A 72,089-nucleotide genomic window follows, 5' to 3' on the forward strand; every position below is an offset into this window, starting at 1 on the left:
ATCTTCCGTATATGCCTAATTTCCCTATATGCGCACATCTTCTGTATATGCACAGTTTCCGTATATGCGCAATTCCTGTATATGGAATATGCGCATCTGCGATGCAGATACATGAACGACATGCATATACGGAAGATGTGCATATACAGGAAAGTTAGGCATATACGGAAGACATGCGCATATCTTCCGTATATGCTCAATTTCCGTATATGCGCACAGCTTCCGTATATGCGCAGTTTCCGTATATGCGCAATTCCTCTATACGGAAATTGGGCATATACGGAAATTGTGTATATAAGGAGGATATGCGCATATATGGAAATTGGGCATATACGGAAGATATGCGCATATCTTCCGTATATACCCAGTTTCCGTATATGCACAATTTCTGTATATGGAATCTGCGCATCTGCGCTGCAGATACATGAACGACATGCATATACGGAAGATGTGCACATACAGGAAAGTTAGGCATATACGGAAGACATGCGCATATCTTCCGTATATGCCCAATTTCCGTATATGCGCACTTCTTCCGTATATGCACAGTTTCCGTATATGCGCAATTCCTGTATATGGAATATGCGCATCTGTGATGCAGATACATGAACGACGTGCATATACGGAAAATGTGCACATACAGGAAAGTTAGGCATATATGGAAGACATGCGCATATCTTCCGTATATGCACAGCTTCCGTATATGCGCAATTCCTGTATACGGAAATTGGGCATATATGGAAACTGTGCATATACGGAAATTGGGCATATACGGAAGATATGCGCATATCTTCCGTATATGCGCAGTTTCCGTATATGCACAATTTCTGTATATGGAATCTGGGCATCTGCGCTGCAGATACATGAACGACATGCATATACGGAAGATGTGCACATACAGGAAAGTTAGGCATATACGAAAGACATGCGCATATCTTCCGTATATGCCCAATTTCCGTATATGCGCACATCTTCCTTATATGCACAGTTTCCGTATATGCGCAATTCCTGTATATGGAATCTACACATCTGCGATGCAGATACATGAATGACGTGCATATACGGAAGATGTGCACATACAGGAAAGTTAGGCATATACGGAAGACATGCGCATATCTTCCGTATATGCGCACATCTTCCGTATATGCACAGTTTCCGTATATGCGCAATTCCTGTATATGGAATATGCGCATCTGCGATGCAGATACATGAACGACGTGCATATACAGAAGATGTGCACATACAGGAAAGTTAGGCATATACGGAAGACATGCGCATATCTTCCGTATATGCCCATTTTCCGTATATGCGCACAGCTTCCGTATATGCACAGTTTCCGTATATGCTCAATTCTTGTATACGGAAATTGGGCATATAAGGAAATTGTGCATATACGGAGGATATGCGCATATACGGAAATTGGGCATATACGGAAGATATGCGCATATCTTCCGTATATGCACAGTTTCCATATATGCGCAATTCCTGTATATGGAATATGCGCATCTGCGATGCATATACATGAATGACGTGCATATACAGAAGATGTGCACATACAGGAAAGTTAGGCATATACGGAAGACATGTGCATATCTTCCATATATGCCCATTTTCCATATATGCGCACAACTTTCATATATGCACAGTTTCCATATATACGCAATTCCTGTATATGGAAATTGGGCATATACGGAAATTGTGTATATACGGAGGATATGCGCATATATGGAAATTGGGCATATACAGAAGATATACGCATATCTTCTATATATGCACAGTTTCCGTATATGCGCAATTCATGTATATGGAATATGCGCATCTGCGATGCAGATACATGAACGATGTGCATATACGGAAGATGTGCACATACAGGGAAGTTAGGCATATACGGAAGACATGCGCATATCTTCCGTATATGCCCATTTCCCTTATATGCGCACAGCTTCCGTATATGCACAGTTTCCGTATATGCGCAATTCCTGTATACAGAAATTGGGCATATACGGAAATTGTGTATATACGGAGGATATGTGCATATACGAAAATTGGGCATATACCGAAGATATGCGCATATCTTTTGTATATGCACAGTTTCCGTATATGCGCAATTCCTCTATATGGAATATGTGCATCTGCCATGCATATACATGAACGACGTGCATATACGGAAGATGTGCACATACAGGAAACTTAGGCATATACGGAAGACATGCGCATATCTTCCGTATATGCCCATCTTCCGTATATGCGCACAGCTTCCGTATATGCACAGTTTCCGTATATGCGCAATTCCTGTATATGGAAATTGGATATATACAGAAATTGTGTATATACGAAGGATATGCGCATATACGGAAATTGGGCATATACGGAACATATGCGCATATCTTCCGTATATGCACAGTTTTCGTATATGCGCAATTCCTGTATATGGAATATGCGCATCTGCGATGCAGATACATGAACGATGTGCATATACTGAAGATGTGCACATACAAGAAAGTTAGGCATATACAGAAGACATGCGCATATCTTCCATATATGCCCATTTTCTGTATATGCGCACAGCTTCCGTATATGCACAGTTTCCGTATATGCGCAATTCCTGTATACGGAAATTGGGCATATACGGAAATTGTGTATATATAGAGGATATGCGCATATACAGAAGATATGCGCATATCTTCCGTATATGCCCAGTTTCCATATATGCACAATTTCTGTATATGGAATCTGCGCATCTGCGATGCAGATACATGAACGACATGCATATACGGAAGATGTGCACATACAAGAAAGTTAGGCATATACGGAAGACATGCGCATATCTTCCGTATATGCCCAATTTCCGTATATGTGCACATCTTCCGCATATGCAGAGTTTCCGTAAATGCCAATTCCTGTATATGGAATCTACACATCTGCGATACAGATATATGAACGACGTGCATATACGGAAGATGTGCACATACAGGAAAGTTAGGCATATACGGAAGACATGCGCATATCTTCCGTATATGCCTAATTTCCGTATATGCACATCTTCCGTATATGCACAGTTTGCTTATATGTGCAATTCCTGTATATGGAATCTGCGCATCTGCGATGCAGATACATGAACGACGTGCATATACGGAAGATGTGCATATACAAGAAAGTTAGGCATATACGGAAGACATGCGCATATCTTCCGTATATGCCCAATTTCCGTATATGTGCACAGCTTCCGTATATGCACAGTTTCCGTATATGCGCAATTCCTGTATACGGAAATTGGGCATATATGGAAATTGTGTATATACGGAGGATATGCGCATATACGGAAATTGGGCATATACGGAAGATATGCGCATATCTTCCGTATATGCCCAGTTTCCGTATATGCACAATTTCTGTATATGGAATTTGCGCATCTGCAATGCAGATACATGAACGACATGCATATACTGAAGATGTGCACATACAGGAAAGTTAGGCATATACGGAAGACATGCGCATATCTTCCGTATATGCCCAATTTCCGTATATGCGCACATCTTCTGTATATGCACAGTTTCCGTATATGCGCAATTCCTGTATATGGAATCTGCGCATCTTCGATGCAGATACATGAACGACATGCATATACGGAAGATGTGCACATACAGGAAAGTTAGGCATATACAAGAGGCATGCGCATATCTTCCGTATATGCCTAATTTCCGTATATGCGCACATCTTCCGTATATGCACAGTTTCCGTATATGCGCAATTCCTGTATATGGAATATGCACATCTGCGATGCAGATACATGAACGACGTGCATATATGGAAGATGTGCACATACAGGAAAGTTAGGCATATACGGAAGACATGCGCATATCTTCTGTATATGCCCAATTTCCGTATATGCGCACAGCTTCCGTATATGCACAGTTTCTGTATATGCGCAATTCCTGTATATGGAAATTGGGCATATACGGAAATTGTGTATATACGGAGGATATGCGCATATACGGAAATTGGGCATATACGGAAGATATGCGCATATCTTCCGTATATGCCCAGTTTCCGTATATGCACAATTTCTGTATATGGAATCTGCGCATATACGATGCAGATACATGAACGACGTGCATATACGGAAGATTTTGAGCATATCTCTATAGAAGTTTGGAGCATGCAAGACTTTATCTATACAATTACAAATCCAACCAAGGGACCAACTAATTGGTGAAAGGTATTCTTCCCTGTCCATTATTTATATCTTTGGCATAATAACTTAATCTTAAAAGTTGAGTAATGAGTCTTCTTATTTTCTTTGTCATTAAATTGACCATGATAAACTAGGGATCATTCTCTGTCAACCACCCCGGACTTTCCCAAGAAAAGTTTCTTTGTATTTTGATTTGTTTGTTATATATATATATATGCTAACTTTCATTTTAATGTTGTTCGTTAGTTCTTCAATGTATCTATGTGAATGAGAAGCACCATTAATGACACTCTTAGCCATCCATAGTAACACTAAAAGAGGTGCTACTATTACATGACAATGCATTACATGACTTACAAAAAGAAAAAAATGGGATGGTGGTGTGTTTCTCTAGTAAAGTAGCAACACCTACTGTGTTATACCCTAATTATCCCATGTCCATCACTATGCACTTCTCATTCACTTAGTGTAGTTATCAAAGATGTGTGATACACATTATCATATGGGAGTATTGCAATAAGTGCTCCCATCCATTTGTTAATGTACGAAAGAGCATAGTAAATTTATGCACATTTCATATATGACTATTTGATGCACTTCAAACGATAGTGAGTTTTGTTAATTGATGTGACCTATGTACATGTTTAAAGTTAGCATGGTTTGAATTCCAAGGTGACACTATCAAGAACTTTTTAAAAGAAAAAGAAAGAAATTAGAAATGTAGGCTAATTTTAAATGTTTAGCTAGTTAAAACAACTATCAATATATGGTATCTATGTAGATGAAAACTATAGATTTATATGTTTGCCAAAATTCTAAAAATAAATCAAATATATTATGGAATAGAAGGAATAATGAAATATAACAATTCAATAACACATGACAAAGAAGTGCTCATACTAGAATATAAAGCATCGGTGCTTGTATGTGTGTGGTGCATTATATACAATTTAAAATGAAAAGTTCAATGCGATATATCTTTTTAAACCATACCATGGTGCCCCACTTATTATATTGAAGGTACAATAAATATTATTTTATAAAATAACTTAACCTACCTTAGTGCACATAGGAGGGTAATACATGGCTATGATGGTATCTTTCATATATAACATTGGCCAAATTTTTTGAAACCTTTACAACATACCATAGAACAATCTACATTAATATAACTCTATTTAACACATTGAAAATAATTTATTAAATTTTTCTTTTTTATATTAACATGAATAAGCACCAACAAAAATATATTTAGTAAAACTTTTACCTAAATTTATTATTTAAAAATATAATATAAATAAACTAATTTTACTAAAACATTTTAAAATTAATATTTAATATTTTTTGAATAAATTATGTATTAAATTTGAAACAAAACATTATTTAAATCTAAATTGAAATTGTTGTAAACTTACATTTGATAATAATTAAGTTTTCACAATTATCAAATTTACCTTAATCTTAACTAAAGTATTTGATTTCAATTTTGTTAAAATTGGTGAAAAGTGCATATGCAAATAGATGACAGATACACAAAATGCTTTAGATAATTGCCATTATTATAATATACGGAATCGAATATACATGAGTTTGGATTGTACTAAAGTTCATTATCGCCCTTACATCGAGGTGTTAATGTACGAAAGAGCATAGTAAATTTATGCACATTTCATATATGACTATTTGATGCACTTCAAACGATAGTGAGTTTTGTTAATTGATGTGACCTGTGTACATGCTTAGAGTTAGCATGGTTTGAATTCCAAGGTGACACTATCAAGAACTTTTTAAAAGAAAAGGAAAGAAAATAGAAATGTAGGCTAATTTTAAATGTTTAGCTAGTTAAAACAACTATCAATACATGGTATCTATGTAGATGAAAACTATAGATTTATATGTTTTCCAAAATTCTAAAAATAAATCAAATATATTATGGAATAGAAGGAATAATGAAATATAACAATTCAATAACACATGACAAAGAAGTGCTCATACTAGAATATAAAGCATCGGTGCTTGTATGTGTGTGGTGCATTATATACGATTTAAAATGAAAAGTTCAACGCGATATATCTTTTTAAACCCTACCATGGTGCCCCACTTATTATATTGAAGGTACAATAAATATTGTTTTATAAAATAACTTAACCTACCTTAGTGCACATAGGAGGGTAATGCATGGCTATGATGGTATCTTTCATATATAACATTGGCCAAATTTTTTGAAACCTTTACAACATACCATAGAACAATCTACATTAATATAACTCTATTTAACACATTGAAAATAATTTATTAAATTTTTTTTTTGATATTAACATGAATAAGCACCAACAAAAATATATTTAGTAAAACTTTTACCTAAATTTATTATTTAAAAATATAATATAAATAAACTAATTTTACTAAAACATTTTAAAATTAATATTTAATATTTTTTGAATAAATTATGTATTAAATTTGAAACAAAACATTATTTAAATCTAAATTGAAATTGTTGTAAACTTACATTTGATAATAATTAAGTTTTCACAATTATCAAATTTACCTTAATCTTAACTAAAGTATTTGATTTCAATTTTGTTAAAATTGGTGAAATGTGCATATGCAAATAGATGACAGATACACAAAATGCTTTAGATAATTGTCATTATTATAATATACGGAATTGAATATACATGAGTTTGGATTGTATTAAAGTTCATTATCGCCCTTACATCGAGGTGTTAATGTACCAAAGAGCATAGTAAATTTATGCATATTTCATATATGACTATTTGATGCACTTCAAATGGTAGTGAGTTTTGTTAATTGATGTGACCTGTGTACATGCTTAGAGTTAGCATGGTTTGAATTCCAAGGTGACACTATTAAGAACATTTTAAAAGAAGAAGAAAGAAAATAGAAATGTAGGCTAATCTTAAATGTCATATATGTACCAAGGAGCATAGTTGATATTAACATGAATAAGCACCAACAAAAATATATTTAGTAAAACTTTTACCTAAATTTATTATTTAAAAATATAATATAAATAAACTAATTTTACTAAAACATTTTAAAATTAATATTTAATATTTTTTGAATAAATTATGTATTAAATTTGAAACAAAACATTATTTAAATCTAAATTGAAATTGTTGTAAACTTACATTTGATAATAATTAAGTTTTCACAATTATCAAATTTACCTTAATCTTAACTAAAGTATTTGATTTCAATTTTGTTAAAATTGGTGAAAAGTGCATATGTAAATAGATGACGGATACACAAAATGCTTTAGATAATTGTCATTATTATAATATACGGAATCGAATATACATGAGTTTGGATTGTATTAAAGTTCATTATCGCCCTACATCGAGGTGTTAATGTACCAAAGAGCATAGTAAATTTATGCACATTTCATATATGACTATTTGATGCACTTCAAACGGTAGTGAGTTTTGTTAATTGATGTGACCTGTGTACATGCTCAGAGTTAGCATGGTTTGAATTCCAAGGTCACACTATTAAGAACTTTTTAAAAGAAAAAGAAAGAAAATAGAAATGTAGGCTAACTTTAAATGTCATATATGTACCAAATAGCATAGTTGATATTAACATGAATAAGCACCAACAAAAATATATTTAGTAAAACTTTTACCTAAATTTATTATTTAAAAATATAATATAAATAAACTAATTTTACTAAAACATTTTAAAATTAATATTTAATATTTTTTGAATAAATTATGTATTAAATTTGAAACAAAACATTATTTAAATCTAAATTGAAATTGTTGTAAACTTACATTTGATAATAATTAAGTTTTCACAATTATCAAATTTACCTTAATCTTAACTAAAGTATTTGATTTCAATTTTGTTAAAATTGGTGAAAAGTGCATATGCAAATAGATGACAGATACACAAAATGCTTTAGATAATTGTCATTATTATAATATACGGAATCGAATATACATGAGTTTGGATTGTATTAAAGTTCATTATCGCCCTTACATCGAGGTGTTAATGTACCAAAGAGCATAGTAAATTTATGCACATTTCATATATGACTATTTGATGCACTTCAAACGATAGTGAGTTTTGTTAATTGATGTGACCTGTGTACATGCTTAGAGTTAGCATGGTTTGAATTCCAAGGTGACACTATTAAGAACTTTTTAAAAGAAAAAGAAAGAAAATAGAAATGTAGGCTAATTTTAAATGTCATATATGTACCAAAGAGCATAGTTGATATTAACATGAATAAGCACCAACAAAAATATATTTAGTAAAACTTTTACCTAAATTTATTATTTAAAAATATAATATAAATAAACTAATTTTACTAAAACATTTTAAAATTAATATTTAATATTTTTTGAATAAATTATGTATTAAATTTGAAACAAAACATTATTTAAATCTAAATTGAAATTGTTGTAAACTTACATTTGATAATAATTATGTTTTCACAATTATCAAATTTACCTTAATCTTATCTAAAGTATTTGATTTCAATTTTGTTAAAATTGGTGAAAAGTGCATATGTAAATAGATGACAGATACACAAAATGCTTTAGATAATTGTCATTATTATAATATACGGAATCGAATATACATGAGTTTGGATTGTATTAAAGTTCATTATTGCCCTTACATCGAGGTGTTAATGTACCAAAGAGCATAGTAAATTTATGCACATTTCATATATGACTATTTGATGCACTTCAAATGATAGTGAGTTTTGTTAATTGATGTGACCTGTGTACATGCTTAGAGTTAGCATGGGTTGAATTCCAAGGTGACACTATTAAGAACTTTTTAAAAGAAAAAGAAAGAAAATAGAAATGTAGGCTAATTTTAAATGTCATATATGTACCAAAGAGCATAGTTGATATTAACATGAATAAGCACCAACAAAAATATATTTAGTAAAACTTTCATCTAAATTTATTATTTAAAAATATAATACAAATAAACTAATTTTATTAAAACATTTTAAAATTAATATTTAATATTTTTTGAATAAATTATGTATTAAATTTGAAACAAAACATTATTTAAATCTAAATTTTGAAATGTTGATTCTGAGATAAATAATACTTATTGACATAACTAGAAATTACTCTGAAATAAACCACACCTATTGACATAACCAAAGATTACTCTGAAATAAACCACACCTATTGACATAACCAAAAATTATATGTATAGAAGTTTTTTGCCATTTGATAGCTATATGTTTTTTCCTTACTGGTTGCATCACTGAGCTATATAAATGATATAGTATGTATTTTTTATTATTATTTTTACTTGAATAACTAAAAAAAATGGTCTATTTTCGGTAGAAAAAAGAGAGTTGTCTTTAGTGCTACTTTTTGGAAGCTTTTATGGTGGGTTTTTCTAATCAAATGTCTCTAAAATCTAGGAGGAATTTATTGAAATCACAAGCTTCATGGTTAATCCTGTGCAATAGAAGTGCCCTAGGGTTTTTTCCGTCAAATTTCTCTAAAATCTAGCAGAAATTTATTGAAATCACAAGCTAGATGGGTAATCTTGTGCAAACGAAGTGCCCTAGGGGTTTTCCAGGGTGATGAAAAAAAATAGTTTAAATAGCACAAATCAAGATTTCACCTCAGATTTTTCCACCGGATTTCACACTAGAAAATCCAAAAAATTGCACTAAAACCAACTACGAAAAAAAAGGGAAAAAAAAATGAAAAAGAAAGATAAGATTGAAATCTGCAACATCTTTATGAAGTATTTATATTTTTTCTTTAAAAAATAAAAAATTTGAAAGATGTATTCTAAAATAAACCAAATAAAACACTAAAAATTTAAAGTAGAAATAAATCACACCTATTCATATAACTAGATTAAACTACACCTATTCATATAACTAGATTAATGTGAACAGAGATAATGTGAACAGAGATATCGTTGAAATCTATAACATTCATAATTTTTCTTTAAAGAATGAAAATTCTGGAAAAACTTATTCTAAAATAAACCACTAAAAATTAACAGATATATAGTTGAAATCTACAACATTATTATTTTCCTTTTTTAAAACTAAAATTATGAAGACCTATCACACCTATTAACATAACCAGAAACTATCTACGTGAGGAGAGGGATGATTGAAATGGGTGCTCAGAAATGCGGTCACATATGGAGATAATGACGTCTTGGAGCGGTTTACTGCATTAATAATTAATAACATTAGATTTTGTTAATTATGCTTTGATAAGGATGCCAGGAGACTGAGCACTGAATCATTCAGGAATATATTATCTTGTTTTTATTCCTTTGTATATATTTGTGTGCATTATTTCACCTTTAAAGTCACGGATTCACTATTTCTTGGATTGATGCGATAGCAGCTGGGATAAAGTTGGACAGATAAGGGAAAACGTAGCTAGTGAAGGGCAGTACTTCAGAGGAATATCATGCAAATATATTTAAAATATTTATGATGTTGGCACTTTAAAGACATACTTAGCACCTGGAAACAACTTTTGGAAAAAAAAATGATGTATTGAAAAGTCTAAAGAATACAGAGATTACATATATTGAAACTGTCCTTGTAGCTCCTTTATAGACAAAACAATGGCTAAAGTTATATTATTGTAGCCTAAGTGATTTAAACTTGCTGGAATTTTTAGCCTTCAAAGTAGCAAACCTAGTGGGTTTAGTGAGAGCAATGGTAGTTGAGCATATATGCTCTATGTATTGTTTGCATGACTTGAACCCACGTGCTTTCAAGTCCTTTGGCGTGATTTTGGTCCTTTTAACCATAGCATCAACATTTATCTTTTTTGTTTTCTGTGGAAATTAAAACATTATCAATAAATATCAAAATCCACATAGATATAATGAAAATATGTTGACCATGTAACGAATATGAAAAGACAATTCATTGACTAGCTATCAATAAATATTAAAATCTATATAGATATAATGAGAATATGGTGAAAATGTAATGAATATGAAAAGAAAATGCATTAACTAGTCATAAAAAAATATGTCAATGTTATTATGAGCTAAGATATGTAGTATATAACTTACCTCTCTTAATTTATCTTGAAGTCTAGGTGAATGCCGCAATGGTTGAGGAGAATGTGATTTTTGTTGAGTATCATGTCCACCATCATACATGTGCAAAGGTGTTTTAGGAGATGTATATTCGTTACTCTGAACATTAGATTATACATAGATATAAGTATGTGACTCAAAAAGAAATAAATGTAAAAATATGATAAAATTATAAGAGTATAAATAAATATAATCTTACCTTGCATTGTGACATTGGAGGTGAAGATGGTTGTAGCATTTGAACCATTTCATTTCCATTCTTCTTAAGGCTTCGACAAGGGGTTTTCATTGATTGTGATGGTTCCAAAGGGAACACCTGCACCATAAATAAGAAATAACACACACACACACAATAAAAAAAATCAAAGATAACGATATATAATATAGAACATCCATTTCTCATCCCATCATTATGGTAAAACATAACAATTTATGTATTAATGTTTTTAGTGGAATAGGTTATATGGATTAAAAACATACTGGCCCAGTAACCCCTTGAAAACCTTGAAATCTAGGTGAGCGTCGTAATGGTTGGTGGCTTGAATTTGGGGAATTTTGTTGATTAGGCTATGCATATCAATAACAATGAGAAATTAGTATACAATTATAATAAATATAAATATTATTTAATGTTAAAATGTCTAAAAAATTAATATATGCAAAAAAATGGACTCAATTGTGTTGTCATTGTCTTGATTAGTTTCATCAAAGTTTAATATATGGTTGTGCTCATCTAATCCTTCTTCCCCCACATCATCGGGAACCTCAATGCTTGCTTTCTCTTTTAAAGCAATATCTATGTGCTTCATTGTCTCCATGCATCTACGAGGTAGACTCTGATCCCAACGTTGAATTTTTTCACAAATCCTTTGCTTTGAAGTATCATTAAGCTGATCAAATGTAACAACTGACTGTGAAAACAAGTTTCAATGAATTTAGTCCACAACAATAAATTAATATTAATAGAAAACATATACAGATAAATACTAATAAATACTTACAGCTGAAAGAATTTCTTCATTGACAATATTAATAAAAAATCATATACAAATAAATACTAATAAATACTTACAGTTGAAAGAATTTCTTCATTGACAAATATTTTATATGCTTGTTGCCGTGCACGACACAGCCTTGCATCTAAATCATATTGTATTTTGACATTTTTCCTTTTAACTGCACTTGTTGATTTGACCGCCCATGTAGCATTTGCATCTCTTACTCAACCTCTTTGACGTGCAGGAATTGGTGGGAGATTGTGGGTGGTAGCGCGATGAGGATTAAGGCCAGATAGCGTAGATCGACTCAAATTCCCCGCACAGCCACCAACAAGACAAGTGAACACTTGCTTGGTGCCTTTGATAGTTACCTCCCATTCATGTCTAATTGCCTCCATTTTCTTACTTCCTTATAAATGAATATGTAAACAACAATGTTGTTAAAAACATGATAAAAACACATTAAAGTAAAAATCAATATTCATATCTATTTTTTTTTGGTTACCATAACTATCCGACTTATCCCAGCATCATCATTCCACTTAAAATTAGAAAGGAGAAGAAAAGCTTGGAAAGCCAACGCTTGTAAGCCTCCAGCAATTCTAAGCACATTACTGTTGCACATCCGACAAGGACAAACTCTGTAAGTGCTTTCATCAACTGATTTTAGTCTGAATATCCAAAGTGTTAATATTTAATGTAAATAATGTCAACTCTCATTTCTTTACTTCTCCATTTCTTCCTATGACATCCGATCCTTCTGCTGTTTCCATGCGTACCTCACTTCTTTATTTCTCCATTTATACTTATTAGATCAAATTTATCTACTGTTTCCACTGTGTATATATACTCACAGTGTTAATAACTAAACAGATTCCTTAACAACAATATTCCACATTTATTAGACTATGCAATTGTTTTGTGATTTTTTACTATAGTTTTCCATTTCTCCATCCAAACAGATGACACCAGATTCATCTACCGATTCCACTGTGTATAATATACCTACAGTATTAATAATTCATTTGTATAATATAAAATTGAATGAAATGAGGATAGATGATTTGCTATAAGATTTTGCAGATATAGGAAACACGAATACTTATTAATCAAACATTTAATTGAAAATTTTTACGATCCTAAAGCAGATTTTTGAGAAAAACAAGTCATTAGGAGAAAAATTTGAATCGTAACAAAATTATAATTATATTAAAAAATTTAAATCTTTTTTTTATCAGGTTGGAAAAATAAAATTAATAAAAATATTTGAGCGAGTAAAAACTTCTATCTATTTGGAATCTTCAAATGCTTGCTTACTACATTTACGATATTTAAATGCTTTCGGTCACAAGATATTTGACTAAACATGCAGAAAAAAGATTCTTTAAAAATTTAACATTCTGTCAATGGGAAGAAATTTCAATTTTCCTTAACTAAAATTCCGGAACACGGTTCTTCATTGCCTCATAAAATTTTGCGAGCGCTGACTTCATCAAAACCCTAATTTTTTTAAAATTCATCTAATCCAATGAAACTTGAACCTTTTATTAATAAAATTCCAACCAAAATAAGACTTTCAGAGCCATTTGGCTTGGGAATACTCCTTATAATTAACCGTGACCAGGACCGATGCTTGTGAGAATGATGAACAAGATTCTTCATGGCATCGCATTCTTGAGGAGTCAAATAAAATTTATTCTGAACTGTGAGTCCAGTTGCGATCTAAATTTGGCCATATATTATTGCTCCAGAATAAATTTGCTATCTTTTACGAGACAGTTTGGCGGAGTGAGAAAATCGAGCTGTAATCTCTTAATCTTTAAAATATATTTAAATCTTTAAATCAATCGAAACGTGTTTTGGAATCTGTGCTAAATAAATTACAGATCATTAACCAGGGAAGAGTTCATAAAACATGAAATGCCGTTGGGAATCTATTGGAAATGCTAGGGCTTTGTCGCGTTGCATATGGATTTTTAAAATACGGCTTCGAGGCATGAAAAGGATGCGCACTAACCTTGCAAAAAGCAATTTTCGATCACCAATGGCCAGCTGCATATAGTTTCAAACTTTCAGTAAAAGCGCCTCTGTTATTGAAATTCTGAGCTGTATACATCTGATAGGAATTCAACCGCTATCAAGCCCCCAGTTTCATCGACGCCAATTATGAAGGAAATCATGGATACATTGGCTGAGGTCACCAGAGAAGTGAAGAAAGAGGTCACCAGAGAAGTGAAGAAAATGGCTGAAACTTTTGACGCCGAATTGAAGGCATTGTTGATCAATGACTTGAACAGCGGCAGACGGCAATTCCTGACACTAATATTGACGTCTTTTACCTCTTAAATTTTGGTATCAATAATAGAATACTTGTAATGATATATAGCATATAGATATTTGGATTTACAATTGAGAGCATAAACGGGGTAATGCAAGATTCTTGGCTTCACATCAGTAACGTCTTTAATTTTGTGTATGCTACCACCTTTTCGTTGTGCTTGTTTGTGGTCTTTATATATTTATGTAAACAATTTGCTGGGCTATCAAGTTTTTGGAACTTAAACTCAAGAGTGCTTATATTCATGACTATCAAAGTTCGACTGTATGGGATCTGAAATACATCTGATAGGAATTCATAAAACCGCAAACAAGAGTACCTGTAACACCCTGAACATATAATTTTCATTGTATCAACCCTTTTCACAGAACCGCAAAGGGGAAAGCCCCGCGTTTTTCAGTAGCTGTTTCATGATTTCTATATTATGGTTGTATGCAAGGGTATATGATAATACCTGTATACGCGAGACAGAGGTCGAAAGAGCGTTTGAAATCTTCCATCCTCGAAGCGCTGCATGCACTGAATCACCTTCTGTAACCTCTCCTCTGTTCGTCGGAGTTCAATGGTTGTAACCTCTCCTCTGTTCGCCGGAGTTCAATGCGTGAATTGTCTTGGAGTTTGAATTGCCGGGAGTTTGAATTTCCTGGAGGATGGTTGGTACCATTCATAAATGCCGTAAATGTGCCGTAAATGTGCCTGAGGTTGGTGAATGTGCCTCATCAATATGCGAGAGTGGAGGCCAAAGTGGAGGCGGGCAGGGTCGATGGGCAGGAGCACAGCAGACAGCAGAGTCGCCGGAGCTGCGTGCCCTATAATCGCCGGAGAGGGATGCATGCTATGATGCATGGTCGAACATGGAAGAACCCCATGACGTCAAGGAGGGTGTCAGAAGGTGTAAAGACATAGCATTAACTTTGCTATGGAGGTGGAAATAGGAACTGCCTAACTCCTGAAACATCGTTTTCGAGGTTGGGTACATGGAAACCACCCTCCCTTGTGAGCTGATTTTCCATGTGAGTAATAGCTTTTGAAAGGTTCAAGATATCAACCGTGGGGATATATACCAAACAATGGAATATTCGTAGGGTTTGATTAAGTCAAAGTTCTCTCGACAAATCATGAAGATATTTCAGCTCAATTAACATTAGGATAAAAACAACTCAAATCAAATAAAAGAAAACTTGGGATTGAATATATTTTTAATATTTGTTAACTCCATAGACATTTAAGAGCAGTTGTGTATAGGTTATAGGTATTTGAGAGTGGGTATGCATAGGCTATATGAAAGGGTGAAAGTCAAAATTATAGTTTTAGCCGAAAGTTTTAAAAGTGATATCGGTGTCAAATAAAGTTGTCCATTGTCTACTACCTTTTATTTATTTAATTATTTACAAGCTTGAAGAGTGCATAAATTCGCAAGGGGATGATTGTATCTATTTGAGTGAGTTTGTTATAAGGTTTTTTGTATGTGTATGCCCTTTATTTTAATTGCTAAATATGTTCTTGGTTTGCAAGAGCACTTACTTTCCCTTGAGTATTTTTGTAAAAGCATAGGGATGCAAATCAATATTAGCAAAACGAAAGTAGTGGTTTTCTCTAACAAATCAAAACATAACCAACATAAGTTCTACTTTGAAGGAAACACTCTAAAAGAAATTGCAAATTACAAATATGTCGGAATTGACTTCACCAAAAATCTAAGCTAGGACAATTGTAGAAAGAAAATAACTTTGGAGGGTTGGAAAACATTTTATGTTTTTCAAAATAGGTGTAGAAAGTGAGAGTTATGGGACTAAAAGACCACTCAAACTATTTTCGGGCTTTTAGTGATTCTGGTGATTCTCTACGGTTGGGAACTGTGGGCAACATTACATCTCACATGCAGAGGAAATAAATTGAGAAAATTCAGAAGCACTTGATTACAAACAAGTTCAAAATTCAAAATGGTGCAGTTCCTTATGGTATCTTGTTAAGTGAAACAGGGGTCGCTCGTATTGAAGCAATCACTATGGTGCGAGTCATAAGATATTTAAAACAAAATCGAGCAAATGGAAGAGGGTGGAATGCCTAAGGTTGTCTTTAATGACATATTGTGCAAAAGAAAGAAGGCTTGGATGTATCAAAATAACAAATGGTTTACTAAATGGGGTATTTGCTTGAACATATGCCCCACATATAGTACATAGATAAAATATTTTATTATGGATAAGTTCCACAAGATGACTTATGATAAGGAGTTATGGAGAAAGGAAAAGTACTATATTGAAGAGTATAATTCCACTCATAATCATCGACAAAAAACTTACATAGGGGCCGATATTTATGGAAAGCCAAAATTCTCATTGTACAAATTCCCACAGTAGATCACCTGATAATGCAATATACTAAAGCAAAATAATTGATCTACTTCTACAAACAAACTTGCAGAAGCTTAATCGATTTTGAACAAGATCAATTAGAACACATATAATAGAGAATGAGAAATCAATCACACATGAACACAGAAGAATACTCTGGGGAAAGCCTCATCTAAAAACCCTGCTATCTGTATTATCATAAAAGTGGAAATATCTCCAGATTACACAAAGCTTTAGCTCACAAGCTATCAAGCTCTCAGTACAATCCCTCAATGTTGCTCATAGACTGAATAGACACAACATATTCCTTCCTTTAGTCCTCCAAGCCTCTTATTTCCTTGTGCAGTTTCTCATGGGTCCTCTGGCTGCCACCTGTGTGAATTGACCTCTCACACAACTCACCAAACTCAGAAGTAACTGCGCAATCTCCAAGGAATGAATTCCTTCTACATGCAAGAGATATCCTCAATGGAATATTCCTACAACTGATAGTACATTGTTCCATCATCTGATCTCAACTGGGTCTCTGATTGAACTGACATGCATGAGTTATTTATGAGAGAATATTCAGTTATCTGAAGTACAGTAGTTACATGCATGCATGCATTAACTGACTGAACTCACAATTAGTTCCATAAACTGTTGGAACTAATCTAACCGGACTTAACTCAGTTAACTGAGCTATCTAATAACAACTCAAAGTACAACTCATCATGATCTCCTTAATTAAGGGATAACTTCCTCAATCAAAGGGAAAACTATTGCATATCTTCACATATACTTCATGTTTGATTTTCTCTAACTAATTAACTTAAGATAAATTAATTAATTATTTTCCAAACAACTACTAAGATCAAATTCAAATTTTAATTCTCAATTTTAGTTCAAGGACTAATTAAATTTGGAATGTATCCCGAAATGCTATTTATAGCAATGCTATTTTTATCACTTCTATATTTAGCATTTCTTGTTGCTATTTTCAAAATTCCCTCTCAACAAGAAAGGGATTATCTGTCAGCCCAATCCTATCTCTATGGAACTCAAATTTGCATTTTGACAATGCCTTAGTCAAAATATCTGCATCTTGCTCCTCGGTCGAAACATATAGCAACAACATAATCCTCTTCACCGCACAGTCTCGAAGATGATGATACTGGATATCGATGTGCTTGGACCTGTCATGAAATACTAGATCGTCAGAGAGTTTGATACAACTCTGATTATCGCAATATATCACAATTGGATCCATCCTCTGATCAAACAATCCAACTATAATTTTCCGCATTGAAATGGCCTCACATGCTACCTGACTAACAACCATGTGTTCAGCCTCTGCTGAGCTAAGTGCAATTGAACTCTGTTTCCTGCTGTACCAAGAAACTACAGCTAAACCAAGGTTGAAAATTCCTCCTGAAGTGCTTTTTCAATCTGATGGACTCCATGCCCAATCTGCATCTGTGAAGCCCTGAAGCTTTACTCCCTCTGTCCGCCTGTACCATAATCCATACTGAGATGTGCCTATGAGGTACCTTAGCACATGCTTCGTTGCCTTCCAAAATAGCTTGGTAGGTTGAACCATAGCTTGACTCAGCTGGTTAACCACAAAGCACAAGTTTTGTCATGTGTTCACTAAATACATCAATGAACCCACAAGCTGTTGATAAACAATAACAGCTACTACCTCACCTGAAGTAGCATCCTCCTTCCTCTAGTTACTAGCTAGAGGAGTCTACATGGGCTTGTATTTCTCCATGTGGAATCTCCTGAGTATCTCATTGGCATACTTGCCTTGAGACACAAACACTTCCCTGGCATCCTTTTGCCACACTTCCATGCCTAGAAAGTGGTGCATAAGATCCATGTCTTTCATCTTGAATTCTCTTGCAAGGTTCTCCTTGCAAGACTTGATCAACTGATCATCACCTGTCAATATCAGATCATCAACATAAAGAACAACGATCAATGGCTTACCTTCTACCATGATGTGGTAAAGGTTCGCATCTACTTCACTCTTTGTGAAGCCCAACCTGGTGAAATAGTTGTCAATCTTGGTGTACTAAGCACAAGGTGCTTGCTTCAGCCCATACAAAGCTCTCTTGAGTCGGCACACATGCAACTCACGATCGAAGGTCTCAAATCCTTCTAGCTGCTCTATGTACACCTCTTCCTCAATCTTGCCATTGAGGAACGCAGTCTTCACATCCATCTGATGGATCTTCCAACCCATTTGAGCTGATAGTGCCAACATCGATCTGATAGATGAGTACCTTGCTACAGGAGAAAAAGTCTCATCATAGTCGATCCCCTCAACCTGTGAGAAACCATGGGAAACAAACCTTGCCTTACGTTTCTCCACACTGCCATCAGCTACTTGCTTTACCTTCTAAAGCCATCGGGAACTCACAACTGACTTGTCCTCTAGTCTTGAGACAACATCCCAAACACTGTTTCAAACTATGGAGTTGTACTCCTCCACCATAGCATCAACACAAATTGGCTGCTGCACTGCTTCCTCAAAGGAAGATTGTTCGATCTCTACACACTCCCCAATCAGGGCCATGTAACCAGTGTACCGCTCTGGTGATCTTCTCTCCCTATGCTAAGAGGATGGTTGTCCCACATTCTCTCTCGCATCCATCACCAATCTGTCAGCTTCCCTTGAGCTTTTCTTCCCATCTCTGGAAGACTCTGCATGAGTGGATGTCTCCACTCCTGGATCCTCTACATGCAGCTGCTCTGCATTTGTCTGAGGCTCCTCCTCCTTAGGAATCAAAAGTTCCTCCTCTGCATGCAACCTGAGCTCTCTCTCAAGGGAAACTCATAAGGCCTTCTGCTCGTCGAACTTCAGATCTCTGCGTACCACTATCCTCTGACTGGTAGGCAAGAACACCCGATAGTTGTGGGGTGTATCAGTGTACCCCACAAGTATCCCCAACTCAGCTATTGGCTCTCACTTCTTCTGAGCATCTTTGGTCACATGGAAATAAACCAATGATCTAAAGATCCTGAACTGACTCACATTTGGTCTCTTCCCAGAAAAATCCTCCACTGGTGTCTTCATCTCCAGTATATGATGAAGGCTTCTATTCTACAAGTATATTGCTATATTTCATCCCTCGGCCCACAAATGAAGTGGTAGGCTTTGGTCATGCAACATCACCCGAGCTGCTCCCACAATCAATCTGTTCTTCCTTTTGGCCACCCCATTTTGTTGTGGTTTATGGGGTGCTGTCAAATCCTATTTAATTCCTTCTGCTGCACAAAAGTTCTTAAACTATTGGGAGACATACTCTCCACCATTGTCGCTTCACAAGGCTCTTATCTTCTTTCCAGATTCTTTCTCAACCAAGGCTTTGAACTCACAAAACCTTGAGAAGGTTTGATCCTTCTTCTGCATGAAGTAGATCCAACATCTACGAGAAAAATCATCAATAAAAATAACATAGTACCTTTGTTTAGCAGTGGAGGCTGTAGAGAATGGTCCACACACATCTGTATGAACTCGCTCTAGGATTTCTCTAGCTCTACTGTCTCGATCATGAAAGGAATATTTTGCATACTTACCCAAGGTACAACCTTTGCATGTATCCACTTGCTCCAGTTTACCCTTGGGAAGTTCGGTATAAATCTACTGCATGATCTTCAAGGCCCCATGGTGTAAGTGGCCCAATCTTCTATGCCATAGCTGATCACCAACTTCTTGGCTTTGTACCAACTCTTCTTTGGAACTCAATGCAGCACAGTCATCTACCTCCAGCTTGTAGAGATTCCTTACTCGAATCCAAATCCTCTTGGTTTTTCCAGTGCCGATATGCCTCAGGAATGCCTTTCCTTTACTAAAGACTACATCATAGCCTTTGTCTTCCAACATAGCAATGGACACAAGGTTCTTTTTTAGACCAAGCACATACTTTACATGAATCAGGGTGAGAGGACCTCCATGCTCCCTCTGAAACACAACCGTACCTTCACCTGAGACACGGTACTTTCCATCATTGCCCATCTCTATGCACATCTCGAGGTCCTTCTCCTCCAAGGTACTGAATAGACTCTTGTTGCCAGTCATGTGGAATGAGGCTCCACTGTCTAGGTACCAAACACATCCCACCATCGATGAAACCATGCATGCGATGAGGGTAAAATTCAATTCGAACTGTGAGGCCAGTGCCTCACCATCTAATCCCTTCTAGGATCCCTTCTTGGATTTATTTTGTGGATAATTCGTAGCATAATGGCCCACCTCATGACAATGAAAGCATCACACTTTTGATTTGTCAATCTTCTTCCCACCATGGCAAGAACTCGATTTGGAATGGGAAGCCTTCCCCTTTCCTTTCCTTGCCTTACTCACTAAGGCTAGATTTTCTTCATCATCTTGCTTTGATGAAGATCCATCTCTGATGCTTCTCCTTATCTCCTCCTGCATCAGATCCGACCAAAGTCGTTCCCAATCTGGCAGTTTCTCTCTTCCATTTACTGAGTCTTGGTAGCTATGCTAGACAGAAGAGAGAGCAAGACTCACCATGTCATCATCGGCTATTGTGATTCCTACACTTCTAAGCTCATCCCTACAAGTGGTGAGCTTGTTCAGATATGTAGAGATCGTGTCGCCCTTTTCACACTTGATTTTCCAAAGCTTGTCTTTTAGCACCAGCTTCCTCTGATCGTTGTTGTTCTGATATAGATCCTTCAATGTTTTCCACATTGAAAACGATGTCTCCTTCCCATGGGGAATCAAGACAATGTGGTCTCGAACTCCCTCCAGAAGAATCCTCTTCGCTTTAGCCACACATTTCTTCCATTTCGCCAATTCTTAGGCATTAACAGCTGTTGGCTTGGGAACTTCTTGATCAATGAAGTCCTTCAAACCATTGTCCTCTAATACCACTTCCATGCGATTCTTCGAGGCTATATAATTCGAGCTGCCATCTAGGGCATACTCAAGTCTCAAACCGTTGAACGCCATTGGTGAAATTTGAGATGTGATAAGAATTTGATTTCTATAATCAGGAACTTCAACCTTCGAACTTCTCCCTTCTTTGTATACTATTGTCCACTTTGATCACCTTTGTTTTGATACCATGTAGAAATTCCCACAGTAGATCACGTGATAATGAAATATACTAAAGCAAAATACTTAATCTACTTCTACAAACAAATTTGTGGAAGCTTGATCGATTTTGAGCAAGATTAATTAGAACAAATATAATAGAGAATGAGAAATCAATCACACATGAACACAGAAGAATACTCTGGGGAAAGCCTCAGCTAAAAACCCCACTATTTGTAATATCATACAAGTGGAAATATCTTCGGATTACACAAAGCTTTAGCTCACAAGATATCCATCTCTAAGTACAATCCCTCAATGCTGCTCATAGACTGAATAGACACAACATATGCCTTCCTTCAGTCCTCCAATCCTCCTATTTCCTTGCGCAGTTTCTCCTGGGTCCTCTAGCTGCCACCTGTGTGAATTCACCTCTCACACAACTCACCAAACTCAGAAGTAACTGCGCAATCTCCAAGGAATGAATTCCTTCTGCATGCAAGAGATATCCTCAATGGAATATTCCTGCAACTGATAGTACATTGTCCCATCATCTGGTCTCAACTAGGTCTCTGACTAAACTGACATGCATGAGTTATTTATGAGAGAATATTCAGTTATCTGAAGTACAGTAGTTACATGCGTGCATGCATTAACTAATAGAAATCACAATTAGTTCCATAAACTGTTGGAACTAATCTAACTGGACTTAACTCAGTTAACTGAGCTAACTAATTACAACTCAAAGTACAACTCGTCCTGATCTCCTTAATTAAGAGATAACTTCCTCAATCAAAGGGAAAATTATTGCATGTCTTCACATAGACTTCATGTTTGATTTTCTCTAACTAATTAACTCAAGATGAATTAATTAATTAGTTTTCAAATAGCTGCTAAGATCAAATTCGAATTTTAATTCTCAATTTTAGTTCAAGTACAAACTAAAATTGGATTGTATCCCAAAATGCTATTTATAACAATGCTATTTTTAGCACTTCTATATTTATCATTTCTTGTTGCTATTTTCAACACTCATTAAGAACTAATTCTCATTGCTCAGTTAGAAGTGATACCATTTCTTTGTCTCAGCTTTACGATATTGTAATGGAGAAAATTCATAGAGAGATACAGTTGGTAGCACCATTTACCCTCTGGTTTGATTCGTTTGTTTGATGATCAATCATGTCAGTAACCATATTTGGTGTTTTATGATTTGGAGCAGGTGGTGTGAATCCTAACTCCTGAAACTTCGTTTTTGAGGTTGGGTACATGGAAAACCACCCTCCCATGTGAGCTGATTTTCCATGTGAGTAATAGCTTTTGAAAGGTTCAAGATATCAACCGTGGGTATATGTACCAAACAATGGAATATTCATAGGGTTTGATTAAGTCAAAGTTCTCTCGACAAATCATGAAGATATTTCAGCTCAATTAACCTTCGGATAAAAGCACCTCAAATCAAATCAAAGAAAATTTGGGGTTGAATATATTTTTAATATTTGGTATCTTCTATGAATTTGAGAGTAGTTGTGTATAGGTTATAGGTATTTGAGAGTAGGTATGCATAGGCTATATGAAAAGGTGAAAGTCAAAATTATAACTTTAGCAGAAAGTTTTAAAAATGATTTGGGTGTCAAACAAAGTTGTCCATTGTCTACTACCATTTTTTATTTATATATTGACAAGCTTGAAGAGTGCATAAATTCGCAAGGGGATGATTGTATCTATTTGAGTGAGTTTGTTATAAGGTTTTTTTGTATGTGTATGCCCTTTATTTTAATTGTTAAATCTGCTCTTTGTTTGCAAGAGCACTTACTTTCCCTTGAGTATTTTTGTAGAAGCATAGGGATGCAAGTCAATATTAGAAAAACGAAAGTAGTGGTTTTCTCTAACAAATCAAAACATAACCAACATAATTTCTACTTTGAAGGAAACACTCTAAAAGAAATTGTAGATTACAAATATGTCAAAATTGACTTCAACAAAAATCTAAGCTGGGACAACTGTAGAAAGAAAAGAACTTTGGAGGGTTGGAAAACATTTTATGTTTTTCAAAACAGGTGTACAAAGCAAGAGTTATGGGACTGAAAGTCCACTCAAACTATTTTCGGGGTTTTTTGGGCTTTTAGTGATTCTCGTGATTCTCCACGGTTGGGAACTATGGGCAACAATAAATCTCACATGCAGTGGAAATAAATTGAGAGAATTCAGAAGCACTTGATTACAAAAAAGTTCAAAATTCAAAATGCTGCAGTTCCTTATGATATCTTGCTAAGTGAAACAGGGGTTGGTAGACATTTAAAACAAAATTGAGCAAATGGAAGAGGGTGGATGACCTAAGGTTGTCTTTAATGACATATTGTGCAAAAGAAAGAAGGCTTGGATATAGCAAAATAACAAATGGTTTAATAAATGTCGTATTTTCTTGAACATATGTCCCACAAATAATAAATAGATAATTTTTTTTGTTATGGATAAGTTCCACAAGTGTACTTAGGATAAGGAGTTAAGGAGAAAGGAAAAGTACTATATTGACGAGTTTAATCCCACTCATAATCATCAACAAAAAGCTTACATAGGGGCCAATATTTAATAGAGAGACAAAATTTTTATTGCTCAGTTAAGGACTAATTCTCATCAACTCTGTTGTGAAACAAGACACTGGAAAAGGCAAAGATAATTGTGGGAAGAAAGAGTATGTATTTTTTTCTCTTCCAGAAAAGTGGAAACAAAAAAGAATTTCATTTTAGATTTCGAAGCCTTCAAAGACAAGAAGGAAAATTATGCAGTTATTCTAGCAACTAACCCTTGGGATAATTTATTCATCAAGGGGTTTGTCGAGAATCTGAGAGCGTTTATTGTGAGGCTTCATAGGAAAAAGGTTGAATACAGGAATCAGATGGTGAAACAATCAATCCCATGGTTGAATACAGGAATCAGATGGCGAAACAATCAGTCCCATAGGCTATGTTTAGCCTCGTGAACATTAAAATAATTTATTCCTTTCTTTGCAATAATTTTTTTCTTGACTAAGCCATCAGTTCGATAGGCTATGTTTAGCCTCGTGAACATTAAAATAATTTCTTTCTTTCTTTCCAATATTTTTTTTCCTTTCTTTCTTAAGTCAATTGCATATTCACGTTTAGCCTCGTGAACATTAAAATAATTTCTTTCTTTTTTTCCAATATCTTTCTTGCTCTCTTTCTTAAGTCGATTGCACATTCTCGCAACGTCAATATTTTAGAATGTACAATTAACATGAATTTACAAATAATATGGAATAAATAAATAGATATCATTTCATAATAGATATAAGAATGGGCCTTGAGTATATTCTAAAATTGTTTTTGTATTTTTAAGATTTAAGGAAACAAGTTAACACCTTAAAACCACATTAATCAATGTAGTAGTTTGACTAACCTAACTACATTAATAAAATGGTTAATATACACCTTCGCATCAATTTAATATATGAATCAAATATTAATATATTAATTATATATTAAATAAGTGTGGTATAAACTTTACATACTTTAACTTTTCCAAACAGAACTCCACAAAAATAAAAACCTTAAATAAAAGTACAATAATTATTATTTTATACAATAAAAATTTAAAATATACCTATGTAATCCATTTCCCATTAATTATTAATTAAGTGGAATTTTAATAGTTGAGTTTATAAGAGTTGGTAGAACGATTTGCCCTCTGGTTTGATTCGTTTGTTTCATGATCAATCATGTCAGTAACCATACTTTTCCGTTCTAAGATTTGGAGCAGGTGGTGTGAATCCTAACTACTGAAACTTCGTTTTCGAGGTTGGTACAACGAAACCAGCTGAATTAACGTTCGGAAGGGAGTACAACTCAAATCAAGATCAAAGAAAATGTGGCGTTGACTGTATTCCCAAAATTTGGCATCTCCAAGCGTTTCAAGCAGATAGAAACTTGACGTTATTCTCGCGTGATGAATGGACCCGAATCTGTCCAAGTTGTTTCGCCCTCATGACCTAGGATCAAACCACTTGATTTCTATTGTACTTTTTGTCCATACCGATAGCATCGGTTGATATGATTGGTTTTTTTTGAAGTGGGAATGGGTAACTAAGACGGGAAGGGATAGATTCTCTCCATTATCACATATTTTTTATTTTTATTTTTTTATCTTAATGTTTTGTTAGAAAATTGTTACAACAAAATAGGGAAAAAAATTAAAAAAAACTAAATTTTATATAATTTTGTTTTTGGTATTTTAAATAACATGTAAGACACATAGTAGTTTGTATCATGAATGTAACCATGTTTATATGTATGAATTGTGAGTTTGGTTTTTTTCTTCCTAAATTGATTGCTTTACCTTGTTTGGTGGATGTTTCCTAACACCTTGTTTCGTGGATGTTTAGTAACACGCTGTCAAGGTATTATTAAAATTTTGTTTGGTGTGAGATATTTATCATCCTTGTGTTATTATTTCTCAAAAAGTTATATTTTATACAGGTTGTAAATACGAACAAATGGTATTAAAGCGAAGTTAAAGGAGGGTGTGACACATTGTATATCTATCAAAAGTCTTGTAGAAGAAACTGAGTCATGCAATGAAAGAGGCCAAACTGCGTAAACATTGAGCCATGTAGAGTAAACATTGAGTTGCACATGTACACATCTCCAAAGCCAAATTACATGGTAAAGAAAAAAAGAGGGTTCTAGTCTCCTCGTACATGGAGGAACCTAAGTTGGGTTCTCATGCTATCATACAAAGGAGAAAGCCACTAGAGAGGCTTGTGGAGGCAGAGACATAACATTCCTAAAATTTCCGAATTTAGGTTTTTGTGAGCCATATTACATTAAGAAGAGCCTTTTTGATAGAAATCACATAGGAGAAAATTTTCCCGGCGCATTTCGAATCAGCTAGTGTGGTTCATCATAAAGAAACATAAGCAGTTGGGGCTAGGAAACCCTCAACTTGTTCGTCATGAGGAGAGTGTCAGATCTACAAGATTATCATAAGTCCAACCCACTTAGGGGCTATTGATTGCAGTAAGGAGAAGACTAGGGGAATAGTGGTCCCAGTTTTTTAAAATCCTTGCAGCGAAGGAGGAGCCACAAAACCATAGAGGGTATAGGTTATCCAAGGGTACAAAGAGGTGAAATCATTCAGAATGCAGAGAAAAATCCCGTGGAAGCATAAGTGGCCCTAACTATTATTCCAAAGGATTCCCATCCACATAAAAAGTTAAGGTAAAACTAAGGCTTCATATAAAGTGTGTATATAAATTTAAAAAAATTACACTAATTTTTTATTGGAGACATATATATAAATCTATGGAGAACTGCAATTTTTTTAAAAGAAGCAGAGAGTGGTGAAGGCCATGGAATCTATTTTTGTTTTTTTCTCCAAAGTATATATATACATATATATATAGATATATATATATATATATATATATATATATATATACATATATATATATATATATATATATATATATATATATATATATATTCAAATCAACACATATTAATAACAAAGATGACAAATATCAAATTTGAGCTAGAGAAGTTAAATAGTAAAAATAACTTCAGGGAAGGTCAAAATGAAATATGTATTAGTATAGTAAGGATTACATAAGGCATTAGATTGAAAGAAAAAAAATCAGCAAATATGATTAATGAAGAATAAAAAGATCTGGATAGAAGAGCTATCAACACTATTTGGTTATTTTGTTAATGACATCCCATTTAACATTATCAGAAAAGAAACAATAACATACTTATGGTGCAGGATGGATGGATTTTATATGATGAAATCCTCGACAAATTGGATCTATTGGAAGAAGCGATTGTATAGTCTAAAGTTGAAACCAAGTACACAAATTGCAGGTCATTTAAATGTTTTTAATATTCTTATATGCCGTTGACAAGTATGGATGTTAAAATCAATGCAGAAGATAGGGTGGTTACATTTTTGTGTTCATTGTTTGAATCGTGGGATCATTTAGTTATTTTCATTAGCTTTAGTATAATTGATACTCTTAAATATGATTATATTGTTGAACTATTATTCCCGAAGAGGTGCGAAGGAAATCTAATATTGTTTAAGCTTCCACACTAAAAGTAATAGTGACTAGAGGATGTGGCAAAGAAAAAAGAGTTAAGTTGGGTGGTATATCCATGTTAAAGTTAGAAGGAAAGAAGAGTAAACTCAAATGTTGGTACTATAATAAGTTTGAGCATCTCAAGAAAGATTGCTAGAAGAGGTAAAGACACCAAAAAGAAGTAAAATCTAGTTGAATCAATTCCAGGTATAATTGATGAATTTTGACTATTTGTAATGTGCCTGAATACTATGAAGAATGATTGTTAGATTCTATTGCTTCTCATAACATGTGTCCACCTAAAAGTTCATTTTCTTCATATCAAGTTGTTGATAGTGAAATTGTTCTTATCTAAAATAACGTTTCTTGTAAGGTTGTTGAGGTTGGAAGTGCATCAAATGAAATGTTCAATGGAATTAGAAGGACATTGATAAAGGTTAGACAACTTCTTGCACTAAAGAAGAGCTTAATTTACGTATGAGCTTTGGATTTTGGAGGCTACAAATTTATTAGTCAAGGTGGAACACTGAAGGTAAAAATATGATAAAATTATAAGAGTATAAATAAATATAATCTTACCTTGCATTGTGACATTGGAGGTGAAGATGGTTGTAGCATTTGAACCATTTCATTTCCATTCTTCTTAAGGCTTCGACAAGGGGTTTTCATTGATTGTGATGGTTCCAAAGGGAACACCTGCACCATAAATAAGAAATAACACACACACACACAATAAAAAAAATCAAAGATAACGATTTATAATATAGAACATCCATTTCTCATCCCATCATTATGGTAAAACATAACAATTTATGTATTAATGTTTTTAGTGGAATAGGTTATATGGATTAAAAACTTACTGGCCCAGTAACCCCTTGAAAACCTTGAAATCTAGGTGAGCGTCGTAATGGTTTGGTCGCTTGAATTTGGGGAATTTTGTTGATTAGGCTATGCATATCAATAACAATGAGAAATTAGTATACAATTATAATAAATAGAAATATTATTTAATGTTAAAATGTCTAAAAAATTAATATATGCAAAAAAATGGACTCAACTGTGTTGTCATTGTCTTGATTAGTTTCATCAAAGTTTAATATATGGTTGTGCTCATCTAATCCTTCTTCCCCCACATCATCGGGAACCTCAGTGCTTGCTTTCTCTTTTAAAGCAATATCTATGTGCTTCATTGTCTCCATGCGTCTACGAGGTAGACTCTGATCCCAACGTTGAATTTTTTCACAAATCCTTTGCTTTGAAGTATCATTAAGCTGATCAAATGTAACAACTGACTGTGAAAACAAGTTTCAATGAATTTAGTCCACAACAATAAATTAATATTAATAGAAAACATATACAGATAAATACTAATAAATACTTACAGCTGAAAGAATTTCTTCATTGACAATATTAATAAAAAATCATATACAAATAAATACTAATAAATACTTACAGTTGAAAGAATTTCTTCATTGACAAATCTTTTATATGCTTGTTGTCGTGCACGACATAGCCTTGCATCTAAATCATATTGTATTTTGACATTTTGCCTTTTAACTGCAATTGTTGATTTGACCGCCCATGTAGCATTTGCATCTCTTACTCAACCTCTTTGACGTGGAGGAATTGGTGGGAGATTGTGGGTGGTAGCGCGATGATGATTAAGGCCAGATAGCTTAGATCGACTCAAATTCCCCGCACAGCCACCAACAAGACAAGTGAACACTTGCTTGGTGCCTTTGATAGTTACCTCCCATTCATGTCTAATTTCCTCCATTTTCTTACTTCCTTATAAATGAATATGTAAACAACAATGTTGTTAAAAACATGATAAAAACACATTAAAGTAAAAATCAATATTCATATCTATTTTTTTGTGGTTACCATAACTATCCGGCTTATCCCAGCATCATCATTCCACTTAAAATTAGAAAGGAGAAGAAAAGCTTGGAAAGCCAAGGCTTGTAAGCCTCCGGCAATTCTAAGCACATTACTGTTGCACATCCGGCAAGGACAAACTCTGTAAGTGCTTTCATCAACTGATTTTAGTCTGAATATCTAAAGTGTTAATATTTAATGTAAATAATGTCAACTCTCATTTCTTTACTTCTCCATTTCTTCCTATGACATCAGATCCTTCTGCTGTTTCCATGTGTACCTCACTTCTTTATTTCTCCATTTATACTTATTAGATCAAATTTATCTACTGTTTCCACTGTGTATATATACTCACAGTGTTAATAACTAAACAGATTCCTTAACAACAATATTCCACATTTATTAGACTATGCAATTGTTTTGTGATTTTTTACTATAGTTTTCCATTTCTCCATCCAAACAGATGACACCAGATTCATCTACCGATTCCACTACGTATAATATACCTACAGTATTCATAATTCATTTGTATAATATAAAATTGAATGAAATGAGGATAGATGATTTGCTATAAGATTTTGCAGATATAGGAAACACGAATACTTATTAATCAAACATTTAATTGAAAATTTTTACGATCCTAAAGCAGATTTTTGAGAAAAACAAGTCATTAGGAGAAAAATTTGAATCGTAACAAAATTATAATTATATTAAAAAATTTAAATCTTTTTTTTATCAGGTTGGAAAAAATAAATTAATAAAAATATTTGAGCGAGTAAAAACTTCTATCTATTTAGAATCTTTAAATGCTTGCTTACTGCATTTACGATATTTAAATGCTTTCGGTCACAAGATATTTGACTAAACATGCAGAAAACAGATTCTTTAAAAATTTAACATTCTGTCAATGGGAAGAAATTTCAATTTTCCTTAACTAAAATTCCGGAACACGGTTCTTCATTGCCTCATAAAATTTTGCGAGCGCTGACTTCATCAAAACCCTAATTTTTTTAAAATTCATCTAATCCAATGAAACTTGAACCTTTTATTAATCAAATTCCAACCAAAATAAGATTTTCAGAGCCATTTGGCTTGGGAATACTCCTTATAATTAACCGTGACCAGGACCGATGCTTGTGAGAATGATGAACAAGATTCTTCATGGCACCGCATTCTTGAGGAGTCAAATAAAATTTATTCTGAACTGTGAGTCCAGTTGCGATCTAAATTTGGCCATATATTACTGCTCCAGAATAAATTTGCTATCTTTTACGAGACAGTTTGGCGGAGTGAGAAAATCGAGCTGTAATCTCTGAATCTTTAAAATATATTTAAATCTTTAAATCAATCGAAACGTGTTTTGGAATCTGTGCTAAATCAATTACAGATCATTAACCAGGGAAGAGTTCATAAAACATGAAATGCCGTTGGGAATCTATTGGAAATGCTAGGGCTTTGTCGCGTTGCATATGGCTTTTTAAAATACGGCTTCGAGGCATGAAAAGGATGCGCACTAACCTTGCGAAAAGCAATTTTCGATCACCAATGGCCAGCTGCATATAGTTTCAAACTTTCAGTAAAAGCGCCTCTGTTATTGAAATTCTGAGCTGTATACATCTGATAGGAATTCAATCGCTATCAAGCCCCCAGTTTCATCGACGCCAATTATGAAGGAAATCATGGATACGTTGGCTGAGGTCACCAGAGAAGTGAAGAAAGAGGTCACCAGAGAAGTGAAGAAAATGGCTGAAACTTTTGACGCCGAATTGAAGGCATTGTTGATCAATGACTTGAACAGTGGCAGACAGCAATTCCTGACACTAATATTGACGTCTTTTACCTCTTAAATTTTGGTATCAATAATAGAATACTTGTAATGATATATAGCATATAGATATTTGGATTTACAATTGAGAGCATAAACGGGGTAATGCAAGATTCTTGGCTTCACATCAGTAACGTCTTTAATTTTGTGTATGCTACCACCTTTTCGTTGTGCTTGTTTGTGGTCTTTATATATTTATGTAAACAATTTGCTGGGCTATCAATTTGCTGGAACTTAAACTCAAGAGTGCTTATATTCATGACTATCAAAGTTCGACTGTATGGGATCTGAAATACATCTGATAGGAATTCATAAAACCGCAAACAAGAGTACCTGTAACACCCTGAACATATAATTTTCATTGTATCAACCCTTTTCACAGAACCGCAAAGGGGAAAGCCCCGCGTTTTTCAGTAGCTGTTTCATGATTTCTATATTATGGTTGTATGCAGGGGTATACGATAATACCTGTATACGCGAGACAGAGGTCGAAAGAGCGTTTGAAATCTTCCGTCCTCGAAGCGCTGCATGCACTGAATCACCTTCTGTAACCTCTCCTCTATTCGTCGGAGTTCAATGGTTGTAACCTCTCCTCTGTTCGCCGGAGTTCAATGCATGAATTGTCTTGGAGTTTGAATTGCCGGGAGTTTGAATTGCCTGGAGGATGGTTGGTACCATTCATAAATGCCGTAAATGTGCCGTAAATGTGCCTCAGGTTGGTGAATGTGCCTCATCAATACGCGAGAGTGGAGGCCAAAGTGGAGGCGGGCAGGGTCGATGGGCAGGAGCACGGCAGACGGCAGAGTCGCCGGAGCTGCGTGCCCTGTAATCGCCGGAGAGGGATGCATGCTATGATGCATGGTCGAACATGGAAGGGCCCCATGACGTCAAGGAGGGTGTCAGAAGGTGTAAAGACATAGCATTAACTTTGCTATGGAGGTGGAAATAGGAACTGCCTAACTCCTGAAACATCGTTTTCGAGGTTGGGTACATGGAAACCACCCTCCCCTGTGAGCTGATTTTCCATGTGAGTAATAGCTTTTGAAAGGTTCAAGATATCAACCGTGGGGATATGTACCAAACAATGGAATATTCGTAGGGTTTGATTAAGTCAAAGTTCTCTCGACAAATCATGAAGATATTTCAGCTCAATTAACATTAGGATAAAAACAACTCAAATCAAATAAAAGAAAACTTGGGATTGAATATATTTTTAATATTTGTTAACTCCATAGGCATTTAAGAGCAGTTGTGTATAGGTTATAGATATTTGAGAGTAGGTATGCATAGGCTATATGAAAGGGTGAAAGTCAAAATTATAGTTTTAGCCGAAAGTTTTAAAAGTGATATCAGTGTCAAATAAAGTTGTCCATTGTCTACTACCTTTTATTTATTTAATTATTTACAAGCTTGAAGAGTGCATAAATTCGCAAGGGGATGATTGTATCTATTTGAGTGAGTTTGTTATAAGGTTTTTTGTATGTGTATGCCCTTTATTCTAATTGCTAAATCTGTTCTTGGTTTGCAAGAGCACTTACTTTCCCTTGAGTATTTTTGTAAAAGCATAGGGATGCAAATCAATATTAGCAAAACGAAAGTAGTGGTTTTCTCTAACAAATCAAAACATAACCAACATAAGTTCTACTTTGAAGGAAAAACTCTAAAAGAAATTGCAAATTACAAATATGTCGGAATTGACTTCACCAAAAATCTAAGCTAATACAATTGTAGAAAGAAAAGAACTTTGGAGGGTTGGAAAACATTTTATGTTTTTCAAAATAGGTGTAGAAAGCGAGAGTTATGGGACTAAAAGACCACTCAAACTATTTTCGGGCTTTTAGTGATTCTGGTGATTCTCTACGGTTGGGAACTGTGGGCAACATTACATCTCACATGCAGAGGAAATAAATTGAGAAAATTTAGAAGCACTTGATTACAAACAAGTTCAAAATTCAAAATGGTGCAGTTCCTTATGATATCTTGTTAAGTGAAACAGGGGTTGCTCGTATTGAAGCAATCACTATGGTGCGAGTCATAAGATATTTAAAACAAAATCGAGCAAATGGAAGAGGGTGGAATGCCTAAGGTTGTCTTTAATGACATATTGTGCAAAAGAAAGAAGGCTTGGATGTATCAAAATAACAAATGGTTTAATAAATGGGGTATTTGCTTGAACATATGCCCCACATATAGTACATAGATAAAATATTTTATTATGGATAAGTTCCACAAGATGACTTATGATAAGGAGTTATGGAGAAAGGAAAAGTACTATATTGAAGAGTATAATTCCACTCATAATCATCGACAAAAAACTTACATAGGGGCCAATATTTATGGAAAGCCAAAATTCTCATTGTAGAAATTCCCATAGTAGATCACCTGATAATGCAATATACTAAAGCAAAATACTTGATCTACTTCTACAAAAAAACTTGCAGAAGCTTAATCGATTTTGAACAAGATCAATTAGAACACATATAACAGAGAATGAGAAATCAATCACACATGAACACAGAAGAATACTCTGGGGAAAGCCTCATCTAAAAACCCTGCTATCTGTATTATCATACAAGTGGAAATATCTCCAGATTACACAAAGCTTTAGCTCACAAGCTATCAAGCTCTCAGTAAAATCCCTCAATGTTGCTCATAGACTGAATAGACACAACATATTCCTTCCTTTAGTCCTCCAAGCCTCTTATTTCCTTGTGCGGTTTCTCATGGGTCCTCTGGCTGCCACCTGTGTGAATTGACCTCTCACACAACTCACCAAACTCAGAAGTAACTGCGCAATCTCCAAGGAATGAATTCCTTCTACATGCAAGAGATATCCTCAATGGAATATTCCTACAACTGATAGTACATTGTTCCATCATCTGATCTCAACTGGGTCTCTGATTGAACTGACATGCATGAGTTATTTATGAGAGAATTTTCAGTTATCTGAAGTACAGTAGTTACATGCATGCATGCATTAACTGACTGAACTCACAATTAGTTCCATAAACTGTTGGAACTAATCTAACCGGACTTAACTCAGTTAACTGAGCTATCTAATAATAACTCAAAGTACAACTCATCATGATCTCCTTAATTAAGGGATAACTTCCTCAATCAAAGGGAAAACTGTTGCATATCTTCACATAGACTTCATGTTTGATTTTCTCTAACTAATTAACTTAAGATAAATTAATTAATTATTTTCCAAACAACTACTAAGATCAAATTCGAATTTTAATTCTCAATTTTAGTTCAAGGACTAATTAAATTTGGAATGTATCCCGAAATGCTATTTATAGCAATGCTATTTTTAGCACTTCTATATTTAGCATTTCTTGTTGCTATTTTCAACATTCCCTCTCATCAAGAAAGGGATTATCTGTCAGCCCAATCCTATCTCTATGGAACTCAAATTTGCATTTTGACAATGCCTTAGTCAAAATATCTGCATCCTGCTCCTCGGTCGAAACATATAGCAACAACATAATCCTCTTCACCGCACAGTCTCGAAGATGATGATACTGGATATCAATGTGCTTGGACCTGTCATGAAATACTAGATCGTCAGAGAGTTTGATACAACTCTGATTATCGCAATATATCACAATTGGATCCATCCTCTGATCAAACAATCCAACTATAATTTTCCGCATTGAAATGGCCTCACATGCTACCTGACTAACAACCATGTATTCAGCCTCTGCTGAGCTAAGTGCAATTGAACTCTGTTTCCTGCTGTACCAAGAAACTACAGCTAAACCAAGGTTGAAAATTCCTCCTGAAGTGCTTTTTCAATCTGATGGACTCCATGCCCAATCTGCATCTGTGAAGCCCTGAAGCTTTACTCCCTATGTCCGTCTGTACCATAATCCATACTGAGATGTGCCTATGAGGTACCTTAGCACATGCTTCGTTGCCTTCCAAAATAGCTTGGTAGGTTGAACCATAGCTTGACTCAGCTGGTTAACCACAAAGCACAAGTTTGGTCATGTGTTCACTAAATACATCAATGAACCCACAAGCTGTTGATAAACAATAATAGCTACTACCTCACCTGAAGTAGCATCCTCCTTCCTCTAGTTACTAGCTAGAGGAGTCTACATGGGCTTGCATTTCTCCATGTGGAATCTCCTGAGTATCTCATTGGCATACTTGCCTTGAGACACAAACACTTCCCTGGCATCCTTTTGCCACACTTCCATGCCTAGAAAGTGGTGCATAAGATCCATGTCTTTCATCTTGAATTCTCTTGCAAGGTTCTCCTTGCAAGACTTGATCAACTGATCATCACCTGTCAATATTAGATCATCAACATAAAGAACAACGATCAATGGCTTACCTTCTACCATGATGTGGTAAAGGTTCGCATCTACTTCACTCTTTGTGAAGCCCAACCTGGTGAAATAGTTGTCAATCTTGGTGTACTAAGCACAAGGTGCTTGCTTCAGCCCATACAAAGCTCTCTTGAGTCGGCACACATGCGACTCACGATCGAAGGTCTCAAATCCTTCTAGCTGCTCTATGTACACCTCTTCCTCAATCTTGCCATTGAGGAACACAGTCTTCACATCCATCTGATGGATCTTCCAACCCATTTGAGCTGATAGTGCCAACATCGATCTGATAGATGAGTACCTTGCTACAGGAGAAAAAGTCTCATCATAGTCGATCCCCTCAACCTGTGAGAAACCATGGGAAACAAACCTTGCCTTACATTTCTCCACACTGCCATCAGCTACTTGCTTTACCTTGTAAAGCCATCAGGAACTCACAAATGACTTGTCCTCTGGTCTTGAGACAACATCCCAAACATTGTTTCAAACTATGGAGTTGTACTCCTCCACCATAGCATCAACACAAATTGGCTGCTGCACTGCTTCCTCAAAGGAAGATTGTTCGATCTCTACACACTCCCCAATCAGGGCCATGTAACCAGTGTACCGCTCTGGTGATCTTCTCTCCCTATGCTAAGAGGATGGTTGTCCCACATTCTCTCTCACATCCATCACCAATGTGTCAGCTTCCCTTGAGCTTTTCTTCCCATCTCTAGAAGACTCTGCATGAGTGGATGTCTCCACTCCTGGATCCTCTACATGCAACTGCTCTGCATTTGTCTAAGGCTCCTCCTCCTTAGGAATCAAAAGTTCCTCCTCTGCATGCAACCTGAGCTCTCTCTCAAGGGAAACTCACAAGGCCTTCTGCTCGTCGAACTTCAGATCTCTGCGTACCACTATCCTCTGACTGGTAGGCAAGAACACCCGATAGTTGTGGGGTGTATCAGTGTACCCCACAAGTATCCCCAACTCAGCTATTGGCTCTCACTTCTTCTGAGCATCTTTGGTCACATGGAAATAAACCAATGATCTAAATATCCTGAACTGACTCACATTTGGTCTCTTCCCAGAAAAATCCTCCACTGGTGTCTTCATCTCCAGTATATGATGAAGGCTTCTATTCTACAAGTATATTGCTATATTGCATCCCTCAGCCCACAAATGAAGTGGTAGGCTTTGGTCATGCAGCATCACCTGAGCTGCTCCCACAATCGATCTGTTCTTCCTTTTGGCCACCCCATTTTGCTGTGGGTTATGGGGTGCTGTCAACTCCTATTTAATTCCTTCTGCTACACAAAAGTTCTTAAACTGTTGGGAGACATACTCTCCACCATTGTCGCTTCACAAGGCTCTTATCTTCTTTCCAGATTCTTTCTCAACCAAGGCTTTGAACTCACAAAACCTTGAGAAGATTTGATCCTTCTTCTGCATGAAGTAGATCCAACATCTACGAGAAAAGTCATCAATAAAAATAACATAGTACCTTTGTTTAGCGGTGGAGGCCGTAGAGAATGGTCCACACACATCTGTATGAACTCGCTCCAGGATTTCTCTAGCTCTACTGTCTCGATCATGAAAGAAATATTTTGCATACTTACCCAAGGTACAACCTTTGCATGTATCCACTTGCTCCAGTTTACCCTTGGGAAGTTCGGTATAAATCTGCTGCATGATCTTCAAGGCCCCATGGTGTAAGTGGCCCAATCTTCTATGCCATAGCTCACCAACTTCTTGGCTTTGCACCAACTCTTCTTTGGAAGTCAATGCAGCACAGTCATCTACCTCCAGCTTGTAGATATTCCTTACTCGAATCCAAATCCTCTTGGTTTTTCCAGTGCCGATATGCCTCAGGAATGCCTTTCCTTTACTAAAGACTACATCATAGCCTTTGTCTTCCAACATAGCAATGGACACAAGGTTCTTTTTTAGACCAAGCACATAATTTACATGAATCAGGGTGAGAGGACCTCCATGCTCCCTCTGAAACACAACCGTACCTTCACCTGAGACACGGTACTTTCCATCATTGCCCATCTCTATGCACATCTCGAGGTCCTTCTCCTCCAAGGTACTGAATAGACTCTTGTTGCCGATCATGTGGAATGAGGCTCCACTGTCTAGGTACCAAACACATCCCACCATCGATGAAACCATGCATGCTATGAGGGTAAAATTCAATTCGAACTGTGAGGCCAGTGCCTCACCATCTAATCCCTTCTAGGATCCCTTCTTGGATTTCTTCTGTGGATAATTCGTAGCATAATGGCCCACCTCATGACAATGAAAGCATCGCACTTTTGATTTGTCAATCTTCTTCCCACCATGGCAAGAACTCGATTTGGAATGGGAAGCCTTCCCCTTTCCTTTCCTTGCCTTACTCACTAAGGCTAGATTTTCTTCATCATCTTGCTTTGATGAAGATCCATCTCTGATGCTTCTCCTTATCTCCTCCTACATCAGATCCGACCAAAGTCGATCCCAATCTGGCAGTTTCTCTCTTCCATTTACCTAGTCTTGGTAGCTATGCTAGACAGAAGAGAGAGAAAGACTCACCATGTCATCATCGGCTGTTGTGATTCCTACACTTCTAAGCTCATCCCTATAAGTGGTGAGCTTGTTCAGATATGTAGAGATCGTGTCGCCCTTTTCACACTTGATTTTCCAAAGCTTGTCTTTTAGCACCAGCTTCCTCTGATCGCTGCTGTTCTGATATAGATCCTTCAATGTTTTCCACATTGAAAACGATGTCTCCTTCCCATGGGGAATCAAGACAATGTGGTCTCGAACTCCCTCCAGAAGAATCCTCTTCGCTTTAGCCACACATTTCTTCCATTTCGCCAATTCTTAGGCATTAGCAGCTGTTGGCTTAGGGACTTCCATATCAATGAATTCCTTCAAACCGTTGTCCTCTAATACCACTTCCATGCAATTCTTCGAGGCTATATAATTCGAGTTGCCATCTAGGGCATACTCAAGTCTCAAACTGTTGAACGCCATTGGTGAAATTTGAGATGTGATAAGAATTTGATTTCTATAATTAGGAACTTCAACCTTCGAACTTCTCCCTTCTTTGTATACTATTGTCCACTTTGATCACCTTTGTTTTGATACCATGTAGAAATTCCCACAGTAGATCACCTGATAATGAAATATACTAAAGCAAAATACTTAATCTACTTCTACAAACAAATTTGTGGAAGCTTGATCGATTTTGAGCAAGATTAATTAGAACAAATATAATAGAGAATGAGAAATCAATCACACATGAACACAAAAGAATACTCTGGGGAAAGCCTCAGCTAAAAACCCCACTATTTGTAATATCATACAAGTGGAAATATCTTCGGATTACACAAAGCTTTAGCTCACAAGATATCCATCTCTCAGTACAATCCCTTAATGCTGCTCATAGACTGAATAGACACAACATATGCCTTCCTTCAGTCCTCCAAGCCTCCTATTTCCTTGCGCAGTTTCTCCTGGGTCCTCTAGCTGCCACCTGTGTGAATTCACCTCTCACACAACTCACCAAACTCAGAAGTAACTGCGCAATCTCCAAGGAATGAATTCCTTCTGCATGCAAGAGATATCCTCAATGGAATATTCCTGCAACTGATAGTACATTGTCCCATCATCTGATCTCAACTAGGTCTCTGACTGAACTGACATGCATGAGTTATTTATGAGAGAATATTCAGTTATCTGAAGTACAGTAGTTACATGCATGCATGCATTAACTAATAGAAATCACAATTAGTTCCATAAACTGTTGGAACTAATCTAACTGGACTTAACTCAATTAACTGAGCTAACTAATTACAACTCAAAGTACAATTCGTCCTGATCTCCTTAATTAAGAGATAACTTCCTCAATCAAAGGGAAAGTTATTGCATGTCTTCACATAGACTTCATGTTTGATTTTCTCTAACTAATTAACTCAAGATGAATTAATTAATTATTTTTCAAATAGCTGCTAAGATCAAATTCGAATTTTAATTCTCAATTTTAGTTCAAGTACAAACTAAAATTGGATTGTATCCCAAAATGCTATTTATAACAATGCTATTTTTAGCACTTCTATATTTATCATTTCTTGTTGCTATTTTCAACACTCATTAAGAACTAATTCTCATTGCTTAGTTAGAAGTGATACCATTTCTTTGTCTCATCTTTAAGATATTTTAATGGAGAAAATTCATAGAGAGATACAGTTGGTAGCACCATTTACCCTCTGGTTTGATTCGTTTGTTTGATGATCAATCATGTCAGTAACCATATTTGGTGTTTTATGATTTGGAGCAGGTGGTGTGAATCCTAACTCCTGAAACTTCGTTTTTGAGGTTGGGTACATGGAAAACCACCCTCCCATGTGAGCTGATTTTCCATGTGAGTAATAGCTTTTGAAAGGTTCAAGATATCAACCGTGGGGATATGTACTAAACAATGGAATATTCATAGGGTTTGATTAAGTCAAAGTTTTCTTGACAAATCATGAAGATATTTCAGCTCAATTAACCTTCGGATAAAAGCACCTCAAATCAAATCAAAGAAAATTTGGGGTTGAATCTATTTTTAATATTTGGTATCTTCTAGGAATTTGAGAGTAGTTGTGTATAGGTTATAGGTATTTGAGAGTAGGTATTTATAGGCTATATGAAAAGGTGAAAGTCAAAATTATAACTTTAGCAGAAAGTTTTAAAAATGATTTGGGTGTCAAACAAAGTTGTCCATTGTCTACTACCATTTTTTATTTATATATTGACAAGCTTGAAGAGTGCATAAATTCGCAAGGGGATGATTGTATCTATTTGAGTGTGTTTGTTATAAGGTTTTTTTGTATGTGTATGCCCTTTATTTTAATTGTTAAATCTGCTCTTTGTTTGCAAGAACACTTACTTTCCCTTGAGTATTTTTGTAGAAGCATAGGGATGCAAGTCAATATTAGCAAAACGAAAGTAGTGGTTTTCTCTAACAAATCAAAACATAACCAACATAAGTTCTACTTTGAAGGAAACACTCTAAAAGAAATTGTAGATTACAAATATGTCAGAATTGACTTCAACAAAAATCTAAGCTGGGACAACTGTAGAAAGAAAAGAACTTTGGAGGGTTGGAAAACATTTTATGTTTTTCAAAACAGGTGTACAAAGCAAGAGTTATGGGACTGAAAGTCCACTCAAACTATTTTCGGGGTTTTTTGGGCTTTTAGTGATTCTCGTGATTCTCCACGGTTGGGAACTATGGGCAACGATAAATCTCACATGCAGTGGAAATAAATTGAGAGAATTCAGAAGCACTTGATTACAAAAAAGTTCAAAATTCAAAATGCTGCAGTTCCTTATGATATCTTGCTAAGTGAAACAGGGGTTGGTAGACATTTAAAACAAAATTGAGCAAATGGAAGAGGGTGGATGACCTAAGGTTGTCTTTAATGACATATTGTGCAAAAGAAAGAAGGCTTGGATATAGCAAAATAACAAATGGTTTAATAAATGACGTATTTTCTTGAACATATGTCCCACAAATAATAAATAGATAATTTTTTTTGTTATGGATAAGTTCCACAAGTGTACTTAGGATAAGGAGTTAAGGAGAAAGGAAAAGTACTATATTGACGAGTTTAATCCCACTCATAATCATCAACAAAAAGCTTACATAGGGCCAATATTTAATAGAGAGACAACAATTTTATTGCTCAGTTAAGGACTAATTCTCATCAACTCTGTTGTGAAACAAGACACTGGAAAAGGCAAAGATAATTGTGGGAAGAAAGAGTATGTATTTTTTTCTCTTCCAGAAAAATGGAAACAAAAAAGAATTTCATTTTAGATTTCGAAGCCTTCAAAGGCAAGAAGGAAAATTATGCAGTTATTCTAGCAACTAACCCTTGGGATAATTTATTCATCAAGGGGTTTGTCGAGAATCTGAGAGCGTTTATTGTGAGGCTTCATAGGAAAAAGGTTGAATACAGGAATCAGATGGCGAAACAATCAATCCCATGGTTGAATACAGGAATCAGATGGAGAAACAATCAGTCCCATAGGCTATGTTTAGCCTCGTGAACATTAAAATAATTTATTCCTTTCTTTGCAATAATTTTTTTCTTGACTAAGCCATCAGTTTGATAGGCTATGTTTAGCCTCGTGAACATTAAAATAATTTCTTTCTTTCTTTCCAATATTTTTTCTCCTTTCTTTCTTAAGTCAATTGCATATTCACGTTTAGCCTCATGAACATTAAAATAATTTCTTTCTTTTTTTCCAATATCTTTCTTGCTCTCTTTCTTAAGTCGATTACACATTCTCGCAACGTCAATATTTTAGAATGTACAATTAACATGAATTTACAAATAATATGGAATAAATAAATAGATATCATTTCATAATAGATATAAGAATGGGCCTTGAGTATATTCTAAAATTGTTTTTGTATTTTTAAGATTTAAGGAGACAAGTTAACACCTTAAAACCACATTAATCAATGTAGTAGTTTGACTAACCTAACTACATTAATAAAATGGTTAATATACACCTTCGCATCAATTTAATATATGAATCAAATATTAATATATTAATTATATATTAAATAAGTGTGGTATAAACTTTACATACTTTAACTTTTCCAAACAGAACTCCACAAAAATAAAAACCTTAAATAAAAGTACAATAATTATTATTTTATACAATAAAAATTTAAAATATACCTATGTAATCCATTTCCCATTAATTATTAATTAAGTGGAATTTTAATAGTTGGGTTTATAAGAGTTGGTAGAACGATTTGCCCTCTGGTTTGATTCGTTTGTTTCATGATCAATCATGTCAGTAACCATACTTTTCCGTTCTAAGATTTGGAGCAGGTGGTGTGAATCCTAACTACTGAAACTTCGTTTTCGAGGTTGGTACAACGAAACCAGCTGAATTAACGTTCCGAAGGGAGTACAACTCAAATCAAGATCAAAGAAAATGTGGCGTTGACTGTATTCCCAAAATTTGGCATCTCCAAGCGTTTCAAGCAGATAGAAACTTGACGTTATTCTCGCGTGATGAATGGACCCAAATCTGTCCAAGTTGTTTCGCCCTCATGACCTAGGATCAAACCACTTGATTTCTATTGTACTTTTTGTCCATACCGATAGCATCGGTTGATATGATTGGTTTTTTTTGAAGTGGGAATGGGTAACTAAGACGGGAAGGGATAGATTCTCTCCATTATCACATATTTTTTATTTTTTATTTATTTTTTATTTTTTTATCTTAATGTTTTGTTAGAAAATCGTTACAACAAAATAGGGAAAAAAATTAAAAAAAACTAAATTTTATATAATTTCGTTTTTGGTATTTTAAATAACATGTAAGACACATAGTAGTTTGTATCATGAATGTAACCATGTTTATATATATGAATTGTGAGTTTGGTTTTTTTCTTCCTAAATTGATTGCTTTATCTTGTTTGGTGGATGTTTCCTAACACCTTGTTTCGTGGATGTTTAGTAACACGCTGTCAAGGTATTATTAAAATTTTGGTTGATGTGAGATATCTATCATCCTTGTGTTATTATTTCTCAAAAAGTTATATTTTATACAGGTTGTAAATACGAACAAATGGTATTAAAGCGAAGTTAAAGGAGGGTGTGACACATTGTATATCTATCAAAAGTCTTGTAGAAGAAACTGAGTCATGCAATGAAAGAGGCCAAACTGCGTAAACATTGAGCCATGTAGAGTAAACATTGAGTTGCACATGTACACATCTCCAAAGCCAAATTACATGGTAAAGAAAAAAAGAGGGTTCTAGTCTCCTCGTACATGGAGGAACCTAAGTTGGGTTCTCATGCTATCATACAAAGGAGAAAGCCACTAGAGAGGCTTGTGGAGGCAGAGACATAACATTCCTAAAATTTCTGAATTTAGGTTTTTGTGAGCCATATTACATTAAGAAGAGCCTTTTTGATAGAAATCACATAGGAGAAAATTTTCCCGGTGCATTTTGAATCAGCTAGTGTGGTTCATCATAAAGAAACATAAGCAGTTGGGGCTAGGAAACCCTCAACTTGTTCGTCATGAGGAGAGTTTCAGATCTACAAGATTATCATAAGTCCAACCCACTTAGGGGTTATTGATTGCAGTAAGGAGAAGACTAGGGGAATAGTGGTCCCAGTTTTTTAAAATCCTTGCAGCGAAGGAGGAGCCACAAAACCATAGAGGGTATAGGTTATCCAAGGGTACAAAGAGGTGAAATCATTCAGAATGCAGAGAAAAATCCCGTGGAAGCATAAGTGGCCCTAACTACTATTCCAAAGGATTCCCGTCCACATAAAAAGTTAAGGTAAAACTAAGGCTTCGTATAAAGTGTGTATATAAATTTAAAAAAGTTACACTAATTTTTTATTGGAGACATATATATAAATCTATGGAGAACTGCAATTTTTTTAAAAGAAGCAAAGAGTGGTGAAGGCCATGGAATCTATTTTTGTTTTTTTCTCCAAAGTATATATATATATATATATTCAAATCAACACATATTAATAACAAAGATGACAAATATCAAATTTGAGCTAGAGAAGTTAAATAGTAAAAATAACTTCATGGAAGGTCAAAATGAAATATGTATTAGTATAGTAAGGATTACATAAGGCATTAGATCGAAAGAAAAAAAATCAGCAAATATGATTAATGAAGAATAAAAAGATCTGGATAGAAGAGCTATCAACACTATTTGGTTATTTTGTTAATGACATCCCATTTAACATTATCAGAAAAGAAACAATAACATACTTATGGTGCAGGATGGATGGATTTTATATGATGAAATCCTCGACAAATTGAATCTATTGGAAGAAGCGATTGTATAGTCTAAAGTTGAAACCAAGTACACAAATTGCAGGTCATTTAAATGTTTTTAATATTCTTATATGCCGTTGACAAGTATGGATGTTAAAATCAATGCAGAAGATAGGGTAGCTACATTTTTGTGTTCATTTTTTGAATCGTGGGATCATTTAGTTATTTTCATTAGCTTTAGTATAATTGATACTCTTAAATATGATTATATTGTTGAACTATTATTCCCAACGAGGTGCGAAGGAAATCTAATATTGTTTAAGCTTCCACACTAAAAGTAATAGTGACTAGAGGATGTGGCAAAGAAAAAAGAGTTAAGTTGGGTCGTATATCCATGTTAAAGTTAGAAGGAAAGAAGAGTAAACTCAAATGTTGGTACTATAATAAGTTTGAGCATCTCAAGAAAGATTGCTAGAAGAGGTAAAGACACCAAAAAGAAGTAAAATCTAGTTGAATCAATTCCAGGTATAATTGATGAATTTTGACTATTTGTAATGTGCCTGAATACTATGAAGAATGATTGTTAGATTCTATTGCTTCTCATAACATGTGTCCACCTAAAAGTTCATTTTCTTCATATCAAGTTGTTGATAGTGAAATTGTTCTTATCTAAAATAATGTTTCTTGTAAGGTTGTTGAGGTTGGAAGTGCATCAAATGAAATGTTCAATGGAATTAGAAGGACATTGATAAAGGTTAGACAACTTCTTGCACTAAAGAAGAGCTTAATTTATGTATGAGCTTTGGATTTTGGAGGCTACAAATTTATTAGTCAAGGTGGAACACTGAAGGTGTTCAAGAACAAGTTAGTGGTTATGAAAGCTAAAAAGACAGAAAACCTTTACAAGTTACAAATAAGTACTCAAATCAATGAAGAAATGATGATGCCTGAGGAAAATGAGTCCACTCATTTATAGCATCAATCACTAGGTCATATGAACAATAAAGAGCTAAAGGTACTCATAAAAATGCAAATTAATTCTGCATTTAGTATAATTTTTTAATTTGAATTTTTGAAGCATTCTATATTTGGAAAAAAATGTAGACACAAGTTTAAAGTATACAATCATATTAGAAAATATATCCTTGATTATATTCGTTCAGATTTTTTGGAGTCATCCCCTGCAATATCATTTGGAAGATTGTCATGTTTTGTTACATTTATAGAACATTTCTCTATAAAATCCTATTTGTTTAATACATTTAAGCAATTTAGAATTTGGAAGAAAATAGAATTGGTAAGACAATAAAATGTTTAAGAATAGATAATAGAGGAAATTTCATGTCTTAAGAATTCCAAAAATATTGCAAATATGATGGTATTAAAAGAAATAAAACCATTAAACATACTCCACAATAAAATGGTGTGGTAGAACACACAAAGGAGACTCTAGAAATAGAAACAAGCATTCCCAATAGTGGCAATTTGCAATAAGAGTCGTGGGAGAAAGAAATCACTACTATTCATTATATTATAAATCAATCACCAACAATTTCAATAGATTATAAAACTCTTGAAGAGATATGGACAATTAATAACTTGAAAATATAACTTATTAATTAAGGGTATTAATAAATAATGAATTAGAATAAAATATGTCTAAATAATAATTAGGCTTAAATAAAAAGTGATTATTCACCTTGAACTGGTCGGCTCTTCATCTTGGTAGCACAACATATCATATATATAGCCCTATTTCTCTTCTTTGTAGATTCAGTCCTGAGGGTGAGTCTTGTTCTAGACTCGAAATGTAGACATAAAAATGTAGACTATGGAATATCCGAGCTCACAATCTCAAAAACCACACCATAGAAATCTCCTCTCCATTATCGATATGGACAAGCCATCCTTTCAATTATTCACAAAAAAAAGGAAAAAAAATAAAAATTGGTTGTGAAGCTTATGCTCTTACTCCTAAAATTAATGTTTTAAAGGTGAAATCATGGAGCTGGATTACACTTTTTGGCAAGAGAGGACACTTTTTGATGGAAAAAATGATGGCTTGATTGAACCATTTTTAAGTGCTCGATCATGCTCCTCGGGTGCTAAAAAAGTATCTTGATCAAGCTTTAAAGCTCAATCAAGCCATTTTTTTATTACTAAATATCACACCCACAGTCTACTCGTGCCATTTTCACATATCGCCAGAAATTTAGGAGCTCGACTGAGACTATTGGAGCTCAATCGAGCAATTAAAGATTGGAGTGTTCAAATTAGTCTTTCCAACAACCCCGCCAATGTACCAAAGGCTCAAGCAAACGTAGGTATTCTATCTATTTGTATTTCTTATTTATTTTTTTGCAAAATTAACAACTTAATTTAAAAAACAACAACCATATAAAAACCATGAAAGCCAATTAATTAAAAAAAACAACCATGCAAAAACCATAAAACCACCAAAAACCCTTCAAAAGAACTTAGAACATCACAAAACCAACTAAGGAAATCACAAAAAACCATAAAAGCACCATTCAAAAAAACATAGAAAACCACAAAACCAACCTACAAAACCATAAAAAAACCCTTCAAAACAACCTAGAAAACACTCTCAAAGCACAAAAAAAACTATAATTTAGGTTTTAATTTTTTTGTTCTCTTGCAATGTTTTGTTTATTAAATGCATATTTTATTTTTTTTTGAATGGTAAAAACGCATTTTTCTAATTATTTTAGGTTCTAAAGTTTTTTTTTCTTATGAATTTTATGAAATAAATTTTCAAATTTGTTTTATGTTTTTGTTATTTAAAATGCATTTTAAATTTTTAACAAATTTGATGGAAAATTTACTCCAAAAAACTCCAAACCAGAGAACAACGAAACTATTACCAATAAATAAGTAAATTAAGAGCTTGAAATTGACATGATGAATATGGTTGCTCATGATAAACCTATATTTATAGAATAAGACATTTTATTTTATTTTATTATTTTAAATTCGAATTAATTTATATTTTAAACATTTTTTAACAATAAATAGAGTAAGATTCTAATTTTAAAAATTTAAAATATTAATCTTTAAAATTAAAAGTCTAAAAGTAATAATTTCTTATTCGATTATATATATATATATATATATATATATATATATATATATATATAACTATTATTTAACTATAACATATATATTATAATTTTATATTAAAAGTATAACATAATATAGTTGTATAACTATTTAAGATAACATAAGGTTATAACATAACAACATAATTATAGCTATAGTTCATAGTTTATAACATAACTATATAACTATATAATTATATATATTTAAGAAATTATAACTTAGTTATAACATCACATAGCTATATATTATAATTATATATATTATTTATAGCATAATATAGTTCTATAATTATTTAGTTCATAACATAAAGTTATTTAGCATAACATACCATAATGTAACATGTATTGTGCATAAAATATATAAAATAATTCTATAACAATTTATCATAACATAAAGTTATTTCATATATATATATAACAAAATTGCATTTGGTCTCGTGAATAAAAAATTTAGACTTTTTTCTAATTTGCACCACATTGTTTCATTATGTAGTGTGTTGTACAAGAAACATTCTCTTCACGGGCTTGCATTTAGTACATGTCATGTGTTAAAGTCAAACATTAAGAAATTAAAGTATATTGGAGTATTTGGTTGGCATGGAATTTTATTACTTTTGTAAATACACTTATTTCATATATATTATTGTGCTATGAATAAAATGCATTATTTAGAAATGAGAAAAAGTATGAAGGTAGATTTGATCACTTCTTCAATTGTGTTTACATGGAACTTAATACTTTGGTTGATAAATTATTAAAAAATGGACTCTAAAGTTTAGGACTTTGGGCTAGATTATTCTACTTGAGTTTAGAAATGGTTTTTTGTCAAAATTCTTTCTAAGACAACAATTCTTTTTTGGATTTGTTTATATGTATTATATGTGTTATATGTAATATGTTGAGGAATCCCATATATGTGGCCCAACTACAAGACATCATAGTGCGAGGGGTTTTGTTATACGTGGTTAGGTTCATGATAAATCACGTAGCCCACTAAGAGTTCATTTTCCACTCACAGATCCTGCCTCCGACACTAGTTGAAGTGTCAGAGGCAATGTTTTTGTCCCTACTGATGATCATGCTACCTGTAGTGGACCTTCTTCACCTATTTCAGCTACACCTCTTGTATTTTGAAATCACCTTTAAACTTTATGTGTAAACATATGTCATGAAATTGTGTTTAATTTTCAAATTGTCTTCAACGGATGTGTTGAATTTAATGTATATGCTATTATGCTTCTAGTTTGTTAATTATATATGTTAAATTATTTTTATGATTTGCAGGTCCTTAGCAGGTCAAAGCTGAGCATCAAAGTGCAACATTGATCTGTCATGGGATGATGCTACATCTCATATCACATTGGATGATGTTATGACGTGTCATATGTGGATCACATAAGAGATACATAACATCCCTACTAATTCACCTACACAATGTAGTTTTCCTTTGATGTTGGATAGAGTCAATAGGTTGATCGAGACATACCGGAGGTCAGGCCCATAGAGCCACATCCTATAGTCCATACAGAGGATTAAGAGCTAGAAGCTTAGAGGCCCAAATGCTTTGGAGGTGGTGAAAGAGGCCACCAAGGACATTGATGTTCGTGGGAAGTTGTTTGACATCCCTTCAGATCGCCTTGTTAGACATAGAGGTATGATTCCAGTGAAATATTTTAGGAATGTTGATGCAGCCCATTTTTTGTATGATAGATTCATTGGAGATTGGGGCAAGTTCCACCAACACAACTAACTCAACATTTATTTTGCCAAGAATTTATATGCAGATTTCATGTTACATATGAGGTCGGATTACACTGATAGTGGATCTCATTATTATGGACCTGACTTATATATAAAAAAACATTTAACACACACATAACTATTATTTAACTATAACACACACACACACACATAACATAGTTCTATACTTATTTAATTCATAACATAAAAGTATTAATTCTATAATTATTTAACATGTATAACATAAATCTATTTAACATAACACATATATAATATAGCATGTAATATAATTATAACTATTTCATAACTATATAAATATATAATTATTTAAATATAACCATATATATTTAACTATTATAAAGTTATAACATATCACATAGCTAGATATATTATAGTTCTATATATATTGTTTATAACCTAACATAGTTCTATAAATATTTAACATAACTATAGCTAAATATTTCACACACACACATATGTTTGACATAATATGTGTAACTCTCTCTCTCTCTCTATATATATATATAACATAACACAACAAAACATAGTGTAACATGTATTGTGCATAACATATATAAAATAATTCTATAACAATTTATCATAACATAAAGTTATTATATATATATATATATATATATATATAAAATAAAAGTTAATTTTTCAACAATGTATCATTGATAGATACATTAAATCTATCATGTGAAAAGTGCATTTGGTCTAGTGAATAAAAAAATTTAGACTCTTTTATAATTTGCACCATATTATTTCATTATGTAGTGTGTTGTACAAGAAACATTGTCTTCAAGTGCTTGCATTTAGTACATGTCATGTGTCAAAGTCAAAGATTAAGAAATTAATGTCTATTGGAGTATTTGGTTGGCATGGAATTTTTTTACTTTTGTAAATACACTTATTTCATATATATATTAATGCGCTATGAATAAAATACATTATTTATAAATGAGAATAAATATGAAGGTAGATTTCATCACTTCTTCAATTGGGTTTACACGGAAATCAATACTTTGGTTGCTAAATTATTAAAAAATGGACTCTAAAGTTTAGGACTTCAAGCTAGATTATTCTACTTGAGTTTATAAATGTTTTTTTGTCAACATTCTTTCTAAGTGAATATTTTTTTTTTGGATTTGTTTATATGTATTATATGTGTTATATGCAATATGTTGAGGCATCCCATATATGTGGCCTAACTACAATCCATAATAGTGTGAGGGGTTTTGTTACATGCGGTTAGGTTCATGATAAATCACGTAGCCAATTGAGAGTTCGCATTCCACTCACAGATCATGCCTCTGACGCTAGTTGGAGTGTCAAAGGCAATGTTTTTGTCTCTGTTGATGATCATGCTACCTCTAGTGGACCTTCTTCGCCTATTTTAGGTACACCTCTTGTATTTTTAAATCACCTTTAAACTTTATGTGTAAACATATGTCTTGAAATTGTCTTTAATTTTTGAATTGATTTCAACCGATGTGTTTGAATTTAATGTATATGTTATTATGCTTATAGTTTGTTAATTATATATGTTAAGTTATTTTTATGATTTGTAGGCCCTTAGTAGGTCAAAGTTGAGGATCAAAGTGCAACATCGATCCCTCTGTGGGATGATGCTACATCTCATATCACATTGGATGATGTTACAACCCGTCAGACGTGGATCACACAAGAGATACATAACATCCCTACTAATTCACCTACTCATCGTAGTTTTCCTTTAATGTTGGATAGAATCAATAGGATGATCGAGACATACCAGAGGTAAGGTCCATAGAGCCACATCTTAAAGTCCATACAGAGGATTAAGAGCCACAATCTTAGAGGCCCAAATACTTGGGAGGTGGTGAAAGAGGCCACCAAGGAAATTGATGTTCGTGGGAAGTTGTTTGACATCCCTTCAGATCAACCTGTTAGACATAGAGGTATGATTCCACTAAAATATTTTAGGAATGTTGATGCAACCGATTTTGTGTATGATAGATTCAATGGAGATTGGGACAAGTTCCCCCACCACGACCAACTCACCATTTATTTTTGCCAAGAATTTATATGCAGATTTTGTGCTACATATGAGGCCAGATTACACTGATAACGGATCTCATTATTATGGACCTGACTTGGGACATACCTATGAGCACGATGGGGCTTGTAGGGACCTTGGGCATGTACCACCACCTTCGAGATTCGTGCAACTGTCATATCATAGCTTAGTATTACCAAAAAAAACCAGAGGAGCTATCACAACTCGGTGGTGAGTCCAGGGAAACTATTAGAGACAACATGAGAACATCATTGGCTGGTGCACATGTTGCATTGGATGGAGAGATTAGGAGACCACCACCATTTCCTTGTGACCAGAAAGTGCCCTTATAGAATGATGCATTTATCATGAGTTTACCCTTTGACCACAGAGGCTTCACTGGGGAGCAATACCATACCACATGCATTCATATTGTGGGATATAATTGAGGAAAATATGACATAATATATTGAGCATATAATAGGGAGTAAAGGGTGTTTATATTTTTAGGTATAAAAAATGGAGCTCAAAGATAATGGAAAAATGTAAAGGGGTATAAAATATGTTAATGAAAAAATGGATATGTACAATATCTAGTGAAAGTGGAGGTTTTTCAAATTGGGAAGGTGTATTGGGTTCATATTGGTAGGGGGTTAAATAATGTGATTCTTAGAGGTATTTTCCAATATGTAGTCAAATTATGGGTATTGTTTATTATGTCGTGAATGCATGTGATATGTCAAAGGTTCATTGAGTGAAGCCCCCATGCCTTTGACCAAAATTTGACATATACATGCATTTATTGCGATGTCACTCATGAGACTTGGAGGGTGCAGGAACTATGTGACATGGACTAGGTACATATATATACAAAAATTATGACTCTTATTATCAAATTATGCATAATTATTTATATCAATTTCTAGTTTGTATTAAATTTAATTTATATTAATAAGTTCACGATAGCATGTAGACACAACCCACCTACATGGATGAGATTCTAAGATCATCCGAGAGGGAACTTGATCAGCCAAGCCATCCTCGACCAGAGCATGCTTCAATGGATTCTCCTCCACCTCATATGTGTGCAACCATATAGACCAGTAGTTGATGTAAACTTTTTTATTCCTAATATTTCATTTTTTTTTTTTTAAGTTACACATATATGTTAATTAATTTGAAAATTAATTATAATGTTTCCTTGCCATTGTGTACATAGGCACATATGTAGAGTGTTGTTGATGTCATTGTTATGTGGAGACATTAGTGGGGTGCTGGGATTAGAGGAATTGATGATGTGAGTCCATAAATTCAAGCCCCAATCATTGAGCCACATGCAAGGGAGCACCAAACCCAAATTCGTCACACCCCTTTCCTATTTGAATTTCATTTAGACTCGAATGAGGTTAGTAGATTCAGATATATGTAATTAAAATGTGGTTCAAAATCATTTGTTTCAAGATTGTTTATTTTTTACAAATAATGATCTAATTAATTTTAATTTGAATGTTTTATATTGCAGTACGAGCTTATAGACACTTACTTTGTGCAACAAAACTCACATAGGAGTTCTAGTGGTACATCAAGTGGATAGTTTGAATATTTTCATGCTAATTTCATAGGGCACATTGACATGTGATACAAACTTTGTATATTTTCATACATGGATGATTTATGGATGTACATGGACATTATTTTAGTTCATGGATGTTTATTATGTTAGTTTATGGATGTTCATGTGATATTTGTAATTTGTATATATTTTCATATCGATAGTTTATTGATACATGTATTCACTATTTCAATTTACGGATTTGTATTAATCTTGTTTATGGATGCTCATTAATTTTTCAAGTTTATGGATCTGTTAAAATTATTTTGCTAATTTAAATTTTTTCCATATATTACAACTTTTATTAGTAAAATATAATAATTTTCATTTCCAGTTTCATAGACAAAGAAAATAAGTACAATCTTAAGTTATGATCCAAGTCACTTTGATATTTAAAATGAACTAAAATATATCACGTATCAATTTAATATTGAACATGGAAATAATTACAATCATGCTTCATATTGGCTTGTAGAAAGTCTTTTAGTGCAATGGACATGTATATTATTACAATTCAATTTTAAAAATAAATTATTTGAATTATAAAGTCATCCATATATATATATATGTATATATATGTATATATATGTATATATATGTATATGTATATATATATATGTATATATATATATATATATATATGTATATATATATATATATATATATATATATATATATATATATATATATATATATATGAAAATTTTTGTGACCCCCCTATATACTATTTCATGGACAACTTTTTAAAGTATGTCAATCAATTTCTTATCTCACGGTTCAAATAAAAAACACAAATAGGATGGAAATAAGTTTTATTCAATTTTAAAAGATGTCATGTAAACAACAAATAGGATTTATTTGTCATTATTTCTTTTGAGATTATCTACAAGAGCTTAATCATAACGTGATATAAGTCAATCGTATTGAAATTTAATATATAGGTCAAAAACTTTATATGACAACATTTCTAAAATTTTATAAGATGTTATCAACTTTCCTAAATTTACAAGTAGTTATCTAAGTATTTCAATGAATTCTTTATGATTGGAATAATTTTTATTCAAACTTTAAAAACTCAAATGTGATTGAAATAAGTTATATTCAATTTTAAAATATGTGGAGATGTAAATGTTACAAATACAAGATTTATTCAATTTTATTTCATATGAGGTTATCTACAAAATATTAGTGATAATGCACATCGTCAATATTTTTTTTTGTGTTTACACTTAAATCAATGCACAATGCTAAATTAAGTACCTTGAAATTAATGTACACCATATATATAGTTACATCAAATAAAAAATCAACACCTTCACTGAAATCAGTGCATCTAATGCAAGCAATCAAATAGGATGAGAAATAAACATCTACACTAAAATCAATGCATCTAATGCAAACAATCAAATAGGATTAGAAATCAACATCTACACTGAAATAGATGCATCTAATGCTGGAAGCAATCAAATAGGATTAGAAATAAACATCTACATTGAAATCAATGCATCTAGTGTTAGTAATCAAATAGGAGGAATCAATATTTACACTGAAATCAATGCATCTAATGCAAGCTCAATAAAACATGATTAGCAATTAACATCTTTAATGAAATTAATGAAAACAATGAAATAGAATGAGAAATAAACATCTACACAAAAATTTATGCATCTAATGTAAAAAATCAAATAAGATTAGAAATCAACATTTGTACATTGAATCAATGCATCTAGTGCAGGCAATTATCTTCCCTTTCTCGCCCCCCATATATATTGATATCTCTCTCCATCCCTCCTTATTTGTCTCTCTATCTCACCCCCTAAGACACGCACACTCTCTCCCTTCATATCTATCTATCTATCACTCCCTCCGTATATCTCTCTTTTCTTCCCTCTCCCCCTTCCATCTATATCTCTATCTACTTTGTCTTTCCTTCTTCATCTCTCTATATGACCCCACAAACATACACATTGTTTCTCCATATCTATATATCTTCCTCCCTCTCCCTCTCTCTCTTTCTCTTCCCCCTCTCTCCCTCTGTCTCCCCCTTTTTCTCTCTTCCCTCTTACTCTCCTAACTCCCTCTCTCCCCCTCTCTTTCTATGTCTCGCATTTTATCTCTCTTCCCTCCTACTCTCCTCTCTCTCCACCTTTCTCTCTCTATATGTCTTTCTTCTTACCTCCCTCTCTCTCTCCCTCCCTCTCACATCCTCTCTCTCTTCCTTTCTCCCCCACCTCTCTCTATCTATCCCCCACATCTCTCTCTCTCTCTCTCTCTTGCCCGCTTCATCTTGAAACTCTGTTGACTATCTCACTACATCTCTCATTCTCTCTCCACCTTTTCTCCATCTCTCATTCTTTGTCTTTTTATCTCACCCCCAAACAAACACATTCTCTGTCTATCTCTCCATTGTCACTCTGCCTATCTCTCTCCACCTTTCTCTCTCTTTATGTATTGAACTTCTTTCTTCCCTATATTTTCCTCCAACTCCATCTCTCGAGCTCCCTCTCTCCATCTTTGTGTCCCCCCCTTCTCTCCCACTCACTTTCTCTATATTTCAAAAACTTTAAAACACTTTGATAATTTAAATATTACGTTTAAATATAAATATAAATATAAATATATATATATATATATATATATATATATATATATATATATATAGATATATATATATATCTATATATATATATATATATATATATATATATAGATATAGATATATATATATATATATATATAATTTTGACTTCGTACAACAGTTTATTTTTTTATATATAATACATATTTAAAATGAAGGATTTCAAATGTGTGTTGTACATTCACCTGGAGGGAAAATTATAATTTTGTATGGAAATATTATCTAAAATTTTCCAAAATATTTCCTAATACCTCCATCAGAGATACATAGAGCACTTTGTGCCTTCCAATTGAAACTATTTAGGTTTTGTTTCTTTAGGTAGCTTTAGACTATGACTACTTCATGATTTTAAAAATATTATATATTTTATTATGTTAGATTTATAAAAAAATTAGGTTCAATAAAATTAACATATTGAGTGAGCTTGTATGACTCTTTTTTTGTTAATGGCTCTTTTGCTATGCCTACAATATATATCATCCACATTTATTAATGTGGTTGTGCTAGTATATACTATAACATAACAAATTTATATTATATTAAAGTTAATAAAATTATATTAGTCCAAAATTAATAAATTTAATGTTAACATTAAATTATTTATATTAATATCATATTTCATAATTTAATATAATAATAATAATAATTTTTTAAATATTAATATTTAATTTAATAATGTTTTTGCATGACATGATAACAAAAAATATAATAAAATTTGGAATTTTAAAATGTGGTAAAAACTAAAGTTTAGAGCTTTATTTTTTGTAAAATCTAAATTATGAGATTCAATTTCTTTTTTATAAAGGCTCGATTGAGCATAATAGCTCGATCGAGCCATAGTGCCTGACCGAGCCCCTGTTAACCATGTATATGACTCGATCAAGGGTTTATGAAACCCTTGATAGAGCTATTTGAATTTGAAAATTAAATGCTCAATCAAGCACTTTAAGGACTCGATCGAGCCTCTGAAGTCCTAAAATCCACAATTTTAGCATCCCTTCTGCAAAATTTCCTGCATCACCATTTTGTACCATAGCAGACTTAGGGAAAAATTTGTCCATAGGTGGTAGAGTTGATCATGTCGCATTCATGAAGGAATCCTCTATCCAATGGCATATGAGTTTGACATTTTAAAATTCATATGATAATTTTCATCTAATTTCTTTTAAACATAACGCTTGAAATATTTTTGAACAAATTTATAGAGGTTGAATAAAAAATGATTATCATATAATATACAAAAAGAAAAATATTCAAAAAATACCACTATATTATTTTACGAGTCCTCTTCAAAAGGGTACTCTTAGTTTTTCAATTTATTTAAATAGTTGAAAAAAAACTTATGCAAACACGTGTCTACAAAATTCAATTGAAATATTACTTCGCCAACTTTGAAAAATAATAAGAAATATAGTTTTGCATAAAAAAAAAATTAATGTGAAAATTTAGCTCTGTGTTTGTAGATCATTCTCATATATATATATATATATATATATATATATATATATATATATATATATATATATATATATATATATATATATATATATATATATATATATAGATATATATATATAAAATTACACATTTTAGACTAAGTTATGCTACATGAACACATGCATACCTCTTAAGATGGGTGAAAATTTGTAAGGAAAAGCATTTCATTTAATGGAAAAGTGACATTTTATATGACACTAAATATTTTTGTCAAAAATATAATTAGTATAGCAACATAATTCGCCACAATTTGTATTTTTACTCCGAATCAAAATTCACAGTTCTTATATGAATTTTGGGGCTTCAATTCAATAAAAGAGGGGAAATTTTGAAATTTCATCGCCATATTTGGGCCAAAAGTGTAATCCATCTTCATGCATTCACCCTTAAGTTAGACACCATGTTGAAGAAATATGTCTTTGTGAGTTATGATGTTAGGCCCCTATATTACTAGTGTAACCCCCTATTGTTGTTAGTATAACCCACTTATTATATTGATGTACCCATGTAGTGCCCATATTGTTACTATTGTGCCACATAGAAGCCCACTATTGTTATTATTGTGCCCTTACATTATTATTGTTATGTCGACTCTGATTATGTTATAACCCCTTAGACTCCTATATATAGAAAGGAGGTCTTTTCATTTGTATCATCGAAGAATTGTTCATTTATGTAATGTAAAGGAGGTTTCCCCCTCGAAGAGGCTGAATTCTAAGGCGTTGATCTTTCTTTTCTATCTTTTCTTGAGCTGGTTTCATAACATTTGGTATCAGAGGTTTGGATTCTAGGGTTTCGCTGCTCCAAACAGGTCATCGTGGAATTTTCGCTATAACTTTTTTTCCGTGACGTTTCAGAAGTCGCAAAAAAAACCCATTTGAGACGAATTCTCGCTGAACCCTGGGTCCGAATTTCAGAGCTTTTTAAGTGATATTTTCAGAGATATGATCTCAGAAAGTTGGTCTTTTTCAGACTCCTGAATTACACTCAAAACAGGTGACCTGGGGAAAATCGTCATAACTTTGTTTCTGAGCATCGGATTGAAGTTTCATAAGAAGGTACAAAAAGATAACGGACTGTAGTTTCGTGTGGGTGCTTTTCAGATCCAAAGGTCGAAACAGTGACTCGTGGCATGTCATACAAGTTCGCTCTACTGAACTAGTCTATAATCAAGTCATTGTGGGAGATTTTGCATAACTCTTCCTTGAAGAATCCAATTTGGGTCAGACTTGTGGCATTGGAAAGAGGACACCGAGTGCTACTGCAGGTCACAAATTCAGAACTAGGTGATTGAAAAGTACAGAGTTACAGTTGTTTCAAGGTCGAGCTCCTAAAATCAAGAAAAAGCAAGATGAGGAAGTTTGATGGCAAGGATCCGGTAAATTGGATACTTCAAATGGAGCAATATTTTGATCTACATGGTGTACAACTATTACAAAAGGTATGTATTGCATCTTCATATTTAGAACCAGATCAATTTTTATGGTATGAAGGGCTTTGTTCTCGTAAAAAACTTGTTACGTGGTCAATTTTCACGGAGGAAATGATAGCACATTATGAGGATACAAAGAGCAACACCTTCTTTAGAGCAACACCACAACAATTGGAAAGAGTAAAAGGGCTTTGTGACATAATGGAAAGAAAAATTATGGAAACCAGGAAGCATACCCCTCACAACTATAAAGATGGAAGTGTTGTTTCTCCCAGCCTTCCACAACCTACAAGGGTTACACCACAACAATTGGAAGAAAAAAGAGAAAAAGGGCTTTGTTACAATTGTGATAGCAAATGCACTAAAGGTCATAGGTGTGCTGAGAAGAAATTATTTTACATAGAATATGAAGAGGAGGAAGAAAAGGATCAAGAAACATCAAAAGAAGAGGGTATACGCCAGGACACCACCCCAGAGAAAGAAGAAATGAATCATACCATATCTTGTAAAGCATTGGAAAGAATTACCACTCCTCAAACTCTCAAGATAGAAGGACATATCAAGAAGAAAAAGGTGCAAGTAGTGAAAGATCACATCAAGAAAGAAGAAATGAATCCAACCATATCTTGTAATTCAATGGACGAAATTACCTCTCCTCAAACTATCAAGATAGAAGGACACATCAAGAAGAAAAATGTTCAAGAAGTGAAAGATCACATTGAGCATCAAGAAATGAATCCGACCATATCTTGTAAAGGATGGGAAGAAATTACCACTCCTCGAAAGATAGAAGGACATATCAAGAAGAAAAAGGTTCAAGCAGAGAAAGATCACATCGAGCATCAACAGCAAGTTCTCCAACTTTTAAAGGATAACGCCACTTTGGTGCAAACTCAAACGAAACAACAGGTAGATCAACATCATAGTGAAAAATGTTTTGATGTAGGTGATTGGGTATTTTTACTACTACATCTCAAGCAAGCTATTTATGAGAAGGAAATGTTGGCAATACTACATGCACTTAAAAAATGGCAACCTTACCGAATGAGAATACTCTTCAAGGATGAGGATGTGGAAGCATTGTTTTTTGCTATTTATATTATCCAACCAAATTGGATAAACGAAGCAAGGGATGAATGGAAGAACGTCGAAGAAGTATGGCCACTTATTCAAAAGTTGCAAAAGATCCCAATTCAAGCAATATTTTCAGAAATTGAAGAGGAAGGAAAAATCATATTGGAACCTGGAGCAGTCACAGAAACAAGAACCCGACAGCTATGAAATCAATCAATTTCAGAGTATTTCATCAAGTGGAAGAACTTACCCGCTGAATATTCCACATGGGAGGACAAGAATTTTATACAGAAGCATCAAGAACTACTCAAGCATTGAGGACAACGCTTTTTGAAGGAGAGGGGAATGTTAGGCCCCTATATTACTAGTGTAACCCCCTATTGTTGTTAGTATAACCCACTTATTATATTGATGTACCCATGTAGTGCCCATATTGTTACTATTGTGCCACATAGAAGCCCACTATTGTTATTATTGTGCCCTTACATTATTATTGTTATGTCGACTCTGATTATGTTATAACCCCTTAGACTCCTATATATAGAAAGGAGGTCTTTTCATTTGTATCATCGAAGAATTGTTCATTTATGTAATGTAAAGGAGGTTTCCCCCTCGAAGAGGCTGAATTCTAAGGCGTTGATCTTTCTTTTCTATCTTTTCTTGAGCTGGTTTCATAACATATGATGATGTAACTAAGGGATATAGATTGTGGGATCCTATTTCCCACAAAATCATCATTAGTAGAGATGTAATATTTGATGAATCCCTCATCATTAAACTAAAATATTATAAAAGTTGATTTTAAACAAGAAAAAATTCCACTGAATTAACAAATTCAATTGGACATTCAAATCTACAAAACCGCAAAAACATGAAGATGCTTCTAAGCATAAAGATTTTGTGGATTCTAAGGATATTTAAGAAAAAATGGAAATTCCACAACCAACATTGAAAAGATCTACATGAGGGACAAATCCTCCAAAAACGCATATCGAGTATGTTTCATCTATTACTTTTGTTGCTAATGATGGGGAACCTTCTTGTTATCAAGAAGAAATAGGTGATATCAATAATTCTAAATGGAAGATGACAATGAAAGAAGAGATGAATTCCTTGGATAAAAAGAAATCATGAGACTTGGTAGAAGTTCTTGAAGATAAAAAGGTTGTTGGTGTAAGGGGGTTTATAAATTAAAGAAAAATATTAATGGAAATGTTGAAAGGTATAAATCTAGATTGGTCACAAAGGGGTACTCTCAGATGGAAGATATTGATTTCTATGAGATCTCTTCACTAGTTGTTAATTTTGTTTTCTGTTGATATTGTATATGCAGTAGTTGTTTTAATAAACATTTTTACATGGAGTTTTGGATGAGGATATATACATGGAACACCAAACGATTCTTTTAAACATCACAGAAGAAGGTTAGTTTCCAAGCTTAGTAATTCATTGTACATCTTGAAGCAATCTCCCAAGTAATGGTAAAAAATGATTGATTCCTTCATGATGAGCCATAATTATACTAGAAGTGAGTATGACCAATGTGTTTACTTAAAATTTTGAATGGTATTGAAAGATTGATGTAGGAGCATAAACAAACCAAGACCATTTTTGACCTTTTAGGTCAAAAATCATTTACTAAGTGAGTTGGTTCCCTAATTTGTGCACTATGGGAAGTTGGGTTCCCTAATTGTTGGGTCCTTCATTTTTGTGAAAATATTTTGGTTGAAATACAACTAGGGAAAAAACATAGTGTAAGCTAGGAAAGTGAATGGTTAATCTAGCTAGAAAATATCAATGGAAAGAAGGAAGCGGAAATTGGACAAAATCCATTTCAAATGGATAATTCTGATCAAAATAGAGTAGCGAAAAGGGAAAAAGTGACCACCTACAAAGTTAGTTGGAGCCTCAGATGATCCGAGCTTAATCAAGAATGAAACAACTTACATATATAATCATAAACACAGAGATGCATCACAAAAACACTTCATTTCATTAATAGAAAAATACTAAACTATGCTTACAAACAAAATGGAAATAAGATAGCTCGGGTGATGGTAGCTTATCTCTGAGAAGAGATGTGGTGGCTACATGCCTCTAAACTATGTTACAATCAGGCTCAAGGGCCTATTTAATATTGGCAAACATGAGAGAACCCTAAACAACCAAAACCCAAACCCCAAGAGATGTAACACCAAGAGTTTGTGGGCCCCATTGGGATTAGTTGGGCAGCCAACTTCCTGGGGTCATAACTTTGTCACATTGTCTCCATTTGGCGCGTACGATACCTTGTTGGAAAGTTCTTGCCGAGTACTACATGTTTTGCCATGGGCCATGAAAAATTTTAGGGGCTAATGTTCGCCCAATGGGCTAATTTTCCATGATTTTTCCACAAAAAAGATTCGCCAATTTCCAATTTTATAAAAGACGATTCGCCCAAATTTTAGGATATAAAATTATTTTACCTTAAAAATCGCCAACATTATATAGAGACTATATATAAAATAATTATAAATTTGAATAATTTTACAAATATATCAATAAAGATTTATAATTTGCATATTAGGGATTAGTGAGATTCGCCAATGTTTTAAACTTCAAGAAAATTTTCCATCCTTAAAATTTTCCTCGCCATGGGCCCTTGCCTATGGTTACGGTCTTGTCGCAGATGCGAAAAAAACGTCGTTTAGTGGGTCAAAACTACTCCAGAAGTTTAGAACCCGAAAAACTGCTAAAAATAGTAGAAGCTGAAATGAGCAAATAAATGGATGTAACTGATTGGGGGGTCTAGGTGGAATAGGTGGGTGGCCACCAATGTCCACCTGGATAATTAGAACTTATCAAGAAAGCGCAAAGTAATCAAGCGTTAGGTGGTTTTGATCTCATAAAAAAGATAAAAGTTGAAATTATTAAGCACATGAAGAAGCTAAGTTAGATTGGATCAAAGGGTTGAAGGCTGAAGCTATAAAAAAAATGCACAAGGAAAAATTGAAAGGGAGATAATAGAGAAGGGTTGAAATGTTGTTGAAATATAGTCTTAGTTTGTGATTCTCCTTCAGTTGTGTTTGAATCTAATGATCTATTGAGATATGTTGTGATGGTATATTTATTCTCGACCCAAATGTTGAAGATTGTATTATGAGATTTCACTCCCTGATGATATAATAAAAGGGTCTATTACTGGGAATTTTTTTTTTGTTTTATGATTTATGAATGGATGCGTCTATATTTATGTGCTCTCTTAAAAATTTTGAGATTCTATGTTAAGCTCTGTATAATGTATCTATTTGGTTCTTGTGCAAAGTTTATTCAGTTGATCTATGAATGTTGATGGATGCAATGTATGATATAAAACCTAAGCATAATACACACGTCTCAACATTTCTCAGGTAAGAATTTCTTCCTTTGCAGAAGATCAAATATGTCAGCTTTATTCTAGACTACAAAGGGCTCTTGGTTGGCATCCTACAATGGAACCCTAGATCTCCATAATAAATATTTTCACCAAAAAATTGTTCTATTACTAGGACATGAAGATCAATTCGGGTTTTCAATAATGGTGACTAGGATCATCAAGAGTAGTGTCTGAAAATGGTGGGAAGAGAAGATTGATTCCTTCATTTATGAATAAGAACAACTAGGGTAGAAAAACCTAGATTAGATCAGTGGTGAGATATTATTTTTTGGGCCTGGCTATGATCAATATGAGATATTTCGGTAAAAAATCCTTGAATAATTCTATCATTGGCTAAGAAAGTTGCAACATTCTTTGGGTGTTGGGAGTGCTAGTGAGATCTTCAAAATTTAGACTACAATTGATCTAGCTTTTTTACATAAGCTAGATCATGAACTTACTAGAGTCTTCAAATTTTGGCTACAAGCCACATTGGAAGGATATATCATTGGGTTTGCTATAGAGAATCACTAATCATTTTCTAAAGAGGAAGAGGAATATAGGTTAAGAGGATGCTTCCCTAAAGAAATTCCTAGATGTATTAAAGTCTTCATGGTAGAAGGAAGATTGCTATCATTTCCTCAATCTGATATTGCAACGTAAAACCCTTGGTGGGAGGGTCATTGGGGGAGATGCTAACCAGTTGTGGAAGTTGAAAGAGAGTTGTGATGGATGGGAAGGAGTTGTAGAAGGCATGAGACGTTAGAGAAATTAGGAGGGTGAAAATATTAGATGAATGGAGGGAACAAAATTTATGTGAAATTAGGAGAAGGTGAAGGTATTTGCAGCAAATAAGAGACGTTTTGAGTAGTCAGAAGTTGTGGAGAGGAGAGATGAGCAACCCGATGTTATGGAATGATGTAGTGGGAGAATGATTGAGATTTAGCTGAAGATAGGGAGATAGAGGAAATGAGTTAGAAAATCAATGTAGAAATAGTGAAACCCATTAGGAATCAGATGGAATCTGAACACCATAAAAACCAAGTTAGAAGATGATGAGGTCTACTCCAAACACTCCTGTTGATGAAGAGATGAACTTTGTTATGAGAATATTGTTTCATGAGGGTGATTCTTCCGCAACGTTTAATAGTATGTAAGGTAGTAGTGTGGTTAGGTCTCTCCTTGCTCTTCCCCTTGTACCCTATCAAAACCCTATAAGTTTCATTTCCAAGTTAGTTAAGACTATAAACTTTTGTAATATTCATAAGGTGAATTCGACTAGTAGTTCTAGTAGCAGTAGTCAATCACATTTTGAAAATTATTCACAACTTGGTTTTAGAGGATTTATCTTAGTTCCACCTGGACATACTCCAATGGCTAGGATTGTAGCTAGATCATTTACTCAATGTCTTTAATTTTTAGGCCGAGGAGTTGAAGATGCAACGCAAGGCTGACATCTGTGTGAAGTTATCTAGAGAGCTAGATAAACTCTAGATGATTCTAGAGTAAATGATTTTTAGACGACATTGAGAAATAAATCCCTTTTCTAGTTCGTTAAATGGTCAATGATAGTTCAGGATCCCCTTATGGATATGGTTAGACAAGAATTCATTAAGGAATTTAAACTACCTTAGACCGAGTAGCAGGGATTGGCTGAGTTGTGTGATATTAAACAGTGAGAAGAAAAAATTGCATGGGAGTGTATTCAACAATTCAAAGATGTTTCTTTGAAGCTAACTTATCTTGTTCATCTACACCATAAAAAGGAATGGCTATCAAAGCATTGTTTCCATTGAATAGGATCCCTCTAGTGCAACTAAATATTGATACTATATATGATGCATTACAACGAGATATAAATATTGAAGCAATAGCAGGGTGTCCTGATGACTTTAGAGGAAGTTCTGCTTCTGGCGATCCTACTATAATCAATTTATAACATAAAATTGCTGATTTAACCAAAAGCATCAAGGACATGAGTACTTCCAAACCCAATTGATGAAAATTTTGGTGTATAGTTTGTCACATTGAGGGAATCATGCTACAAAGTTCCTAGGAGTACGATGTATAGGACCTTCTAATGCACCACTAGGACCACCTCCTCCTTATGCAAGTTCTTCTAGAGGGTTGTGCAAGTCTCAACAAGTGTTCCTTTTCAGGGACATACCTAGTGCCATGCATTTCTAAATAAAAAAGGTATGTCTTCTAATGACTATTGTGAATTATTCCATAGCTATGGCCATTTTCCTTAACTTTTTCCTCTATTACAAAAATATTCAAATGTACCTAATAATATGTTTTGTGATTTGTGTGGGTCTCCTACTAACCATACTAACCATTGCAGAGCCTTGGATGATTTGACTGATCGATTAAACCATACTACTTTTCTAGTAAATGAGTATCCTCGAGGGAGAGGAGGTGGAGGATATACAGGAGAGAGGATTGGAGGAAGACATATTGTTTTGTATTATAACTATGACTAAGAAGGTCATGTTGCTCGAGATTATCTTTTACGTAGAAGACCGTGGTGTTCACATTGCTAAGTGAATGCCCATGCAACAAAATGCTGCATTGAGTTGATTGCCTCATGGGAGGCATACAAAAAGAAAAGGGAGGATAACTTGATTAATGCAGAGCCAAGAGAGCCAAAACCAATTTTGTAGCCTAATATTAATATAATTACCGAAGGAGGTAACCAGTCTGCAGCTCATAAAGATGTGCTTGAACAACCTGCCATAACAAAAGTCGTGTCCCTAAGAAAACCATATGATCCCCACCAACAAAAGGAATATTATAAAGAGTTTTTTATATATATTTAAAAATTTAATCTCTTCTTGCAATCCTAAAATCATAGATCAAGAGAAAAGGCAAGCAACTACTTCTTAGTTCTTCCAAGGAACATCACAACCTATCATGGAGTGGTTCAAGTTGTTCTTGCATATTTTGGGTGATGAGTAGGTGTTTGGTCAATTGTAGAAGAAGCTAAAAAGTGTTATAAAAGATGAGGAGCTTTCAAATTTCCCTTTTTTAGTGAATTTACCAAAACGCCACAATAGACATGTTCACTACAAAAAGTATAAAACTAGGAGGGGATTTTGCATCGATGCTCAGATTGCAGGATACCAAATTAAAGATACTATGTTGGATTTGGGCTTTGATGTAAAAATTTTACCAAGGAATACTTGGGAGGTGTCGGAAAACCCAAGTTGGTATTTTCTTTGATCCAGGTGTGCACGACTAGCCAATATTACATTCTCTCTATTGGTTATCTAGAAGATGTAGAAGTAGACATTGTTGGAGTTAAGACTCATGCTGATTTTGAATTCATTGATATTATTGGGGATAAATAACCATATTGAGCTCTATTGGGAGTGGATTAATCTTTTTAGAATTCTTATGTCATTGATATGAAGTGGAAGACTATGAATTTTGTGGTAGATGAAGTTTAGGTTATTCAACCTTTGGATCCTTATCAAGGCTCTAGATTCACGGAGCCCATTGATGATGCAAAGGAAAGTAATTTCTTGGATCATATATATCAACTAATTAAAGAGAAGAGGGAGGATTCAATTAATTCTACAACATATTGTTCTCTTAGTTGGAGAAGTGTTCAACATACTGAATCTGGTTGAGAGGTTTCTCTAGAAGTGTGATACCAAGGGGATCACAAGTTATATTGTAGGCAATGCACAACCATCTGATGTACTCTATGAATTGGTATTGGGGTAAGGTATTATCCCACTTTTAATGGTATTAGTATTGTAGTTTATTTTATCAAATAAGTTGAATTGAATATTGAATAAAGTTAGAGACTTCCTCCAATAGATGTTTCCTTCAACCTACTCCTGCCCATTGCTGGGGAGATCACCGCAACCAATTCCAAACTTGGGATTCTGTTAAATCTTCCATGTTGTGTCAATTCATTGTATATGAGTTGGGAATGAGTGTAATTCCTCTTTTTCAAGGTATACTAGTCGGAAGAAGCATGTTCAAACCTATAGTGCTATTTGGAAGGAAGTTGTATTTCCTACTAAGTCGTCAGTACATCAAGTCATCCACACTTTGGGCGCACTTCCTCAAACATGGTTCCTAAAGGAATAAATGAAAAATAAGAAAACATACTAGGATGTCTTAGTATCTCGATACTACATTGGTTTCAAATTTTTTGACAAGGATACATGGGTTGCTAAAGCCCTGCAGGTAATAAAGAGTATATTATTCCCTACTAGGAAGTTGTTTGTTGAATCCTTTAGCACTTTAAGTCATGGAATTCTACTTGAATCAATATTCCAAGACACAGTTGCATTAGAGAAATTTTGAGGTAAAAAATGGGCCTAAAAAAAATTTACAACCAAAATCAACTTTAAAAGAAACAATATTAAAAATGACGATTTCAACCATGGGGGATGATTCACCTTTTTTGGAGTAAAAAGTAGAAAGAGTAAGAAAACAAACTCTACATTTTTCATCTTGTATTTTCAACTTATCTCCCTATCATTTTACTCAAGTTTCAAGCAAGGGCACTCGTTGGATGCATAATTTGAATTCTCATCCAAGGAGTACCCATGTTACATACTTTCTATGGACCCTACTATATGAAAAATTTTAAATACATGAAAAGCGTGAAAACATACAACATGGGTACTCCTTGGATGAGGAATTAAATTCCACATCCAATGAGTGCTTCCACTAAAAATTTGAGTAAAACCACATTGGGATATAAGTTGAAAATACAAGTTGAAAAAGTAGGTTTTTCCTTTCTCCTTCTAAAATTTGATGATGTAATCTATTATTATTTTAATTTTTCCACTATTGTTATATAATATTCCTTAGGATGCCCATTTTAGACCTCGACGTTTCTCTAATGCTTGTGTAAAAGTATACAGAGTACTTGAGGATGATGATTTAGAAGAGATAAGGAACTTATCCTTTAAAGAATCTGAAGGGGAAAGAAGCGTTAAGGATGATGTTGTGAAGGATTCCCCTTATCTAAATCATTTGAAGTTGCGCAAGAATAATATTGGTTATGAAGATAAACCCAAACTATTATCTATCAGTGACTATTGGGATGAATAAACCACCAAAGAAATTTTTTATTTTCTAAAGGAGCATGAGGATTTAGTCCCTACATCATTTTTAGAGTTAAATGGAATTAAGGGAGATTTGGGAGAGATGAATAGTGTTTGGAAATATGATGCTAGACTAATAAGGCATTACGCCTATCGGTTGAACCCAACAGTGGAAGAAAAGGTTAAGGATGAGATTGATAAAATGTTAGAACATGTTAACACCAGGAATTATTTCTCTTCTTGATGAAGCTAAATGGAGTAGCCTCATAGCTATTCAAGATAAGAAATATTAAAATGATAAATGAGTCTAAGTGTACTACAACAACCTCAAAAATGTCTATATTCATTATCCATTCCCTATGCCATTCAATGATGAAGTGTTAGATAGAAGCTTACACCTCCACAAATGGGTTCTTAGAATATCATAAAGTAATGATTGCAGAAGAAGATAAGAAGAAAACTACCTTCACCACTAAATGGGGGTCATATGCCTATCATGCAATGTCATTTGGTCTTAAAAATACACCTAATGTTTTTTCTAGAATGGTTATTGCATCCTTCCATGAGTATATACATAAATTCCTTGAGGTATGCATGGATCAATGGACATTTTACAACATCTTGAAAAACACTCCAATTTATGAGAGTAATGTTTGACCAATTCAGGTAGTTGCAGATCTCCCTAAATTTGAAGAAATGTATCTTTGTTGTGCCTTTTGGAATTTTGTTAGGATATATCAGATGTAAGGATGATGTATCAATGGATCCTACCAAATTTAGAGTAATTATCAATATGTCACCTCCTACAAGTATAAAGTAGTTGACATCTACATTGGGGCAGATGGGTTGTTATTACAGATTCATCCATAACTATTCTCTAATCACTACTCCATTGGATAAGTTGCTAAAGAAGACTAAGCATTTGATATGGACCTCTATAGGTGATGCTAATTTTAATACTCTAAAGGAAAAGTTCGCAATTTATCTTACTCTAATGTATCTTGATTGGAACAAAAAATTTCATGTGCACATTGATGCATATAGTATTTCTCTTGGCACCATTTTTGTGCAACCTAGAGAAGGAAATCTGGACCTTACTATATACTTTTCCAACGGTACACTCTCTAATATAGAACAAAACTACAACACAACTGAGCATGAGGATGTAGCCATGGTTTATTTGTTGGAAACCTTTGAGCACTACTAATATGGGGGTGAATCGGTAGTGTGACTTCTTAACACTTTTTAACAATTAAAACTTCTCTATCAAACCACAAATGTATTAACCAACAACACATTAGGTTATCTCATCAACATAAACCATATATGTAGCTAAGAAATAAAACAAAGAGAGTAACAATAGTCAACACATCAAGGCACAATCATATAATCACACATGAGAAATGATATATCCAGTGGAAAACTCTTTTCTGTGAAAAAAACCACCATTACTACTGTTGCGCTACTCTGAATCTTCTTTTAAGAAAAATGTGTCTTTTACATAGATTTGTTGACTCCCATTAGCTAGGAGTCTCAACCTCATATATAATATGCCAACATCAATTATCCAAGAGGCTCAATTCTACTAATAAGCTTAGACGATTATATTCTCACATGGATAGACAGACTACCATTTGCTAGAATCCACCATGAAAAACGATCCTTGCCCAACTCCAATTGGACTATCCAACTCAGATTGGATGGATAAATCATTCCTTTCGTTGAAGCTCGAAATAACTACTCGTCTACACCATGTGAACCTTGTTTCATATATTTTAAAATGGATCCAGGACTCTCTGCTCAACTAGACTTAGCTCTACAATACAATCTCCAGTAGCAAGATGTCATCAACACAAATAGAAAACCACAAACATATTCTCTCCACATTAGAAAACGAGTGGTCAGAATGCATGCATATAATTTGAATAACATAATCACAAACATCTAAAACAAACTCACACCCAGCCATAACATCAAAACCTCACTCCAAAATATGACTACTACATAATACAATTAGCAGCATAAAACACAAAGTCCATGTGCCAAATGCACCAGAAGCTCCTATAAAAACAAATGTGAGTCACAAATATGGAGTTATACCAATCTCTCCAACTCTACCAACACACTTTTCCACAACTTTCTACATCTCTGGTCTACAATCTAAAGTTCTGAATAAATATTCTCCTTCAACAAACATATCTGCTCATTCTTCTACCATTAGTAGTCATGCACAAGGTATTATTTCTCTACACTAGGTTTGAAGAATTCCTCTACTTCTTTGTAGCCCTCTCACTGACATACTAATTTCATCAACCTCACCCAACTCCAAAATGAAGTATATATAATATGAAGGGAGAAATTCACTTTTGGACAGGGATCAAGAGTGCACAAAGTTGACGAGATCAAGGCATTAACATCACTACATGCACTTAAGGTGTTTACATCATTGGAGGACTTTTTCAAACATTCTAAAACTTTTTCGATTAGTATAGAACCTTCTTTGAAATTTGAAGTCGAAATACATCTAATGTGTGTGAGGAATCTGAAGAATATTTCGAGAAGAACCTCAGATGCATATACAAAACTACCTAATATTGATTGGGACCACATGCACAGGCTTGTCTCCATGTAGCTAGATCCTTTCAGCCGCATGCACAAGCTTGCATGGGTGTGGCCAGGGAAAAGCCTAACAAAAAACATGAAAACTCAGCTCAGAACTGATGCCACTTTATTGGTCACCTTCTCTTGCTCCTATACAAGCCTCTAAACCTCTGTCATAGCCTTTAACACCTTTGAAAATAAAAAAAACAAGTATCCCAAGGGCCATTGCCAAATGGACCTAGACACCAACAAACAAGGGTTGACAAGACTACCAACAAGTCATCCACTCTCCACAAACACCTACACAAGCTACAACATATTTGTAAAAACCCTATAGCACATCTACAACATCATCATTATATCAACATATTGATGCAACAAGTCATCTAAATGAGCATAGATGAAGACCTAGTATGCCAACTCAAATAGTGTTCCATCTCAACAACATGAATCACATTTGAGCCATCATCTCCAACACCTATAGATTAGCATCATCCACTTGTAGTTGCATCTCCAATGCCTCCAATCAATGCACATACCAACCAGGGAAAATTTTAGGGGCTACTATTTGCAAGTGCACTAATTTTCCATGTTTTTTCCAATTTTTTTTTTGCCAATTTCCACTATTATCTAAAAGTTATTCGCCCAAATTTTACAATATAAAACTATTTTATCTAAAAATCTCCAAAATTTTATATATAATGTTATAAAATTATTATAGATCTAAGTATTTTTACAAAAAATATCCCCAAATATTTTTCAATTTTCATACTAGGCACTAGTAAGATTTGTCAATGCTTCTAAACTTTAAAATAAATTTCCATCCTTAAAATTTTCCTTGATACCAACACATGCCAACACAAGACAACTCAAGGAACATTAGGGGAATTTTGAGGTCTAAAATGGGCTTCCTAAGGAAATTATAAAATAATAGCG

This window comes from Pinus tabuliformis, chromosome 6, assembly GCF_031772625.1.
Source record: "Pinus tabuliformis cultivar Carrire ecotype Pingquan chromosome 6, CPIR1, whole genome shotgun sequence".
Taxonomy (NCBI): domain Eukaryota; kingdom Viridiplantae; phylum Streptophyta; class Pinopsida; order Pinales; family Pinaceae; genus Pinus; species Pinus tabuliformis.